This window comes from Panulirus ornatus, chromosome 59 (genome assembly GCF_036320965.1).
Source record: "Panulirus ornatus isolate Po-2019 chromosome 59, ASM3632096v1, whole genome shotgun sequence".
In the NCBI taxonomy this organism is placed as follows: Eukaryota; Metazoa; Arthropoda; class Malacostraca; order Decapoda; family Palinuridae; genus Panulirus; species Panulirus ornatus.
In genome coordinates this window covers 21,680,206-21,752,294 of record NC_092282.1, presented here as the reverse complement: position 1 = coordinate 21,752,294, position 72,089 = coordinate 21,680,206, and positions in this window count along the sequence as shown.

Below are 72,089 nucleotides of genomic sequence, written 5' to 3'. Positions count from 1 at the left end.
CCTGGTAACTTGTTCACTGTCTACGTTATATCAAAACAGTTGCTGTGTTCTACACAGGAAGTGCAGCTTATCTTTAACAACAACATCTATGTAATATGCTATAAAGTATTTCTTATATTCAAATGTTCATAGAACCATGAGTACTATTAATTACCAAGACTATACCCTATAGCGTTCCATGTTCACTATTCACTTCTGACATTACCAGACAGTTTTAAGTAATGAGAAATTGTGACATAACAGGATTACTTTTCTGTTCATTGAAAATAACCCAGACTCATCATAATCAAACTAAGTGCCATACTGTATTTCTAGAATGAAATCTGATGGTACCAACACTCATGTAATTTACTGAAATATGTACTCAGTCACTGACAGAGAGTCATATAGAAATACTCGTATATATTTCACTAGTTAAAGCAGACAAAAAATGGACGGTGGTACTGTTGGTTGACATGAACTTGTAAAAGTACATCTGGAAAAAGGAAGGTGATATTAATCCTTATCAAACCGGATTAATATTTGGTGAGTCTCAGACAGAAGCCTTCATCAGTTAGTTTACTGTTCAAACTGGAGATGATGGTCAGCAACTCTGCTTAGATATGGTTATGATGTGGCTTTTGGAGAAGCTGTTTAAATCGATAAGGTTAATAGCAAATATGTATATATATATATATATATATATATATATATATATACTCCTTTTTTATACATGTTCGCCATTTCCAGCGTTAGCGAGGTAGCGTTAAAAACAGAGGACTGAGCCCTAGAGAGAAAATCCTCCCTTGGCCACCTTCTCTGTTCCCTCTTGGGAAAGTAAAAACAGGAGGGGAGGATTTCCATATATATATATATATATATATATATATATATATATATATATATATATATATATATATATATATATATACATATATATATATATATATATATATATATGTATTGCAATGATGTGAGGGAAAACTTTGTGATAAGGGTTTCCGATAGACCCAGATAAAATACTACGGTTTTAAAGCTTTTCACTCTAGACGGACTTTGACATTTCTCCACAAAACAAAAAGTATCTAGTTTAAAGTTGGCGTCGCAATATCTCCTTTTGTATCAATTTTCTGATTTGTCACCGAATTTTCACCAATTTCCCTCCGTCCATTTCGCGGCGTATCGTGCAATACGAATGGATTCGTCTCGTTCTCGAAAGCTTTCGTCAACATTCTTAGTCATATTATGATCTATAGACTTGAACGTAAATGCAACTTAGATAACATATACAGTACTTCAACCTCTTTAATACAGTTACATTAACTTCATACGGCATGCGTTCATTGGAGCTGCAAATACGCTTTCATGATGGGTTTTGTGGCGGTCACACACTAGTCCGAGGAATGCCTGAAGGAGTATATATGGTTCCAGCGTTGTTTATGGGATATTAGAGATCTTGAGAACGCCACGAAGTTCAACGAAGAGGAGAAGAGAACGTCGAGCGCATCAACGTTAGGGTTCAGAGTTCTCTGAACTCTCCCATGTTACGTTTTATATTATTTACTTTCAGTTTCTCCAACCATGAGTGCACCCAGACACGCGTTTTAGCATGCCTAGCCTCTCTACTCTATCTGTCTAAGAGACAGAGTGAGTTTAAGATAAACGCAGCCTGCTCCGAGAGTCAGCGCCATCTTGCTTGTTTATGTTGACGGAAAGGAAATGACTAGTCCGTTGGTTCCACTCACGTAAGTGACAGAGCTTACGAAATGTATGACAGAAATTGAGATATAGATGCAAAACTTGCCAAGGTGACGCCGCCTTTAGGTTTTAGTATGCGCTGGTCCCAGCCTAATTAAACCAAGGCATGACAAAATGTTGTGTTCTGCTCATAGACTCTTTTGAAATCCAGGTACACACTGGACATGCCTGTACGAACATAATCAGGCTTCTATACCGATATCCTGATTCATATCGACTAGCACATCACCATTGAGATTGATCATTACGAGGAAATATATGTCTTATTTTACTTAGAAGGTTCAAGAATGGCTAGATATCTTAATGTAGACATTTACGTTTCTTTGAAGCACAGTGATCTAACCGTGTTTGGTCATCCCATTTTCAACTACCCTTTTTCATCTTCTCTTTCCCCCCCTCAAAAAGGATCGTCGTCATACTCAGTAATGTTCCTATCTCCACGTTTGCTGGTGAAGCCTTAAAATGACCTATAAAAACGATGGTTTTAAGTTATCTGATGATGAGGGTAGTTCTAGTATCAATAACATAATATTGACTATGTAACATAACTGCAAGAAAACAGTGTTGCTATATCATACCTCGAATTAAAAGTCATGTCCCGAATATTACAGAAAAATCCAATCGCGACCAGCTGGGCTTACAGATGGATTAGAAATGGCTGAACGAGATTCCTCTCGGTCAATTAAACACTCCACCTCCACTTTGAACAATAGTCGTGGTATATCTATCAGATGACCATGATGGTGGTGGTAGATGTCTTTCATCTTGGTGGTGTGTTCAATCTGAGTAGTACAGTAAAACTAATACTACCTAATTCCATGGCCTCTATGAGAGATGAGGACGTGTTCTCGTTAATTTCTCACACCTGACCCTCAGATGAAGGAAGTGGTCTCTCTGGCGTCTCACAGGCCTGGGTCAGACACAGAGGTGTTAGCAAAGGTCTCGTTAGCACCATCTTCACCCAGGCCAGATACAGAGAGGTCTGGTCGTGGTCTCATCAAATGCGCTCTTGCCCTAGACACAAACAAACGTATGGCGGAGGTCTGGTGTGTGCCAGCCTCACAGCCCAATGTATGGTGGTGGCTTCATCAGTACCAACCCTCACAGTTGGCCACAAAACAGAGGTGTGCGTCGGTGGTCAGTCTCCCTCTCACTCCGGCCAATTGTTTTAACATCATTTCACTTGCAAACCTTGGATGATCCAGTTTCCTCAATCAAGAGAGATTTTTAGTGAGTGAAGAAAAAAAATGAATTCGTCTAACTGCTGTAATTCCGGTGTGCGAATGCAGTTTTCTGCATCTAGACTACTGACTCTTTTTCCTTGTTTTTATCAACGCTGGCTGGTGTTGTCTTCTCCTGGTTGGCATACCAGACTGGTTGCTTTCATCATGTTATTCTCTTATATCTAACGTTGTAGGTGAGATAGAGGAAAGCGACACTATAAGATAATGGTGACAAAGTATAATAGTCTTCAAGTCCGTGCTGTATATACTAGCTATGTCCAATGTCACTCACACCGGTACTATCTCCTTGTATCTAGCTACTTGTGTCTGTTCTGTTTCTATATATTGTCGTCAGCATGTGTGAGACAGGTAGACAGACAGAACCTTCTAAAGACGTGTCGCTAGGGAGCAGAACCCGAGACGCAGGTGTAGTCACCATGTATTGATATGTTTGCTTTAATGATTTCAACCTGGACTGTTAGGGCCATAGACATTTAGTTTAGTGAAGTGTGGGTTGACATATTTATAGACCTTGATTGGTAGTGCAACGTAGATTGGTAATCCAGGTTATGACCATGTTGATAACGACTCTCTGATCTCTTTTCAAGGGGATGAGAGACGGCCTTTGTTATGCAAATCAAAAACCATTCCCTTGGAGGCATAATATCATAAAAAATCGTACATTACATATCATTTACCAGTGTGACGACGCAGATAAGGACAATCACACAGTAGCCAAGTGTAACATGATTTGATTTCTGATGACTGGGCAAGTGTTACAGAGCACTGGAGGTAACGGAGGGGGAGTGTGACAGCTCTGACGCGGAAAGAAATGTGTAACGCTCATCAGGCATTATAGCCAAGCACCTGGCTACTTCGAGAGGAGTAGTGTATACACTAAACACCGAAATCTACGAAGATCTCATTGATAAACTGGTTCTCTCACATATATCATATACTTGGCTCACTTGGAGTCAGCCACAATGGTTCACAATGTTCACTGTTCTGTCTCAGCCATGATGATCCACAATGTTCACTGTTCTGTCTCAGCCATCATGGTCCACAATGTTCACTGTTCTGTGTCAGCCATCATGGTCCACAATCTTCACTGTTCTGTGTCAGCCATCATGGTCCACAATGTTCACTGTTCTGTGTCAACCATCATGGGTCACAATGTTCACTGTTCTGTGTCAACCATCATGAGTCACAATGTTCACTGTTCTGTGTCAACCATCATGGTCCACAATGTTCACTGTTCTGTGTCAGCCATCATGGTCCACAATGTTCACTGTTCTGTGTCAACCATCATGGTCCACAATGTTCACTGTTCTGTGTCAGCCATCATGGTCCACAATGTTCACTGTTCTGTGTCAGCCATCATGGTCCACAATGTTCACTGTTCTATGTCAGCCATCATGGTCCACAATGTTCTAGTCTCATAATCTCAATTATGATCAAACGTCGAATTTAGGAAACATGATTGAAATCAATAATTACAGTTTGAGTTTAATTTCCTTTTCTTATAATCAATCTCTAACGTCACAATTATCATTCCTATTATCACTGTATCATATTTACGTTGTGGCACCAAAATATATCTTCACATGCACAGGAGTCCCGCTCTCGCGTCACCTCCACAAACACGACCTTTTTTATGTGTGGAATAAATCGTGCAACAGATAAGATATATAAATATATATATCTCTGGGGCGTTATTTATGGTCCAGCCGTGAAAAACGCTCCACCTTCCGTTATCAAGATCCAGCTGACCATTTTCCTACTCTGGTGAATATTTCCACAACGTTCAAAGTTCACCTTCACCCACTCCCTTACACGGCTCTCATCACCAGATGAATCTGGGGCAACGTTCTCATGGAAACTGAGACGGAACGAGCAGTTGAGTGCTCCAGTGACACCTGTCTCATGTTCAATGTGTGTAAATGTATGTATGTATGTATGTATGCATGTATGTATGTATGTATGTATGTATGTATGTATGTATCTATCTATCTATCTATCTATCTATCTATCTATCTATCTATCTATCTATATATATATATATATATATATATATATATATATATATATATATATATATATATATATATATATATATATATATATATATATATATATATATATGTATATATATATATATGGGGAAATAAAACACGATATGTTCCCAAGTGCACTTTCGTGTAATAATCACATCATCAGGGCAGATACAAGAAAGAAATATATAAGTCAGCTTATGCACAACGAATAAATGTAGCTAAGACGCAATTTGGTAAACAAGTGACTACCCTAATGGAGGTCAGTTAGGTACAGCTCCAAGAGTGAGATAAACATAGCGCGCAGGATTCGAACCCGGCTGCCCCCGTGCGTGACTCACCATCACTAACACTAACCATTACCTCCACGTAGGCTTTAGTCCTGGACGCCTACGTTAACACCTATCCCCCCTCCCCCAGTAAGATAACATAACTGATAACAGTGATGTAGCAGCAGGAGAACACACACACACTGGACCAGGGGCATCAGACGGACGTAGGGCCAGCATGGTCTGTCAAGTCTATCGTCCTTGACGCCACCATGGTTCATATATACTTCCTCTCGAAGTTCTGAGACTCAATTATGAGGTATCAAAACTTGCCTTCGTCTTATCTACGTCTCTCTCTTTTTAAGATAAGAACTGCCATTCTATTTCTTTTATCGAAGTAAATATGACATGGAATAAAAAGATGTATATTGAAGGACTTGATAAATGAGGAGGGAAAATATGCACGGAAGGTCTTGCGACAGCTGTTTTGTTGACACCAGCTGAGCCAGTCTGGTCCACAACAGCTGTTTTGTTGACAACAGCTGAGCCAGTCTGGTCCACAACAGCTGTTTTGTTGACAACAGCTGAGCCAGTCTGGTCCACAACAGCTGTTTTGTTGACAACAGCTGAGCCAGTCTGGTCCACAACAGCTGTTTTGTTGACACCTTCTGGAAACTGGTATAGGAAAGTGTTCATTTCCTCCTACCTGCTCGAAGTGTTAGAGAGATGTGTGTTATGTCCACTGCAGTAGTGTTAGGTCAGGGAATGTATGGTGTTCAGAGCCAGGCTAGAAGAAATCCCTTTACTGGCCGAGTCTGAAATGCCAGTTAATCAGGCGAAATATAAGTACAGATGTGACAAGAAATGACTCTGTTGATCTACTAGACTACAATGTGTTCTGTAATACACCACATTGCATTCCAAACCTTCAAAGCTTGGTAGAAGAACATGTTGAAGGGTTATGTCCAGCAAAACCCAGTCTGGGTTCTCTTTGTTTCTGAGGTCACAATTTGCTCTCTCTCTCTCTCTCTCTCTCTCTCTCTCTCTCTCTCTCTCTCTCTCTCTCTCTCTCTCTCTCTCTCTCTCTCTCTCTCTCTCTCTCTCTCTCTCTCTCTCTCTCTCTCTCTCTTTCTCTCTCTCCTTCATTACGAGTGAGCAATACAAGTATTCCGGTAACTCTGCTCATCGTCATTAGTACACCTACTGAACACATTCAGCCTCACTTTACCTTCTCTAATTAGAGTTGACTTTCATCCTAGACTACTGTCGTTTGCAGTTCTGGAAATATGCTAAAATATACTAAATATACTGATATAACCACCGGACTTAGTAATCCACTGAATTACTGATCTAATGATGATATCATATATCAAGATTGATCAAAGCAATTTAGTGGGTCTTAATGTTGACACTCTGTCTGTCTGTCTGTCTGTCTGTCTGTCTGTCTTGCCCAGTATCTCCTTGTCTTCCCACATCTCTCATATCAAACACTTGTGATAGGAAAGGTTCTATGAAGCCACTTTAACAGGTTCTATCCCACACATGTACAAACACTGAGCATCAGTGAAACCTTATGGTTGCGTGCAGATATAGAGTAAACTATATTATTCTTTCTCTGTTAACCATGTACTCGTAATGAATACATGTGAACGTTTCGAGTCATCGCATTGCTTTGCCGACTATATCTTTATCAAAGGTTCTCTCTTCCCTTATTCGTATCCCACTATATTCGTTTCTTGCTTTCTCATACCTTACAAATACTAGCTGGGTTGACTACGGCTTACATTAGGGTCACAGGATATACCTAAGCTCCTTTGCCTTTTGACATAACGAACCTCACTTCGCATTCTTTTTAATCCTCTTTTTGTATTTGAAGCTAAATATATCCATGTCCTTCATCACTGTAAGGGTCACACAGAAGCCTCCATAACAATGTCCTGGTGCGTGATTACTGAACTGAAATATATTTTCCAATTCCTTTCCCAACAGATGGGTAGTTGGCAAGAGGAAGGTAGTGCTGGTAAAGGCGTTGTGCAAGGCTTCAAGAGGCAAGAGAGCATATAGTGTTGATAATACAGCTGGACACGTAGTGATGATGTAAGTGATGAGTGCTGCTGAGGAGAAGAGGCTCTGGATATCTGCTCCGAGACAGTGTTTAGAGAAGTGGTGTGGTGGCAGTAGTGCTGTCAGGAGAAGTGGTAAATGTGAGTGCTGGAAATAACACAGGCTTGTATACACCGCCCGTCGTCGCCACTACCCAGCGTGTGTTGCATACAAATCACATTTCACGTTTCCCAAGTAAGACGCATGAAATATATTCAAAAAATATATATCATATTTCATATATATAAATATCAAGTGTCATAAATATCACTCCTCCTCCTCCTCCTCCTCCTCCTCCTCCTCCTCCTCCTCTTCCTCCTCCTACCCTCCCTCACCCTCATCTTCCCCCATTCCTTTACCCCCTTCCGTCCCACGTCAACTCCCCCAGCCGATCCAACCCACATCCACCCTCGACCCCAAACCCACAACACTGTGGTGATGGGTCGTCATATAAGATGTATTTCACGGTGGGGAAATTTTTAAAATATTTTCCCATTAATGTCATTGCCATAATAAGATCGTATCTGCACGCTACGTGGAAATTAATTAGAGGTACATGTATTCTGGCGTGGTGAGTTCTGCTGCCGCATCGTGCGTACCGTAAATGAATGTTCGCTTCAAAACTGAACACGACATGGGAATCACGTCTGTGATAACAAGAATCACGTCTATGATAACAGGAATCACGTTTGTGATAACAGGAATCACATCTATGATAACAGGACTCACGTCTATGATAACAATAATCACATTTATGATAATAGGAATCAAAAATACATCCATGATAACAGGAAGTACATATGAGATACCAGGAATCACACCTATGATAACAGGATTGACATCCATGATAACAGGAATAACGTCTATGATAACAGGATTCACATCCATGATAACAGGGTAGGTGTATATCGCAAGGTGAGGTTAAACCCAGAACTCTTGGTCATCTCAAGTTTAACATTCATTTAGGTGATAGAGCTTCATCATCTGGTGTGACGTGAGGAGAGGAGAGAAAGAAAGGAAGGAGGAAGGAGGGCAGACCTTCCCCATGAGTATATATACCTCACAATGATGATGAGCAGCAGCTGCCACTCACAACCCCTCACCACTGATCATGTTCTGACTGACCCGACATTTGAGGGTCAATGTTTATTGTAGCTGATGGGGAAAAACAAGAGGAAAAAAATATATATATTTGTCTCGTAGACATGTGTCACACATCCTGATACAATAACAAACATGTTATGCTCACCAATTAGAAGTGAAAATGGATGAACTTGATTTGAATATATCGTCCCTATTGTGAAGAGAAAACCCATTTTGCTGTGTACACCAACAAGCAATAGATATTTGCTTGTCCAACATATCAACTCTAGTAACAGCTGACATCTATACATATGTATATGTGTACAGGCGAGTGTATAACATAGATATTCCAACTGTGTATCTCATGTCAATGTTTCTGGTCCGGTCTGGTGCTCAATGGTGATGGTAATATAAAGCGTCCTTGACCACAAAGCATTGTCAAAGTCATAATCAAATACTTTTCTATAGTAATGATAAAACATGAAGTGATTACAGCAGATACGAAACAGTTGAATTTCACATAGTGTTAAATGAATATTATAGAACCAACTGTCACTTCTTTCCTCTTAACAGATGCCCAAAATGGCAATTTGCAACGATTCCGCTCTCTGGTCTGAAGAATTATGATCTAATATCTTTCTTTTTTCCTTGTCCACCAACACATGCAGCTGTTCACAAAATGAGGACGGATTAATATCGTTCCCTTAGCAATTACAATGACTGGAGCCACATGTATGTACCTACACACGCTTGAGGCACTATACTGAACAACTACAGCGTCGTGGACGAAGTGTGAGGATCTTCTGATGTCATTGGTGTATTGAAGGACTGCAAGGATCGTGGACACATGCAGCTGTGCACAAGGTAACATATATATATATACTAGTTTGACGATATCATCAGCGAACAGGTCTTCGAGAGCTGCAGAGATTGACCAAGCAATGGTTATATAAAGAAACCCAGGAAAGATTTGTTAGAAAAGATAGAAAGATATACTTTTACAATGCAAGATTAGAGAAGGGAATGGAATAAACTGAGTGATGTGGATGTAAATACTGACAGCATACGGAAGTTTCAAGATTTGCATGACAAGCGGAGAAGGTTGGAAGAAACAGGAGTCCATGAGTGTAGAACTCCCTCCTCACACTGTACAAATAGGTACCTATAAAGTGAGGATCAGTTGAGGTACTTGACTGAGCAGCCACACGGACCAGAGGCATATGTAGCTACACACACACAGGGAGAATCAGTTTATATACCTTGATGATAGACCATAGTCCCCGGCAGCAGTATACAAGACCTAACCTTCATGTTCCTCATTTCCTCGAGCAGTGAATCTGTGGGTGAAAACATCTCACAAACCCCCATTGATTTCTTCATTCTTTTAACCGTAGCCTGTTTTCTTTTCATGCGTGAAGGCTCTTCATTCATTTTACCATACCCTGTTTTCTTTTCATCCGTGAAGGCCATGTCTTAGGCGCGTTTTCTACGCGTCGTGTTGACAGGTCACGGGACAACAACAACAGAGGGATCAACTTACTAGCAAATATGGGACCATCATCCACTCTGTCTACACCAACACTCTCCTTGCCTACACCTTGCCTACACCAACACTCTCCTTGTCTACACCAACACTCCCCTTGTCTACACGAACACTCCCCTTGCTACACCAACACTCTCCTTGCTTACACCAACACTCTCCCTTCCTCCATCTTTACTCACTCTCCTCCTACCATTACCCACCCTTCTTCCAACACTATTCACTCTCTTCACTAACATACACTTCTCTAAGAACACCATATGCAACTCTTCTTGATTACAAATCTTCCTTACACACACACACACACACACACACACACACACACACACACACACACACACACACATCTTCCACCACAACCCACACACCACACTCACTCCATCACAATCCACATGCCTTCAACATACAGTCGACTTTCAGAATCTATCCACTATCCTTCTAACACCATCTAGTCTATACCCAGGACCACATCTCCTCCATCCAGCACCACCTAACCTTATCATCTTACCACTAACCTCCTTCCCATCACAATTCACTCTCCGCTCAGCACTATCCACTTTCCTCCATCACCACACACGCCCATCCATCACTACGTAAACACCGTCCGCCACTAACCAACTTAACCCTCCCATTGTTGCCCCCAGCCTCAACCTCTCTCACCTGTAATGGCTCCATCATCTGTCTCTGCAACTTTCTCTCAGAACCTCCTGGCCCTGTTGCTGCCTTCCCAGCAGTCCCTCTCTCTCTCTCTATCTCTCTCTCTCCCTCTCTCCTTAAGCACCCTTTTCCAGGAGTCCTCTCTCTCTCTCTCTCTCTCTCTCTCTCTCTCTCTCTCTCTCTCTCTCTCTCTCTCTCTCTCTCTCTCTCTCTCTCTCTCTCTCTCTCTCTCTCTCTCTCTCTCTCTCTCTCTCTCCAGGTTCCTACCTAACACCACTCCTTCTCTCTCCAAGCACCTTCTTAGCAGCCTCTCTCTCTCTCTCTCTCTCTCTCTCTCTCTCTCTCTCTCTCTCTCTCTCTCTCTCTCTCTCTCTCTCTCTCTCTCTCTCTCTCTCTTCTGTTCCATGCTTTGTATTACGTTCTCCTCACTCATCTCCTCTCATCTTCTAAGTGACTCGATGATTTCCTTGTCAGCACTACTTACCTTTCATCTCAGCCCCATCTATTTTTTTCTTTACTCGGTGCACAACATTTCCTTTCATTCAGTCATCTTCTCCCATTCCTCCATTTCTTCTTCCAAAAGAAGGAACAGAGAAGGGGGCCAGGTGAGGACTTTCCCTCAAAGGCCCAGTCCTCTGTTCTTAACGCTACCTCGCTGTCGCGGGAAATGGCGAATAGTTTGAAAGAATATATATATATATATATATATATATATATATATATATATATATATATATATATATATATATATATATATATATATATATATATATATATATATATATATATATATATATATATATATATATATATATATATATATATATATATATATATATATATATATATATGTGTGTGTGTGTGTGTGTGTGTGTGTGTGTGTGTGTGCCCTCAATTTTTTATTCTTTTCCAGTTATTTTTTTATATCAGATTTATCAAGATGGCTCACGGTTCAACAACTCTTCATATCTATGTATTTCTTTTAAGAATCACCGCAGCTCATGTGTGTAATGTATGCCACTAAAACTTGAATTACGGTCAGGGTCTCATGCAAAGATATATAACAAATCAATTTTCATTTCCTTTTTTTTTTTTTTTATGTTGACAGACTTTATGAATAACAGACTAGCAAGGCTACGAAGACCTTCTGTTACTTGTACAAGTGTAAAGGGATTTTGATACTACATTCCCCCACACATATCCCAGCGCTACTCTATATCTCCCACACATATATCCCAGTGCCACTCTACATCCCCCACACATATCCCAGCGCTACTCTACATCCCCCACACATATCCCAGCGTCACTCTACATTCCCCACACAGATCCCAGCGCCACTCTACATCCCCCACACACATATCCCAGCGCCACTCTACATCCCCCACATATATCCCAGCGCCACTCTACATCCCCCACACATATCCCAGCGCCATTCTACATCCCCCACACATATCCCAGCGCCACTCTACATCCCCAACACATATCCCAGCGCCACGTTACTTCTTCGTAAGACACCAACATCTGCGGTAGAGATGGTACCACAGCGGAGATGCAAGGCAACTCCGACCATGATGAGGCTGGAGCTGGATGTTTGAACAGATCTCGAAAGCAAAGCTTTTACAGCCATGAGAACCTGTGGGATCCAAGCCCCCCTGCAGTGGGAGGTGGCAGGGTGTGTGTGTGTGTGAGGCGGAGGTCAGGGTGTGTGTGTGTGTGTGTGTGTGTGTGTGTGTGTGTGTGTGTGTGTGTGTGTGTGTGAGGCGGAGGTCAGGGTGTGTGTGTGTGTGTGAGGCGGAGGTCAGGGTGTGTGTGTGTGTGTGTGTGTGTGTGAGGCGGAGGTCAGGGTGTGTGTGTGTGTGTGTGTGTGTGTGAGGCGGAGGTCAGGGTGTGTGTGTGTGTGTGTGTGTGTGTGTGCGTGTGAGGCAGAGGTCAGGGTGTGTGTGTGTGTGTGTGTGTGTGTGTGAGGGGGAGGTCAGGGTGTGTGTGTGTGTGTGTGTGTGTGTGTGAGGCGGAGGTCAGGGTGTGTGTGTGTGTGTGTGTGTGTGTGTGTGTGTGTGTGTGTGAGGCGGAGGTCAGGGTGTGTGTGTGTGTGTGTGTGTGAGGCGGAGGTCAGGGTGTGTGTGTGTGTGTGTGTGTGAGGCGGAGGTCAGGGTGTGTGTGTGTGTGTGTGTGTGAGGCGGAGGTCAGGGTGTGTGTGTGTGTGTGTGTGTGTGAGGCGGAGGTCAGGGTGTGTGTGTGTGTGTGTGTGTGTGTGTGTGTGTGTGTGAGGGGGAGGTCAGGGTGTGTGTGTGTGTGTGTGAGGCGGAGGTCAGGCTGGCCCGAGTGTGGCTTTTCATCAGTGTAGGTTGTACCATTAATGGCCAGGCCAGCAGGTCAACACTTGCTCTTTGGGTCTCTTTTATGTTTGTGTGTGTGTGTGTGTGTGTGTGTGTGTGTGTGTGTGTGTGTGTGTGTGTGTGTGTGTGTGTGCGCGAGCGCGCACTAGAGCAAGTGTCAGGTCACTGGGTGAGCCAGACTTCCCTGGGGAGGGATTGGGTGTTGTGGGGAAGGATGAGATTGTGGCAGAGAACGGTTGACTTGGTGAAGGTAGAGGATGTAGGTGTAGAAGATACAGGTGTAGAAGATGCAGGTGTAGACGATGCAGGTGTAAAAGATGCAGGTATAGAAGATGCAGGTATAGAACATGAAGGTGTCAAAGATGCAGGTGTAGAAGATGCAGTTGTAGAAGTTGCAAGTGTAGAGGATGTAGGTGTAGAAGATGCAGTAGTAGAAGATGCAGGTGTAGAAGATGGTCAGGATGGTACAGCTGCCTTTTGCACACTGAGGTAGAGGGTTGGTGTGAGGAGGGAAGGAGGGGAGTGGAGGTGCAACAGACAGCTACCTTGAGGGAGGCAGCAGTGGAGGGAAGTGGTGAGGCAAATGACTGGAGTGAAGGAAGGAGGGATGATGAGTGAGACAGGCTCGGGTGACAGAGGGAGGGAAGGAGCTGGTGAGGTATATAGATGGAGTGAGATTAGAGAGTAGTGGGCAAACGTGAATAGTGAGGGAGTTTAGGGATGATACACATACTATAATCCCCTTCGGTATTCACTGATCCACCATGACTTAAACACATGCCAAAATAGGTAACAAAATAAAAATAACAAGAGTTTATCAATCTGCAAAAATATTTACGCCATGATATTTGTCCTTGCCTAATACATATATGTAATAGATTTGAATTTTCATCACCGAGCACTACAGACTTAGAGCAATTTCATAAAAATATGACTACTTTTTCCTTATCAATATGCAAGTGTATGCAGCCACCTGCTCCAATATTTAGTCGTATGTATGAAGTCTCTGTCGTGTATTATCGTGCTGACAATATTCTGTCTGCAGCAAAGACAGACAGACAGAGATACAGACAGACAGACGGACGGACAGAGGCAAGGGTGAATAGGTAACATCAAACGTACATTATATGTCAAAGAGACACAAAACTATGTATGATTAAGTGCACAAGGTCTCCATGCAAATACCTATCAGCCTGTCCATCTATCTCTGTATCTATTACTATGTCTATCTATTCATCATCTATCTATCTATCTCTATGTATGTATCTATATATGTATATAACAATCTACCTATCCATCTATCTATGGAAATGAGATTCCCAGCTCCGCTATTCGAGGAAGGAGGAGGTACCATAACGGTCAATCCTCGTGTGATCCATCTCCACACAGAAACTATGCCTACGTTCACTTCCATATAACTCCTCTACCGGTGGGGGGTTCGAACCCACGACCGCTGGGAGAGGGGTAGGATCAGACCACCAGGCATTCTAGAGTGTCTGGTGAAATGATATTGATGTCTGCTGAGTTGAGGAGGGGCCTCTGAGAGGCGCGATGCCCTTGAGGACTGATGAGTATTCGATCAGAAGGTGAGGTAGCTGCCCTATGGTGGTTCAGTGGCCTGGTGGTGGTGATGGTGGATGCCATCCCATCCCATCCCTCATCCAGTGCCATTCCATCCCATCCCTCATCCAGTGGTTCATTGGACCTCACTGGTAGAAAAATCCCACTGGTGGAAGTGATCATCGGCAAACCAGCACCTGGTCAGCCACTGTAAAGGCGAAAGCATTTTCTAGTCAGTGTTACTCACTCCTGCCAGAGGATCCGGGATGGTAACTACAAGAAATGACAACCATGTTACGCTGTCACACCTTCAGGTACGTCACTCTCGATGGCTGAATCCACACGCATAGTTATCAGTTATCAGTAAAGAATTTACCTGAACGCTCGTATATCCCAGGTGGCAGGGATAAGATAGCGGTCCCTAATCCCTATCCCTACCCGCAATACCAGGGACAATATTCCCTCACACCTCACCACATCACACAATCACTTGGCTTCCATTAAAGCTGCTTCAGACAGACCTCTTCCTCCCATACCGTCAGTTGCCTGTCCGCGGGTTGATATCAACATTTCCTCAACAAGGTCGTGGATGAACCAAGTAATCCCACAGTACGTGAAGTCATCACTTCCTGGCACACCCTCCTCCTCTCCAGCAACGTTTGCCTTGCCATCCCAGACCGCAGCCTTCTACCGGGTCGAGGAACAAACACACACTCCACTACGTAGCTTTCAGCCGTAGCACGTCACGGGCGTAAGACTTCAGCATTTTAAGGAAATGGTTAGACCCGGTATAGCTTAGGTCGACAACACTCTTCTGATTAATTCCACTAAATTCTGTCATCTTTTGTCACGCCGGTGAGGCTCCATCGCCCACCAGGTCCCTCCTCTTGGGCACTACTCCACGAGTATTAGATGAAGGACGTTGGCTTCAAGCCCAATGTCGACAGCAGCGTCCTTTGCAGTGTGGTAAGCCAGGGTGTCTGGCTAAAGCGCCAACGGTGAAGGAGTCAGAATGTTGAGATCAAAGGCATTTCGCTCCGGCATCCCACTGACCTGTGAGACAGCAGGCCATACCACGAGAACCTACATCTGTGAACTGTCGTGACAACAAGACATTAACTTTCTTGGCGGTCATGTTGCGTGACACAGGAAGGCATTTATGGAATGTATTTAACAATTACGTCTTGTAAAATATATATCTGCTCGTGAGGTCCTGGACACAAGAAAGCGACAGAGATGAAAAAAGAGAATGTTATTTTAACTCTTAATCTGTTGAAGTTACTGGCGTATTTAATCACTCAGGATTAGGAAGACTAGAACACTGCAACACACTGCAGGATATTACCACACTTTAGACGATATGATCCTCTGATTCACTCAAGGGTAAAAACATTATGTTAATACGATGTTAATACGACGCATAGTTGCCTGCAGACCATCACAATTTCATAGACCCTCTGATGCAGTTCAGTTTCTTACATGTGTATTCCGTTACTTGAATAAGGAAGCTGGGTATACTGGCATTTGCTTCATATTGAATTTAGTAACGCATAAGAGAGGATCAAATGTGGTTGTAGTGCGGCACTGGTGGTAGAAGGTGAAGGAAGCGAGAGTGGTGCAGTAGCTTCCTCCCAAACTGTGCCGGATGAGGTCCAGGTGATGGCTGGAGAAAGAGATGCAAAGAGCAGCGTGTTTAGTACCATTTGACAGGCGGGTTAAAAGGGACCGAGGGTGATAATGGTATGCCCTTCTCTGTGTTCTAGTAGTCCCTGTTGTGTGGGGCGTGGTGAGGAAGACCGAGCAGAAGTATAAGTGAGTTTGGCAAGAATGAAAGTTATGTATGTGTTCTAGGGTGGTTCTAGCTCTGCCTCATTACTTGACAGAGTTGAGTCGAAAGCGGTTCCACTTATAAAATTGTCCCAGGCTAACTTCACAGCTTGACTCTCTTGCCCTACGCCGCATTGCTGGTTCACTTTCCCTCTTCTATAGCTATTACTTAGGTTTTTGTTCCCGAGAACTGGCTTCTTGTGTGTCCCTAGCACTGAGTAGAATATACAACTCTCGGTAAGTTGCTGCGTCACATGATTACTGTGTGGCCGTTGGCAACTCAAGGGTGGGCCGTTTTGATAACTGTTTCTTTCCCTACACGTCCAAGCTTTGGAACTCACTAACTTCTCATGTTTTTCCGAATAACCATGACCTAGCACATTTCAAAAGACAGGATATTTACTTCTTCTACAATTCGTAAATATTTTTTCTTGTCTCTTCTTCTCTTTCATAGTCCTTTCATCATTTCATTTAAGGTCCGGACTTTATGAGTCAATGAGATAGCCTTGAGTTGGGCTTTAGTTGTTAGTGCCGTCTCACCTAACATGTGTAACGAGTCTCATAGTCTTCTATGAGAGAGTGAGCTCCGTTGAAGACAAAAGAGAAGACTGGTTGGGTTGGCTGCATCCGAACATCAGGAAATATTTGATACTATGCCACATAGAAGGTTAGTCATGAAGCTGAATTTCCAGGCAGGAATAAGTGGAAAACTCCTTCTAAAGACGGATGATTGTCTTAGTGGAGGGGAGTAAAGGACTCATGGCACAGGAGCCAACTGGAAATATTGAGGTCACCAGAGGCGTCAAGGAGAATCCTTCAAGGACCATCGCTCTTCTTGATCTGTGTTGATAAGGGAATTGGACTCCTGCCTGAATATGTTTGCAGATGATGCCAAGGTAGTTAGGAAAACGAGAAACGAGGATGATGACATCAAATTACTAAGCAACAAGACAAATGCCAAGTTCAGTCTCATCTGTGGTTGAGGAAATTCACCCCATAATATTGTAAGATGATAAGGATGAAATACAGTGAAAAATGGTCTCGATGTAATTAACATCCAACTCAGAATAAGCTGTCATTAAGCTGTGTATAAGAGGGACTTGGAAATCGGCATCGTCCCTAATCTGCAAACCAAAGCCACACCCAAGAAGGCTTGAAAAGGAGACAAATTGTTTGCTGGCAAAGGTTAGAGCTGCTTTGATATTGAGCATGTTGTTCACATCCGCCATTAGGTCAAAATGAGAATCAGCCTTTCGTGTTTGGCCACCACGCTTAAAGAGTCACAAAGAATTCATAGAGAAGATCCAGAGGAGAGCAACAAATTTGGCACCAGAAATAAGAGAGATGAGTTACAGGAAAAAGTTGGAGACCTTACTGGAAGAGAGAAGATTAAGTTGTGACCTAATTACAAGCTTTTAATTTTATGAACCAGCTTAATGGCGTAGACAGAGAACGGTTCTTCGAAGCATGCAAGGATATAACAACCATAGCCCACACTAGGAAATTAAACAAGAAAAGGAAAATATGTAAAGAAGAAATGGGATAATGTAAAAGTAGTGGATGAATGAAATGACCTGAGTCATCAGACTATGAATGTTGAAGACACACAGAAAATGTAGAAGTTAATATGATAGTAGAGATCTTAAGAGATGATGCCCTACGAATGAAGACCTACCTAACATATAGTTAAGATGGGTGATTACAAATAGTTGAATTACAAATATCTTTTATATGTAAAAACGAGATCTAGTGTTGGTGGTACGATATCGTCCTCTGGATCTGGTGTCTACCCAGCCATACTGGTACAAAGGTTTTCTTGAATACATTATAAAAATTCATACATCCAAGTCTCCATTAAAAAAAAATCTGAGAAACCTTGTCAATTTCTCATCATTTAAAGTCTCCAGTTATGACTAAGTCTCCACCACACTACAGGGCTACACTTCCCTCCGCCCTCACCACCTTAAATGTTCACCTCATTATTCTGTGTGAACATAGGCTGTTCACAAGGGTAGTGTCTGTGAACGAAAGAACGCACGTAAATAGCTCTTGAACACTATCCATTGGTCATTGACTTCCTTTCTTTTCGTTGTCCGTCTTAGACTTATCATGATCTAACCACAGACTTGGTCATCCCAGACATATATTCTTCGTAGTCTTAAGAACAGAATCAACCAGGTTGAAAGCTCTCCTTAAATCCATTTGGACCAGTAATATTGGTACTCTCACCTGCAATATTCCTACCAACTCTCACCTGTAATATTCCTACCAACACTCACCTGCAATATTCCTACCAACACTCACCTGCAATATTCCTACCAACATCACTAGGAAACACTGGTGTGTATAGCTCCACTAGGAACACTGGTGTGTATAGCTCCACTAGGAACACTGGTGTGTATAGCTCCACTAGAACACTGGTGTGTATAGCTCCACTAGAACACTGGTGTGTATAGCTCCACTAGGAACACTGGTGTGTATAGCTCCACTAGAACACTGGTGTGTATAGCTCCACTAGGAACACTGGTGTGTATAGCTCCACTAGAACACTGGTGTGTATAGCTCCACTAGGAACACTGGTGTGTATAGCTCCACTAGAACACTGGTGTGTATAGCTCCACTAGAACACTGGTGTGTATAGCTCCACTAGAACACTGGTGTGTATAGCTCCACTAGGAACACTGGTGTGTATAGCTCCACTAGAACACTGGTGTGTATAGCTCCACTAGGAACACTGGTGTGTATAGCTCCACTAGAACACTGGTGTGTATAGCTCCACTAGGAACACTGGTGTGTATAGCTCCACTAGAACACTGGTGTGTATAGCTCCACTAGAACACTGGTGTGTATAGCTCCACTAGGAACACTGGTGTGTATAGCTCCACTAGAACACTGGTGTGTATAGCTCCACTAGGAACACTGGTGTGTATAGCTCCACTAGGAACACTGGTGTGTATAGCTCCACTAGAACACTGGTGTGTATAGCTCCACTAGAACACTGGTGTGTATAGCTCCACTAGGAACACTGGTGTGTATAGCTCCACTAGAACACTGGTGTGTATAGCTCCACTAGGAACACTGGTGTGTATAGCTCCACTAGGAACACTGGTGTGTATAGCTCCACTAGAACACTGGTGTGTATAGCTCCACTAGGAACACTGGTGTGTATAGCTCCACTAGAACACTGGTGTGTATAGCTCCACTAGGAACACTGGTGTGTATAGCTCCACTAGGAACACTGGTGTGTATAGCTCCACTAGAACACTGGTGTGTATAGCTCCACTAGAACACTGGTGTGTATAGCTCCACTAGAACACTGGTGTGTATAGCTCCACTAGAACACTGGTGTGTATAGCTCCACTAGAACACTGGTGTGTATAGCTCCACTAGGAACACTGGTGTGTATAGCTCCACTAGGAACACTGGTGTGTATAGCTCCACTAGAACACTGGTGTGTATAGCTCCACTAGGAACACTGGTGTGTATAGCTCCACTAGAACACTGGTGTGTATAGCTCCACTAGAACACTGGTGTGTATAGCTCCACTAGGAACACTGGTGTGTATAGCTCCACTAGGAACACTGGTGTGTATAGCTCCACTAGGAACACTGGTGTGTATAGCTCCACTAGAACACTGGTGTGTATAGCTCCACTAGGAACACTGGTGTGTATAGCTCCACTAGAACACTGGTGTGTATAGCTCCACTAGAACACTGGTGTGTATAGCTCCACTAGGAACACTGGTGTGTATAGCTCCACTAGGAACACTGGTGTGTATAGCTCCACTAGAACACTGGTGTGTATAGCTCCACTAGGAACACTGGTGTGTATAGCTCCACTAGGAACACTGGTGTGTATAGCTCCACTAGAACACTGGTGTGTATAGCTCCACTAGAACACTGGTGTGTATAGCTCCACTAGGAACACTGGTGTGTATAGCTCCACTAGGAACACTGGTGTGTATAGCTCCACTAGGAACACTGGTGTGTATAGCTCCACTAGAACACTGGTGTGTATAGCTCCACTAGGAACACTGGTGTGTATAGCTCCACTAGAACACTGGTGTGTATAGCTCCACTAGAACACTGGTGTGTATAGCTCCACTAGAACACTGGTGTGTATAGCTCCACTAGAACACTGGTGTGTATAGCTCCACTAGGAACACTGGTGTGTATAGCTCCACTAGAACACTGGTGTGTATAGCTCCACTAGGAACACTGGTGTGTATAGCTCCACTAGAACACTGGTGTGTATAGCTCCACTAGGAACACTGGTGTGTATAGCTCCACTAGAACACTGGTGTGTATAGCTCCACTAGAACACTGGTGTGTATAGCTCCACTAGGAACACTGGTGTGTATAGCTCCACTAGAACACTGGTGTGTATAGCTCCACTAGGAACACTGGTGTGTATAGCTCCACTAGGAACACTGGTGTGTATAGCTCCACTAGGAACACTGGTGTGTATAGCTCCACTAGAACACTGGTGTGTATAGCTCCACTAGAACACTGGTGTGTATAGCTCCACTAGAACACTGGTGTGTATAGCTCCACTAGAACACTGGTGTGTATAGCTCCACTAGGAACACTGGTGTGTATAGCTCCACTAGGAACACTGGTGTGTATAGCTCCACTAGGAACACTGGTGTGTATAGCTCCACTAGAACACTGGTGTGTATAGCTCCACTAGGAACACTGGTGTGTATAGCTCCACTAGAACACTGGTGTGTATAGCTCCACTAGAACACTGGTGTGTATAGCTCCACTAGAACACTGGTGTGTATAGCTCCACTAGGAACACTGGTGTGTATAGCTCCACTAGAACACTGGTGTGTATAGCTCCACTAGAACACTGGTGTGTATAGCTCCACTAGAACACTGGTGTGTATAGCTCCACTAGGAACACTGGTGTGTATAGCTCCACTAGGAACACTGGTGTGTATAGCTCCACTAGAACACTGGTGTGTATAGCTCCACTAGAACACTGGTGTGTATAGCTCCACTAGAACACTGGTGTGTATAGCTCCACTAGAACACTGGTGTGTATAGCTCCACTAGGAACACTGGTGTGTATAGCTCCACTAGAACACTGGTGTGTATAGCTCCACTAGGAACACTGGTGTGTATAGCTCCACTAGAACACTGGTGTGTATAGCTCCACTAGGAACACTGGTGTGTATAGCTCCACTAGGAACACTGGTGTGTATAGCTCCACTAGAACACTGGTGTGTATAGCTCCACTAGGAACACTGGTGTGTATAGCTCCACTAGGAACACTGGTGTGTATAGCTCCACTAGGAACACTGGTGTGTATAGCTCCACTAGAACACTGGTGTGTATAGCTCCACTAGGAACACTGGTGTGTATAGCTCCACTAGAACACTGGTGTGTATAGCTCCACTAGGAACACTGGTGTGTATAGCTCCACTAGAACACTGGTGTGTATAGCTCCACTAGAACACTGGTGTGTATAGCTCCACTAGAACACTGGTGTGTATAGCTCCACTAGAACACTGGTGTGTATAGCTCCACTAGAACACTGGTGTGTATAGCTCCACTAGAACACTGGTGTGTATAGCTCCACTAGAACACTGGTGTGTATAGCTCCACTAGGAACACTGGTGTGTATAGCTCCACTAGAACACTGGTGTGTATAGCTCCACTAGAACACTGGTGTGTATAGCTCCACTAGAACACTGGTGTGTATAGCTCCACTAGAACACTGGTGTGTATAGCTCCACTAGAACACTGGTGTGTATAGCTCCACTAGAACACTGGTGTGTATAGCTCCACTAGGAACACTGGTGTGTATAGCTCCACTAGAACACTGGTGTGTATAGCTCCACTAGAACACTGGTGTGTATAGCTCCACTAGAACACTGGTGTGTATAGCTCCACTAGAACACTGGTGTGTATAGCTCCACTAGAACACTGGTGTGTATAGCTCCACTAGAACACTGGTGTGTATAGCTCCACTAGAACACTGGTGTGTATAGCTCCACTAGAACACTGGTGTGTATAGCTCCACTAGAACACTGGTGTGTATAGCTCCACTAGAACACTGGTGTGTATAGCTCCACTAGGAACACTGGTGTGTATAGCTCCACTAGAACACTGGTGTGTATAGCTCCACTAGAACACTGGTGTGTATAGCTCCACTAGAACACTGGTGTGTATAGCTCCACTAGAACACTGGTGTGTATAGCTCCACTAGAACACTGGTGTGTATAGCTCCACTAGAACACTGGTGTGTATAGCTCCACTAGGAACACTGGTGTGTATAGCTCCACTAGAACACTGGTGTGTATAGCTCCACTAGGAACACTGGTGTGTATAGCTCCACTAGGAACACTGGTGTGTATAGCTCCACTAGAACACTGGTGTGTATAGCTCCACTAGAACACTGGTGTGTATAGCTCCACTAGGAACACTGGTGTGTATAGCTCCACTAGAACACTGGTGTGTATAGCTCCACTAGGAACACTGGTGTGTATAGCTCCACTAGAACACTGGTGTGTATAGCTCCACTAGAACACTGGTGTGTATAGCTCCACTAGAACACTGGTGTGTATAGCTCCACTAGGAACACTGGTGTGTATAGCTCCACTAGAACACTGGTGTGTATAGCTCCACTAGGAACACTGGTGTGTATAGCTCCACTAGAACACTGGTGTGTATAGCTCCACTAGAACACTGGTGTGTATAGCTCCACTAGGAACACTGGTGTGTATAGCTCCACTAGGAACACTGGTGTGTATAGCTCCACTAGGAACACTGGTGTGTATAGCTCCACTAGGAACACTGGTGTGTATAGCTCCACTAGGAACACTGGTGTGTATAGCTCCACTAGGGACAGTGATGTGTGTAGCTTCACTTGGAACACTGCCATCCATAGCTGAGAGTCAGCTGTGTACTGCACGTAACACTGACAAGGTCAGTATTGTTACTGAGACCCTTCTAAGGTCAGTGGTCCTTGTGGCACTGTCAGGGTTAATGCTGGCAGTTTAGCAGTATCATGGTCCTTGGTGTGCATGTTACTATCATGGCCCTTGGTGTGTATGGCACTATCATGGCCCTTGGTGTGCATGTTACTATCATGGCCCTTGGTGTGTATGGCACTATCATTGCCCTTGGTGTGTATGGCACTATCATGGCCCTTGGTGTGTATGACACCATGATGGCCCTTGGTATGTATGGCGCCATCATGGCCCTTGATATGTATACAAAATAAAACATAATCTTCACAATATCCAAGACGATGAATGTCTACGGTAATAGCGGGGATGTGGAGGAACTGTGTCGCGCTACGGGATATGGCCTGAGAGAGAGAGAGTCCAATGCAGCAGATGGCGAGGGTAAAAGACGTGGATAATGAACTGCAACTCTGCATAAGTCGCTTGTGGCAGATACATATTCCTCCTCCTCCTCCTCGCCTTATATAACATCCCAGTTCCTCTTTGTGTGTCTCACTATAAATTGCAGCTCATATCCTGTGCCTGACGAAGACCTTAGATTCTGGTGTCCACCTTCAGTAGGACTTCCTTGCACACGCAGAAGGGATTTTGCCTGTCCATTACTTGCACAGGAATCATAAAAGATTTGATAAACTAGATAGAATTTTAGGGATATTTTTACATATTTATTCTCTACGAATAATATTTTCTAAATATCTGCACATTATTCATAGAGTATGAGCTGTATATATATATATATATATATATATATATATATATATATATATATATATATATATATATAAGTTTGTTTCATTCCGGATAAGTCCATTAATAATTCTTTTAAGTGATTACGACATTCATTTGACTTACTGCATATTTAACTGAAACCGCTGTGTTATCCGGATATAACCAATTTATCCTGCTTATATTTAAAGACTTGTAGATTATTTCCTGAACTTGATAATCAGATCTCCAATTCATGTTCTGGAGTTCAGTAACTCTAATTTTTCGCAAAGCTTTCCCTCACCTGTCAGTGTAAATGGTGTAATAGTAGTTATGATATACTTCATATAGATGAAAATTAAGAGTTATAGGAAAGTGGATCCGTATGACTGGCTACGTCCATGATCTGAGGGAATCTACTTCAGTTTGAAGTTTGGTTGCGAAGGATCAGCAACAGGTCAAGCAGAACGAAATTTACAGTTTATATCGACTTATGATACAGCATCATCACTATCCAGTACATGAGAAGAGACGTATCATGATAATGAGACGTTAGACATGAGGATAGAATAGACGTTATCATGGTAATGAGAGACGGTAGATATGAGGTGGAAGGGTGAGGGAGGAGTCGTCCCTGGTGTGAGGTGGTGGGGTGAGGGAGGAGACGTCCCTGGTGTGAGGTGGTAGAGTGAGGGAGGGGTCGTCCCTGGTGTGAGGTGGTAGAGTGAAGGAGGAGGAGTCCCTGGTGTGAGATGGTAGGGTGAGGGAGGAGTCGTCCCTGCTGTGAGGTGGTAGGGTGAGGGAGGAGTCGTCCCTGGTGTGAGGTGGTAGGGTGAGGGAGGAGTCGTCCCTGGTGTGAGGTGGTAGGGTGAGGGAGGAGTCGTCCCTGGTGTGAGGTGGTAGGGTGAGGGAGTCGTCCCTAGTGTGAGGTGGTAGAGTGAGGGAGGAGGAGTCCCTGGTGTGAAGTGGTAGAGTGAAGGAGGAGGAGTCCCCGGTGTGAGGTGGTAGGGTGAGGGAGGAGTCGTCCCTGGTGTGAGGTGATAGAGTGAGGGAGGAGTCGTCCTTGGTGTGACGTAGTAGGGTGAGGGAGGAGTCGTCCCTGGTGTGAGGTGGTAGGGTGAGGGAGGCGTCGTCCCTGGTGTGAGGTGGTAGAGTGAAGGAGGAGTCCCTGGTGTGAGGTGGTAGGGTGAGGGAGGCGTCGTCCCTGGTGTGAGGTGGTAGGGTGAGGGAGGCGTCGTCCCTGGTGTGAGGTGGTATAATATCAGTCATAAGGGCACAAGGCAGAGGAGGAGCAGCAGCATCATCAGATAGCCACCACACAGGGACCTCCTCGTCAGCCAGAGGTATTGTCACCTCAACATCTGATACACTTCAGTTGTTACTGGTGGATGATGGAGCTATGGTTGTTCTTGTGCTTGTGTCTCTTGTATGATACAGAGGGAGACGTTGTAGGTAAATAATAGAAGAAAACATGAGCGAATGTGCGGAGCATATAATCCCAACAGTCGAAGGTCAGATGTGTTATTGAACAAGAATAGTCTTCCATTAAGGATTTGTTTGTCCCTTCGTGTGGGATATATGACTCTGGGACTAATTGGAAGGAGGAGGAGGAGCTATAGAGAGGAGATATGGGATAAAAAGACACGAATGTTATTAGAGAAGTGAGATATATGGCGTCGGGAATGGCCAGTGTGTCTCTGGAATATTGTAACCTTCCCCACCAGGACATGACTGCCACAGCTGGTACTGGCTCTGCTACACTGCCACAGCTGGTACTGGGTCTGCTACACTGCCACAGCTGGTACTGGGTCTGCTACACTGGTACTGGGTCCAGGCTGCTGCTACACTGCCACAGCTGGTACTGGGTCCGCTACACTGCCACAGCTGGTACTGGGTCCAGGCTGCTGCTCACACTGCCACCGGGAACATGTTGTTATCACATGACATCAACTGTTGGGTCACGTGTGTCACAGGACTGGGCCTCTGAGACGTGTTAAGGGCAGGGATCAAGACCAGGTCACGTGTAGGGATTGGATGATTACCTGGATAGACACACACACACACACACACACACACACACAGCTCATTAACTGCCCTAGTCTAAGTTACCCCATGAAGAGAACCTTGCTGACCATAGAGCTACCAGCTTCACCCTTCAGTACACACTTACTGGATACGAACATAGCCTCAGTCCCACCATAGCGGATGCATTTATGATCACAATAGCAGTAAAGCTACGTGGAATACCGTCCTGACTGGAGATAGTCTTAGTTTCCAAGCATAACTGATCTAAGTCTACACAACTCTTATAACAACACATGTGTCTATATACCAAACAAGTGAGCATCATGTCACGTATTACTCCTGGATCATCTAGTGATAATTTGTACCAAACAAATGAGCATCATGTCACGTATTACTCCTGGATTATCTCATGATAATTTGTACCAAACAAGTGAGCATCATGTCACGTATTACTCCAGGATCATCTTGTGAGACGGAGGAAGGCAGCGGGAGTTTTAGTGGCTATTTCTTTACTTTATTTTTGATAACATATCTTTCCATGGTGTTTATCTTATCCCCTGGCTGGGAGGATCCTCCTCCTAGGGAACTTCTTATCGTCACAACGTATCGTAAATTCCATCTTTATCTCCACAATCAGTTCCCTCGGGACAATGGACCTGGTCACTGTTGTTTTCTCAGAGAAATTTCTTTTCTTTAGAAGATTCTCACAGAAAACGAGAGCACACATGTCTCCGCTGAAGATATATTGTTATACTCGATATACTTGAAGATGTTTGGTTTTGGTATGAATAAAGAAAATGTTACTTGGGACCTTACGAGATACAGACCTGGAGAAAGAAATGTCTTGTGCTAAGTTCAGCTAATGTGCACATAGATAACGTATATGTATATGTAGGTATATGTTTATATGTTCATATGTATATGTATATGTATGTATATGTACGTGTATGGACGTTTATGTATATATATATATATATATATATATATATATATATATATATATATATATATATATATATATATATATATATATATATATATATATGTATATATATATATATATATATATATATATATATATATATATATATATATATATATATATATATATATATATATATATATCTATGTATATGGAGCGGGTGGCTGGAAATCCTCCCCTCTCGTTTTTTTTTCAATATTTCCAAAAGAAGGAACAGAGAAGGGGGGTCAGGTGAGGATATTCCCTCAAAGGCCCAGTCCTCTGTTCTTAACGCTACCTCGCTAATGCGGGAAATGGCGAATAGTATGAAAGAAGAAAGAAAATCTATGTATATATTGACGATATCAACTCCTGCTGTAGACCTGCGTCGGAGGAGGTAACTGTGTTGTAGTGTAGGGGCAGCTCACTCCTCCCTCCATGTCCAGGCAGCTGGATCATCCTCACTAGAGCAGCTCACGATGCTCCTGCATCACCAGCAAGTCTGCACTTTGTGTGTTGTTGTCTCTCACAGTGGGTGAAGTGGACGTTCTTTGTTGGCTGTGACCACAGGGGCTGTCTGCCTCCAGCAAGATGTCTTGGCAATATGGTACAGTATGACCACAGGGAGGGAGTGTGTCTCCCTCCAGCAGGAGATCTTGGCAATATGGTACGATATGACCACAGAGAGTGTGTCTCCCTCCAGCAGGATATGTTGACAATATGGCACAGTGTCATTATGATCAGTATATCCTAATAAACATTGCATCTTCTTTTTGTTAAGGTTTGACAGAGGCGCCAAACACTACGAATACAAAGGAAGTCACACAGCAACAGACCACTGGGTCATTTCAAGGCTGTTTAGCACGAAAAGTAATTTTCTTTTCGGTAGATTTCATAGATAAATGTCTGTAATACTGTTCTATCATAGATTTAATTTGATAATGTTCCTGTGATATATATGAATTAACTCGTTTATGTAATTCTTTTCCTGGTGAAAAAAGTTTCATCTCAACCAGCTGGGTTTTATAACTTGCTGTCCAGCTTCAGGCCAAGTTTGTATGTCAGCTCGGGACGTTACTCGCCAGCTGGATGACCAACATGGATGTCACTCGCCAGCTGGATGACCAACTTGGATGTCACTCGCCAGCTGGATGACCAACATGGATGTCACTCGCCAGCTGGATGACCAACATGGATGTCACTCGCCAGCTGGATGACCAACATGGATGTCACTCGCCAGCTGGATGACCAACATGGATGTCACTCGCCAGCTGGATGACCAACATGGATGTCACTCGCCAGCTGGATGACCAACTTGGATGTCACTTGCCAGCTGGATGACCAACATGGATGTCACTTGCCAGTTGGATGACCATCATGGATGTCACTTGCCAGTTGGATGACCAACATGGATGTCACTTGCCAGTTGGATGACCAACATGGATGTCACTCGCCAGCTGGATGACCAACATGGATGTCACTCGCCAGTTGGATGACTATCATGGATGTCACTTGCCAGTTGGATGACCAACATGGATGTCACTTGCCAGTTGGATGACCAGGTTATATGTCGCCCTCTGAAGTTAATCGCCACAATGGAAGTCAACCCATTGGCGAATGAGCGAATGCTTCACATCCGCTTCCATGGTTCCATCTTTGGCGAAAAAACGTTCATCTCAAATTCCGACTAATGACATTGTTTACCCTATAACCAGTAACAACCCTTCACTTAAATAAGCAAGTTTTCTTTCTAAGTCTATCGTCAGACATTGTACACTTGTTACTCGTCAATACATATTCTCTCACTCACATCTCGTCCCACTTGAACCAAAGCAGGGGAGACACCCTCTCCAATATGTACTCTCGCTCCTTCCAACAACTGAAATACAAATAAATCTTTCATTAAATTACTTATGTCACCTGTATCTCTCAACACCGTAGATTCTTCCCATCTCAAAGTTGATGATAACGAACCTATGTTTATCAACAGTGATTTGGTTGTAAGGGAACTACCATATCACTAATACCTACCAGCCACTACGGTTGTCCATACTGAAGTAATACAACCTCCAGATTTCTTCTACCACATCACATAGAAAATGGTGTTTGATTTACAGTTTGCTGCAGAAGTATATGTTCTTGTACCAGTTGCTGGTCAGTGTATTTTCTTCCTTATTTATCACAAATATTTCGGTCCTCAGAGATTTTCCCCTTCTTCAGGGTAGCCAGAATACGGTCAGCGGGACCGTGATACACAGCTGCTCTCCACTGGGCTTGAGAGAGAGAGAGAGAGAGAGAGAGAGAGAGAGAGAGAGAGAGAGAGAGAGAGAGATTACCAACTTTACCTACACCCACTCTGGACCCACCTACAGATCCTTAGACGAACCTACACCCACTCTGGACCCACCTGCACATGCGTCCGCGAACCTACACCCACTCCCACCCACTTGCACATACTTCGACGAACCTACACTCACTCTCACCCCACCCACTCCCACCCACCTGCACGTACGTCCACGAACCTACACACACTCCCACCCACCTGCACGTACGTCCACGAACCTACACCCACCTCGACCCACTGAGGCCAAGCTGGGTCCCTCATCTGCTTAGCTTATTACATTCTTTTTTATATATGTATATATATTCATTTTTTTGCCTCGACTTTAATTTTGCAATTTACAATGGGAGGAGAGTTATTTATAATGTAATTAAAAATCTGATACATCGTAGTCGCTTAAATGGAATGATATAAATCGCCTTAACGTTCCTGGTTTAGATTAGAATATAAATCCTCAGCGTGTTGAGCAAGCAAACATATTCTCACAGTTGAATTATACACGCGGGGGAATTTTTAGCGGGGCAATATTATCATGTCGCTAGCTGGCTTGCTGGTTCCAGACTGGATAACACTTATTTGCTCTCTGATTGGCCATCTGGTTAGTTCCTGAGTTTCGGGTTGGTTAGCTCACTTTGTGATGATTGGCTCGTAGGTATCTATGGAGTTGGTTGGTCGTTCTTGACTGGTTCTCCGGTTTCGGATTCGCTGGTTGGTTTCGATGTTGATTGACCGCTCTGATTGGGTCCTGAATGTATGTGTATTGACTGATTGGCAAACTGACATCTGATTGGCTTGATGATTGGGATCCTGAGTGGTTAGTTAGTTTTATCCAAATAGATTCGTTGATTTGTTCCTGATTGGCTGACGGATCATTTCTTTTTTAGAGATTTTATAGTTTTTTAAAGGTTGATATGACCAGTTAGTTCCTGACTGGCTACATAATTTCTAATTGATTGGTTAGCTGGGTCCTTAGGGCAGTTCCTGAATAACTGATTAGCTCCTATATGGTTACATAAATGGTTCCCGATTGGCCAATTAGATTGGGTTTTGACCCCTTAGCTGTCTTATTGGTAATAATGCAGCTGTATAGTTTGTGGCCGCTGGCAACTCATGATTGGGCCGTTTTGATATCTGTTTCTTTCTCTATACGTTGAAACTTTGGAACTCTCTACTCTCTCATGTCTTTCCCAATAACTTTGACCGGGCACGTTTCAAAAGACAAGTTTTTCACTTCCTCCAAAATTCGCAAATGCTTTCCCTTGTCTCTTCTTTTTTCCTTTCATAATCTTTTCTATATTTCCATTATGGCCCGGCCTTGATGTGGACTTCGGTCCGTGACTGGAACCTCCAACGTAAAGCAAAAAAAAAAAAGGAATCAGGATTTAGTCATATGTGATGAGATTCTTACAACACCCAGCCATCCGGAGTAGCTACTCAGCTGCTCTGAAACGACTTAGAGGTTATAACAACATCTGTATAAGAATTAGATCCTAAATTAGCAGTTCGCGTCTCATTACAACCTCATTACTTATCTATCAGCATCAACAACACTGAGCTGTCTTTATCCCAAGTGACTGGCTGGGGAGTTCCGAGTGGCCATCACTTATCACTTTTTATTTCCCGAGTTAACTGGTTGGAGGAGCCGATGGGCTCGCACCTGAGTTTCTTAAGAATGGGGTGAGAGTGTAGCTGATGAATGAGTTAGACTATTCAGCATCTATATGCCCTAAGGTGCGGTGCTTGACGACTGGCAGAATGCATGCTTGGTGCTCTTATGTAAAAACAAAAGGGACATAAGTCAATGGTCCAGTATACTTGGTTGGGTGTATGGGCGACTGGTGACTGAGAGGGTGGTGGCATGCACAGATTATGTTTCGTGAGGAGCATCGTGGCTTCAAGAGAGGTAAAGGAGGTGTGGATGTATGTTGGCCTCGAGGAGACTGTGTGAAATATTTTTGCAGAAAGAGAGTGAACTGTGTGTTGCATTCGTAGATCTGGAGGAAGCGTGTGGTGAGGTTACAGAGAGACTTTGAAGACGGTGCTATGAATATGTGTATAAACACAAAGTTAATGGATGAAATGAGAAGTTTTCCATTAGTACATCATGCCAGATAAGTAACTAAAAAGTTTCTCAGTGAGAGATGGATCTGCTTAAAGGTCGTGTGATGTCACTGTGGGTGTTACTTCTGTTTATGGACTGGGCTGGTGAGGGAAGTGTTTATAAGGGTCTTAGAACGTGAGGCAAGTCGACGGTATATCAGAAATAGGGTGGAGAGTATGAGAGGTGAATTACATACAGTTTGCAGATGACACCGCTTAGGTGGCAGACTCCAGATATAAACACCAGAAGCTGGTGACAAGAGTTTAGGAGTGTGTGTGAAAGGTTAAAGTCCAGAGTAATTTGAACAAAAGTAAGTTAATAAGGTGCGGTAGTGAGGTGCGCTAGGATGGTGTGAGGGTATGTGTGGCTTGCGAGGACCTGGATGAAGTGGAGTGCTTTAGGTACCTGAGGGTAAACATGATAGTAGATGGAACTATGGAAGGCTGAAGTGAGTCACTGACTGAGTGTGGGGCAGGCATGGGGTTTGAGGAACTGGAGATGACTGGGGTAAACTGGGGGAGTGAGGAGCTGGGGATGGCAGGGATAAACTGGGGGAGTAAGTGGCTGGGGATGACTAGGATAAACTGGAGGAGTGAGGGGCTTGGGACGACCAGGATAGACTGGGGGAGTGAGGAGCTGGGGATGACTGGGGCAAGAGGCAGGAGGAGTGAGGAGCTGGGGATGATTTGGGCAGGCCGGGGATGGTCAGAAGCTGGGGATCAATAAAGAAGTCTGGGGAGTAGCTTGGGAGAGGAGGGGGTGAGGCAGAGGACTGAGTGGGTGGAGGGCAGTAGCAGGGGGTGACCACGTGGGGTGGTGGGGTGAGGTGCTGTGTGGTAGGGAGTTTATTAACAACAAACGTAACAATGGCAACAAATACTTTTATTGCATTGAGTGACGGAACCAAAGAGCCATTAAGCCATAGTAGTCATGAGGAAAATTGTGAAAAGTTTTAGAACGGGACATAGAAAGAAAAAGAGCTTTTTCACACTAAACTCCCTTTCCCGTTTTACCGAAGTAGCGTCTGATAACCCTGAACAGGTCATCACTCTATCTTATCACTGATTCCCAAAGTCGCTCCTCTTAAGGATGTTTCATTATACTCTTTTCTTAAAACTGACGATCTAGCTATATACAAGGCAACCAAAAATGATTCATTTTGTTTGATTTTGAATTTTCTTAAGCTTATGTAGCCCCAGCAATACAGAAACACTGTAATCTATGAACACTGTAATCTATGAACACTGTAATCTATAAGATCTTTCACATGAGCGAGGCTGTAAATCTTCCTGTCGAGTCTTAGCCATCCGATCCTTCCTCAGTTTTCATGTTATGATCTTCAAACCTAAGTGATCTCACACTGACGCTCCAGATGGCAGATGGAAGTCCTCAAGACCTGCTTTTCTTCCCCAGGATCATTCTGGTCCGCTTCATCCTCTTGAGAAGTATCGAAGGATCTGATGGCACCAGCCTCTCTTGATCAGGTCTTAGTCTTCCCCAACTTTTCGAAAGACATGAAACTCTTCATCTCTTCCAGCTCTTCGAAAGATATTAGATTGTCTTCAATATATTTCCCTTTTATGGTTGTCTTCTGTAGGTCTTATTCATCTTTTCTTTTTTAGTATTTTTCCGTCTGCTTCCTCTTTTTCTTTTCAAAGTCTTTCCTTCGTCGAGTCTACATCATGTTCTGCTTCTTCTCTCATTATTCTGTGTTCTTCCTCGTAGATCTCCCTTTGACCCTGACTCTCCTACAGCAGGACCTCGGGATAATTCCCTCGCGTCTCTCGGCTGCTGAGGTGTTGGTCGGTATCGCTGGAGGAACTGGTCAACACGGGAGGTAACAGCAGTGTCTCCACGCTAGCCACTGGACACTGTTCCTTCCTCCCCATATCTGGGACCAGCTCTCTCGCAACCAGTATCAGGTCATCGTATCTATGGGGCACTAATCTCTCAGGGGTATGCGTACGACCGCTCTTGGCCCGGTCTTCTGCAGACTGGACGCTTAGCAAACGGGTGTGTGAGTGTGTATGTAAGAGGAGGGGCTCACTCTCTTCTTGCAGTTCTTTGACTCCATGCCATTTACCACACACGCCACATCTTGCTGTTGTCCTACAAAGGTTTTTGAGTGTAACTCCACCATGCTTCAGGGATTCTGTGAGTTGTTCCTCTGGTTGGAGACGACAGAAAGGCATTAATCACACTCCCATGTTGTTGCTTCAACCTCACATCGTCAAGACATTGGCTACTGCTCCTCACTCCCCATTTAGAGACATGCCAGCTTTGCTTGTTCATGTTCTTCTACATAAAAGGTGTGGACGAAAGGTGGGTGATTCATTATGGCTTCGTTCTACAGTTCCATTCTTTGTTGACAGATCAGCTTTAGCCTCTCCAATGAATCTATATGTCCCATTTCGTGAGTCTTCAGCGCAAGAACAACTGACTTTCCATCCATCAATGTCATACCACAGGTCATCTGAGATGAGTTCCTCCTCTATCTTAGCCTCTCGTAGTAGGACGATCTGGTCTGAGGTGGAAGGAAATAGATGGTGAATTGACCGTCACAGGGTAAAGAGGCATCATCTCTCCTTGCGCATGTTGTACGCGCAGCATATGGGTTCCTCTCCTCGACCCTGCACGTTCCTGCTTTCCCTCTCCTGTTCCTCGAACGATCTATATAACTCCTGGGTTGAACAGGTCAGTGGATCGTCCTGTGTTCTGAGGGAACGTCGCCCCTCAAGATATCGGCCAACTACCCTAAACAGCGTTGTTTATGCCTGGGTTGACGACAAACAGCATATCTCTGGCCACGTTTTCTGTTATATCACAATAATATTCGAGATCTTCTCCAGCCACGTTTTCTGTTATATCACAATAATATTCAAGATCTTCTCCAGATCTGCCTCAGGGTAATCTATCCTGAATCTTCTGATTCCCTGAGTCTTATAGAATTCTATATCCTGCCACCGTGTTATAGAAAACCTGCTATAGATATATGATCACTGTGAATACAAATTGTTATCTATGACGCTATTGCTGATTTGAGTAACTATATTCAACATTCTATCCCAGACTACTACAATTTTTCTTCTTTGTATGTATTTTCCTTGATATTTTGTAACTTTGTATTACGGTTTATGTTATCAAGTCAATCACGTCCCTTTTCATTGCAGTTGCTTTCAGTACATCACTAATTGGTTCATTATTGTCACTTACATGTTTCGCTTCGAGTTCTGGACATTGTCTGTTTAATGGCTGATTACAGAGACTCTTTCCTTCCTCATGTCTTGCCACTGTCAGATATCCTCACCAACACTTCCTGTGGACGAGACATGGTTGATGAATTCCCTGCCACAAAGAGAGCAAGGAGAGGGTGGCGCTAGAGCTGAGTGAAATGGGATATCTAAGCCCGAGACGTCTTGCCTCAAGCCCAGAACGTCTTGCCTCAAGCCCAAGACATCTTGCCTCAAGCCCAGAACGTCTTGCCTCAAGCCCAAGACACCTTGCCTCAAACCCAAGACATCTTGCCGCAAGCCCAAGACATCTTGCCTCAAACCCAAGACATCTTGCCGCAAGCCCAAGACATCATGCCTCAAGCCTAGGACATCTTGCCTCAAGCCCGAGACATCTTGCTTCACTTAATGTTATGCTGACATTGATGAAGGGACGATGAAATAGAATTAGAGAAGCAGTGTGAACTATTCCTAGAGAAATATGATGAAGATATTCCTAGTATAGTATAGTGCCTCTCCCTCCTTCCCTCCCTCCCTCACAACCCAAGAGAAAAGTATAACGAATATAGTCTTGGTATAATGTGGATCCCTCCTTCCCTCCATCGCCGGGTGTAAACTAATCCAAGGGAAGTATATCGAATATACTCCTGGTATAATGTAACTCCTTCCCTCGCTCCCCCACCTGGTGTAAACCAAGGGAAGTATATCGAGTATACTCCTGGTATAATGTAACTCCTTCCCTCGCTCCCCCACCTGGTGTAAACCAAGGGAAGTATATCGAATATACTCCTGGTATAATGTAACTCCTTCCCTCGCTCCCCCACCTGGTGCAAACCAAGGGAAGTATATCGAGTATACTCCTGGTATAATGTAACTCCTTCCCTCGCTCCCCCACCTGGTGCAAACCAAGGGAAGTATATCGAGTATACTCCTGGTATAGTGAGAATGCTGCCCTCCCTCCCCTACCTGGTGTAAACAAAGGAGGTTGACTATTTATCACTATTCCCCCGAATAAATAAGTAATTAACCCCACCTCACGAAGAGGATACTTTAAAACCTTAACTTAATCTAAATACATCCCACGTATTCCCTGCGTGTCGTAGAAGGCGACTAAAATGGGAGGAAGCAGGAGGCTGGAAATCCTTCCCTCCCGTTTTTAATTATCCAGAAGAAGGAACAGAGAAGGAGGCCAAGTGAGGATATTTCTTCTAAGGCTCAGTCCTCTGTTCTTAACGCTACCTCGCTAACGCGAGAAATGGTGAACATGCATGAAAAAAGATAAGGGAGAAAGAATACTTCCCACGTATTCCCTGCGTGTCGTAGAAGGCGACTAAAAGGGGAGGGAGCGGGGGGCTGGAAATCCTCCCTCTCAATTTTTTTTAATTTTCCAAAAGAAGGAACAGAGAAGGGGGCCAGGTGAGGATATTCCCTCAATGGCCCAGTCCTCTGTTCTTAACGCTACCTCGCTAACGCGGGAAATGGCGAATAGTTTGAAAAAAAAAAAAAAAAAAAAAAATATATATATATATATATATATATATATATATATATATATATATATATATATATATATATATATATATATATATATATATATATATACCACACCAACCATGATATCATCCTGGTTAACGAATGTCTTCTGCGCCATTAACCCTCCACGAGGGAGGCGCCATAAGTGTCGTTCTCACACGTACAATTAACCCGTACATAACACTCAAACGTCTCCTTCATTTTCTTCCCCTCCGCCTCCTCCTGTCTCACGTCTTCTACATATATCTCTTGTGCATTGTCTCTCACCGTACCATAACCCCTGGTAACGTTATTCCATCCTCCTCAGTGGCACACATCACTCCTGGTGCCTCGCTTCCCTTCAGGCTAGCAGCTTGGGAACTGAACCTTGCCTGAAGGTTCCTATACCACTAGAAGATCAGCATGGATAGGATACAGTTCGGTAGAGTCCAGCTTGACTGGATCCTGGTTGACACGCAGGTGATGTGAGCAGTACCTGAACATCTGATCAATATCAAAACATCTGGAGATGTAGGCTTGATGTTGTCTTGTACAGCTGTGAGCAGAAGAGACGTGGAATTGTCCCCCCGTACCAGCTGGTGGAATGAAACACTGGAATGAAACATAAGACGAACTTCCTCAGTATATCCCTGCATATGTGTTTCCTCCACATAACCTCAATTATCGCATCCTATGAACCAGTAATTCATCTCATGAACCAGCAGTGAGTACTGGAGACATGTAATGCTTCCTGTGGACTAATAACGTATCTCTTTGACGAGTACTGCATCATGTGGGCTGGCAATGTAACTGTACACCAGAAAACACATCGTTTGAAGCAATTTTTTCATCCTGTGGGCCTTTCATTCGTCCTGTGTGCCTTTCATTCGTCCTGTGTGCCTTTCATTCATCCTGTGTGCCTTTCATTTATCCTGATTGTCCAAAACATGTTTTGGACAATCATATGTTTACCAAATGGCGTCCTAGCTTCGTCTCTTCGATGTATATCAAGTGACTGTTATATTTCTCTCTTGTGTCTCCCCTGATGATGTGATTATTACACGAAAGTGCACTTGGGAACTTTTCGTGTTTCATTTTCCCCGTGGACTCATAGGAATATCTTGATCACGCGCAAAATTGTGATCCTTTCCAATATATATATATATATATATATATATATATATATATATATATATATATATATATATATATATATATATATATATATATATATATTCACCTGGATCCATAATGTATCTTGTGGACCAGTAATGTTTCCTGCGGGACACTGATGTAGCCAGTGACGCATCCTCTAGCCTAGTGATTCACTGCCTGGGCAAAGAAGGATGTGTTTTCCTGAGTGTTGCTGAGTACTCCTGAGTGTTTCTTACAGAGTTACTGTAGGGAACTTTACTCACAGCTGTTGCTGGTGTTCGCCACAGCTTGAGTGAACGTAACAGTAACCTGCTCTTAACTGATCGCCTCTGCTCGCTACTCCAGCCTTGAACTCCTCCTTGCTGTAGACTTCGAGTTATGTTCTCGACATCTGTTATAGACATCTCACATGCTACCAGCATTTCAATCATGTGTTGGTTTGAAACCAGCTACAATCTATCTATTACCAGCCACTGTGGTGGTGATCTATTGAAGGTATATCTGATACTCGTATCAGATATACCTGTCTGAGCATATTGGCTTAAAATCTCTGTCTGAATATAATTCCTTAAAGTGGAATTGGATCTGGTTTGAAACCAGCTACAATCTATCTGTTACTAGCTATTGTGGTGGTGAGTCACTTAGGGTATATCTAATATGACGTCTATATCTCATAAGATGTCTAAGCATATTGGCTTAAAATCTCTATCTGATTACATTTACTTCAAGTGGAATGGGATCTGACAGTTCTCGTATCCCCAGAGGTTTTAAGCATCAATGGAGGTTCATGTATAAGTTTGTGGCAATCTATTGGGTATTTGTACATTCTGTGGGACTATCACATCCCGTAATATAATCTATATGACGGTGTTAAGCACAAATAAAAGCAAAATTGAAAGATGTAAAGACAATGACGTATATACAGATATTGATATGATTTATGAATACATGGAAACAAATTGTATTAAGTTAATCCTGTTTAGACAGAAAGAACAATGTGATAGGGAAAATAACAGGAGACAGACAATAAAGACTGAACAAAAGAAGAACATGAAGAAGAAGAACAGCTTAACAATAAGTGATTAAAGAAGAACACAGTTCATTAAGAAAAGATAGACTGCTGACGAAGGAACAGTGAATTCCTTAGAAAAGAACAGAACAGACATATGTCCTTAATGAACAAAATCGTACATGAGGACAATGTGTGGAGTCACATATGTAACTGAGGAAGATAACTTGACGATTTGATTGGATCTAAGTAAAGTTTAGCTCAAGACTGCTAACTTTTATGGCGGTACTGAGAGAGAGAGAGAGAGAGAGAGAGAGAGAGAGAGAGAGAGAGAGAGAGAGAGAGAGAGAGAGAGAGAGAGAGAGAGAGAGTCTGTCTTAGATGATTATCACATCACAAGAAATGCAACCGACCAAAGATTCATTTTACTTTTGTTCATACACACACACACACACACACACACACACACACACACACACACACACACACACACACACACAACGTACTCAAGGATGCGCTTCTAAGTTGATAAGATAATAAGTACTAAGTTACTGAGGAAGTGCACATAAGCACTAAGTTGATAAGTCACCAAATAACGAAGCAGGAGCAAAGGATTAATCCAGAAGTTCAAGATTAATGTCTTAACACTAACTGGGACACTCCCAGGTGGTGGCAACCCTCTCTGTTATCCAAGACGCCCCAAGATGTGGCGGAAAAGACGACTGATAACACTGGCAACGTGGGTTCCTGTGGGACAGACTCTGCTATACCAAATTATTGGAATTCTTGAGTGACTTATCTAACCCCAGTGTTTGTGAAGGGAGAGAAGAGTAGCTGACAAGATTAATCTATATTTTCAGAAGGTCCTTAACGAACCTTCACATGTAATATGATGTAGAATTAAGCTTATCACACCACATGAGGGAAAAGTAATAAGAAATGATACTAGAAATAAATAGAGGCAACTACAGAGCTACAATAATACACAAGTGAAACAAAAAACAAAAGAAAGGGGCAAATATAAAAGAGCCTAGCTGGCCCGCAGGTGCCCATCACGACCCACAAACCAGAAATAAAGCAGGCGAAGGAATTAACTTTTTTTCCGGCCTGCCTTCAAACGAAAACTTTTCCGATCTAGCTGGAGGAAATTAGATTATTCATGAGTTGCAGCTGAACTGATGGCTGTGGCCAGGATGCCAGAACCACTGCCTCACCTTTGTCTGTGGCCAGGGTGAGGTTGACGGTGTGGAAGACCACTGCCTCACCTCTGTCTGTGGCCAGGGTGAGGTTGACGGTGTGGAAGACCACCACCTCACCTCTGTCTGTGGCCAGGGTGAGGCTGACGGTGTGGAGGACCACTGCCTCACCTCTGTCTGTGGCTAGGGTGAGGCTGACGGTGTGGAGGACCACTACCTCACCTCTGTCTGTGGCCAGGGTGAGGTTGACGGTGTGGAAGACCACTGCCTCACCTCTGTCTGTGGCCAGGGTGAGGCTGACGGTGTGGAGGACCACTGCCTCACCTCTGTCTGTGGCTAGGGTGAGGCTGACGGTGTGGAGGACCACCACCTCACCTTTGTCTGTGGCCAGGGTGAGGCTGACGGTGTGGAAGACCACTGCCTCACCTTTGTCTGTGGCCAGGGTGAGGTTGACGGTGTGGAAGACCACTGCCTCACCTCTGTCTGTGGCCAGGGTGAGGCTGACGGTGTGGAAGACCACTGCTTCACCTCTGTCTGTAGCCAGGGTGAGGCTGACGGTGTGGAGGACCACTGCCTCACCTCTGTCTGTGGCCAGGGTGAGGTTGACGGTGTGGAGGACCACTGCCTCACCTCTGTCTGTGGCCAGGGTGAGGTTGACGGTGTGGAGGACCACTGCCTCACCTCTGTCTGTGGCCAGGGTGCAGTGAAGAGACAGGCGTCCCGCCTATCCCTGTAAACAAGGGCTCTCCATTCAGGGCTAACTATGGTAACCCAGTGGTGCACCATGTTCCTGAGATTCTGCTCTCCAGTCATTACTGCGTCCCAACCTTTCACTCCCACACACACACACACACACACACACACACACACACACACACACACACACACAAACACACACACTCTTAATGACTAGCTGGAACGATTGGAGAACCATCCTGGATCTTCCTTACACCACCCATCGTAAGGCCCACATCTCGCTGAACCCTCTCCCACCTCCACTCTTAGCTCACATGGCAGACTGACAGTTAACTGCTAAACTGCTAACACTCTCCCCTCCCTCCCTGCTCTCAGAGAAGCCTTCCTCCCCTCAAACACACCCTCCTTCACCACCACGAACCATTGTTCGTCACCACAATCGTCTAGTTAGAGTCAGAGCTCGTACAAATATACAGGAAAACAGCCCTGTACCTACCATGGTGCAGGTCATGAACAATCCATGAATATATGCATGGCTATGCATAGCCAACAGCTCAGTTTTGTGTTCGTTCGGCTGTGTGGCATGTCAACTACTGTTCTACCGTAACAATTCATCACTCAGTGTTCAACTAAGTGTATGATATGTAAACCATGCTATTTACTCTGTAAACATCCCTGTCTCTCTGCCACTCTAGCCATCTAGATGTACCTCACTCATGTGCTTATCCAAAGTGTGGAAATATCCAGCTCTTGTATGAATAGTTAACTACGAACTATCATGACCTCCCAGTTCTGTAATAACTGGAATACCTCAACTGTGTATTTTCACCCGAATGTCTGCTGCCTACATCCAATAAATTGTTGTTTATCTTTCTATCTATTTACACACACACATACACACACACACACACACACACACACACACACACACACACACACACGCGGACCTTCGTGGTGTAATGGTTAGCGTTGCTGACCATGAGTCGGCACGGACTCACCTTGAATTAAGCCTACGTGGGTTCGCATCCTGGGTGCGGTATTCGGGCTGCATCCAACCAAGGTGTTCTTCCTTCCTTTGTGGCTGGTCGAAAAATTGAGATACGTGGCTAAAGCTGGTGTGTGTGTGTGTGTGTGTGTGTGTGTGTGTGTGTGTGTGTGTGTGTGTATCAAGCAATGGATCTCATGAGTGTCGATCAGTTCAAATACCAGGTAATCACACAAGGCATAGTTAACTAGACATACGTGAGAGGCATGCAGGTCACAGGTCACGGGTCAGGCAGCTCACAGGTCACGGGTCAAAGTTCATAGAAGATAATCCACAAGTCATAGTTTACAGGCCAGAGTTCACAGGTTATATATCACAGGTCTTCAGCACATATTTCATATACCACACGTCACAGATCACATACCATACCTCACATACCAGAGCGCACATATCATAGGCCACACGTCATACCTCACATACCAGAGCTCACATACCATAGGCCACACGTCATACCTTACATACCACAGCTCACATATCATAGGCCACACGTCATACCTCATATACTATGGTCCACATATCATAGCTCACATACCATCATCCACACGGCATGGCTCACACGGTATGGCTCACATGTCAGCGTCCACACGTCATAACTCACATGCGATGGCTCACACATGCCATGGCTCCTATGCCAAAGCTCATATAAGCCTGAACTCGCGTGTAATCATACTTCCCATGTTCTATAGGTTATAGTGCTTGTAATCACAAGCCTTATTTACATAGAATATAGTTCAGACGCCAGACTCACAACTCATAGTTCAAAAGGTTAGAGTTCGTAAGTCATAATTCCAAAGTCAGTGGTTCAAAATTCTTTAATCATAGTTCAAGGACGATATTCCACAAATTTTAGTTCAAAGGTCGAAGTTCACGTGTTTTCCACGTTCGTGGAGAACTTTTTCAAAACTTATGATTTTTCAAGTTTAAGGGTCATATCTCAGACCGAAGGGCCAGGATAAGGTGGATAGTTTTCAATACTGTAGTTCAAAGGTCAAAGCTTACAAATCATGGGTCATTGGGCATAGTTCAGAGGCCAGAATCCACATGCAATAGTTTACAGGTCACAAACAGTGTCATAGTTGAAGGATCGAAAGTTAACAGTCATTATTCTCTGGTCACCAGTTGTTATCCCCCAGTCATACGTCACAAGTCACAGATCAAAGGGCGCCTAGTTCAGAGGTCATAGTTCATGGGTCAAAGCCTTTCAGGTCATAATTTTCAGCTGATCACCCACAGATTACAGGTCGAAGTTATATGTCTCTCTCTCTTGCTTGGCCATTTCTACTAAACCTGTTTATTCGTAGTATTTCTTCTTGATTACAGTCATCAGGAGACGAGTCACTGGACGGGTGGGAGTACGGTAGCAAAGGGAACACAAGCAGGAGCTGGGGATTACATTCTTGACTTGTTTATGGACCTTCCAGTCGTCCTTGCAAGGAGATAAAAAAAATGACAGAGTCGGGACATGTTATCTGTACATACCTCGCGACCCAGGACACTAGGGGCGGAGCTACGTCGGGTCATTTGACTGGTCTGTTATCGCTGTCCTCTCCCTCGTAACCCTCCAATCACATGCTGTCATTTCCGCTGCTGCTTTGACCCCCCTACACAACACGCTGTCTAGCCTCGTGTTGATGTGAGGGTTTCAAAATGATGTACGTCACTCATTCCAAAGTTCTCCTGGTCATTTTATCCATAACTGGGTGTGTAATTCTTGCTTCGCTCCACCACGAATATCCTTCACCGTCTTTGTGGTGTGACGTACGAGTCTGTAAGTCTCTGTTGACGATCACGTAGTGCCACTGTGTGTCCTTTGGTCTTCTGAGTAAGTCCCAAACTAGCCCGTTTTCTTTGCTGCCATACTCCCTAAAGACACCAGGTTCTTGCCCCTTTTGTAGATACTTCTTATCTACTAATGGCTTCATATGGCCCTCTTAACTAATCTTCCCACACTTATCTACCACATGTCTACTCTCAGCAACGCTACTAAACCAGACCAAAATTCTACCAGCAGTTACGTATGGAGAAGTTGTGGTGAACGGTTTATTGAAGCAAAAAGAAATTTCACATTAACAGTGGAAATATCTTTTCGTCGAGGAATATATGCATCTAAGTTAAGATTAATGAGAGTGTCAAGTAACATGATGATAGTAAGGATTAGTTTTCCATAGGAAAGGATCATAGGTTCGATCATTAGGGCTTGGGCTGTGGGTCCCCTGTTGAAGCAGAGGGATTACGTTGCTGGGGAGGCCAGCCGAAACCAGTAGTGACCAGCTAACGGGTAATTGCTCCCTCCTCCGGTTACCCTATATTGTGAGCCTCATTACAGGCCATCCCTCCTCCTCCTCCGTGGATGTGTGTGTGTGTGTGTGTGTGTGTGTGTGTGTGTGTGTTAGAATCTACATGTGTATACATGTGGTGAAGGAGCTATGTTTTGTTATATGTATATATACGTGTGCGTTTGCGTTTTAGGTAATCAATTACTTGTAATTACCTAGTTGTACTGTACGGGGAGGGAGTTTTACATGAAGACAACATATTCAACTTACGTTTGCCTTCAGCATTCATGATCTCACTTAACTCATTCCAGTAATTCACTACTTATATATCAAAAAAGAACTTCTTTACAAGTTTTCCCTATCAATTTTCTAACATAATTATGGCCTGTGGTTGCTCTCTCTCTCTCTCTCTCTCTCTCTCTCTCTCTCTCTCTCTCTCTCTCTCTCTCTCTCTCTCTCTCTCTCTCTTTGCATCTTTCGAAGACATTAACACAAACGCCGTCATCAACCTCACTTCAAGACCTAATGGTTGTGATCAAGGCATCCCAGATGAGAGATCATGACCCATTACAGAAAACGAATCATTTATTTTTTTTGTAATTAGAGAACCTGACTAATAGAAAACGTCCTCCGGTACCTTGTGATTTCAGTAATTGTGTAATTTGTAGTCTGCCAGTTGGCCTAGATGTTACATAGATACCAAGCATCTTTACTGTCTTGAATGGTGAATTACAACCATCAAAGGAGGAGACAGAGACAAACTGGAGGGCTAAACTAGGTCACGTTCGCGTCACTGGGAAATTTGATCCGGATCTAAGCTTACAATGATGGTGGTGATGGCATGTATATATACAGGGCAAAGGATATACGATTGGTCTAGTAGATGTGAGGTAATGCTGTCTTGAGTCATCAGCGTGGGTGATTAAGCTTTGTTCGTTGAGAAAGGAAAGTGTTGATATAGAGAAGGATGTCTGTAGGAGACAGGAGAGAGCCCTGAGGGACACCAGTGTTGATAAGGGGAAAGGGAAAGGTTGATCAAACAAATGTTACAAAGGTTGATGGTCCAGAGAGGATGCGAATTATGAGAGAAGACAGAGAGTGAAGGAGGAGAGTTAAAAGAGATAAGTTTGGAGATTAGAACTTGATGCTACACATTGTCAGAAGCTTTCGAGATATCGATGGTTACCACATAAGAATTAGTACAATGGAATATTACCTCCGGGCGTCTTGTTCTGTGTAAACCATACTGATGGGCAGAGAGAAGACTGTGAGACTCAAGATTCTTAAGGGAACAGGAGGTGAAGTTGTTTTTTAATGTTGAAGGTTCCAGTCACGGACAAAAGTCCATATCAAGGCCGGACCTTAACTGAGATACAGATTTTTTTTTTTTTTTTTTCATACTATTTGCCATTTCCCGCGTTAGCGAGGTAGCGTTAAGAACATAGAACTGGGCCTTAGAGGGAATATCCTCACCTGACCCCCTTCTCCGTTCCTTCTTTTGGAAAATTAAAAAAAAACAAGAAAGGGGAGGATTTCCAGCCACCCGCTCCCTCCCCTTTTAGTCGCCTTCTACGACACGCAGGGAATACGTGGGAAGTATTCTTTCTCCCCTATCCCCAGGGTATCTCTCTCTCGGTGAGATACAGAATTATGAAATGGAAATAGAAAAGACAAGGGAAGATTTTTACGAATTTTTGAGAAAATGAAAAAAATCCAGTCTTTTGAAATGTATCAGGTCATATTTATTGGGAAAGACATGACAAGGTAGAGAGTTCCAGAGCTTCGATGTGTAGGGAAAGAAGCAGGTATCAAAATGGCCCACCCTTAAGCTGCTGATGGCCACAACAAAGGTATTGTAAGCTAAAACAATCGAATCAATAGAACTACAGCTGGAGGATTTGAAATGGTCACCCTTCACTGGGGTAGAGGCAACCAGTGACTACTTCCAAAAAGAAAGGAAGAGTGTTGGGTTTTGGACTGAAGCTGAAGAGCCGAGACCACACGGGCGTAAGATTAAAACCTAAGTTTCTATAACACAAGGAAGGATCCTATCTACTACCCAAGAGGCTTTGCTAGGATCCAGAGAGGGAAGTGGTTTTTGAACTACTTAAAGGATTATACGGAGAGCCATAGGATCAGGGAGAGGTACCTCAGGGGGTTGAGGGAATATTAGATATTTCAATCTGAAGTTGGAGAAGAAAACGGAACAGAAAGGATTGGCTTTGTCAACAGAGAGACCACTAGAGAAGAAAACGGAACAGAAAGGATTGGCTTTGTCAACATAGAGACCACTAGAGAAGAAAATGGAACAGAAAGGATTGGCTTTGTCAATATAGACCATTGGAGCGTGGCTGGAACGGAAAAGGCGAAGGGAATGTAAAACAACAGAACCTGAGACACCTTTGGCGGGAAAGACTTACCAATGGAACGGTTCTCACAGTTCTCTTTGGAAAGGACGCTACACCACACGGGGAGGAAATGATAAACATTGATTTCCCGTGGAAATAAAAGGAGAATGTTGGTCGAAGGGAGGGAAGAAAAATTTTTTCCACGTCCGTCTTGCGCAAACATACTGAGCTAAAACAGATGAATAAAACAACTGCAGGGTGTCCCCAAAAATGTACTCACTTTTGGACACCTTATAACTCACTGAATCTTTAGGGCCAATTGGATCTGAGAAAAAGAAAAAAAGAAAAAAATCAGTGAGTTATAGGGTGTCAAAAAAGTGAGTACATTATTTTTTTTGAGGACACCCTGTGTATCATACATGAGGAGAGTAGAAGAAATCTGGTGGCTATAGGGAAGAATTGATTCTAGCTAACTATACCAACACCAGCTGAATGACATCACAATACCAACAACCAGCTGAGACAGAGTTAGAGACATGATGGTGATAGTCCAGCTGCGGTTCATCTCAGACAAGACTTGGTGTCACATCTGAACATTCATGTGATGACATCTGTGAATTAGCATATTGTGGATGATAGATAATATAGGAATTTCAAAAAAGGAAATAGGTTACGATATATAGAAACACTGGAAATACTCAAAAAAAAGCAGAAGGATAGAAATTAATAGAGGGTGATATACTAATAAGGCCTATATATACCTATAAACATTACAGATTACTATTAAAGAACTTAGAACCTTTATGAAGGCTTAAAACTAACATGAAGACTGAAAATACTTCAAATGATCATAAAGACACGTAAGAATTGAATGGTTATGGAACTGATGTTATAGAAACTGAAAGTTAGTGCCACATACATATACATAGTGAGATTGGATGTGATCTTAGAATTGCCCTTAACACCAGTTAAGGTGTTTAACGGATCTTTCGTGTGGTAGGCATATAGCTTCACGCTGAAGACCTGAACGACCCTGGCAAATGAAAGGTTAAAGGCCCACTCATTCAATCAAACAACTTGACAGTCAAACAACCTGGCAATCAAACAAACTGGCAATCAAATAACCTGGCAATCAAACAACCTGGCAATCAAACAAACTGGCAATCAAATAACCTGGCAATCAAACAACCTGGCTATCAAACAACCTGGCAATCAAATAACCTGGCAATCAAACAACCTGGCAATCAAACAACCTGGCTATCAAACAACCTGGCAATCAAACAACCTGGCAATCAAACAACCTGGCAATCAAATACTTATACCACTGAAAAGACTTATAAACGAAAGATACCTGTAAAGCTGAAATCATTTATGAGGAGTGAAAAGACTTACATGAGTGAGATTCTCATAACCAATAACTGAGGAGAATACAGAGAAATATGGCCCATATATTGGTCTAGTTTTTTTGGGATTCCATTGGAGAACATACGATGGGTTAGGAGAGTTATAGCGGGAGGTTTGTGGGTTATAGCTGGAGGTTGTGGGTTATAGCCGGAGGTTATGGGTCATAGCCGGAGGTTATGGGTTATAGCCGGAGGTTGTGGGTTATAGCTGGAGGTTTGTGGGTTATAGCTGGAGGTTTGTGGGTTATAGCTGGAGGTTATGGGTTATAGCTGGAGGTTGTGGGTTATAGCCGGAGGTTGGGGTTATAGCCGGAGGTTATGGGTTATAGCTGGAGGTTGTGGGTTATAGCTGGAGGTTATGGGTTATAGCCGGAGGTTATGGGTTATAGCTGGAGGTTATGGGTTATAGCCGGAGGTTATGGGTTATAGCTGGAGGTTGTGGGTTATAGCCGGAGGTTATGGGTTATAGCTGGAGGTTATGGGTTATAGCTGGAGGTTGTGGGTTATAGCCGGAGGTTATGGGTTATAGCCGGAGGTTTGTGGGTTATAGCTGGAGGTTTGTGGGTTATAGCTGGAGGTTATGGGTTATAGCCGGAGGTTATGGGTTATAGCTGGAGGTTATGGGTTATAGCTGGAGGTTGTGGGTTATAGCTGGAGGTTATGGGTTATAGCTGGAGGTTGTGGGTTATAGCCGGAGGTTATGGGTTATAGCTGGAGGTTGTGGGTTATAGCCGGAGGTTATGGGTTATAGCCGGAGGTTATGGGTTATAGCCGGAGGTTGTGGGTTATAGCCGGAGGTTATGGGTTATAGCCGGAGGTTATGGGTTATAGCCGGAGGTTATGGGTTATAGCCGGAGGTTGTGGGTTATAGCCGGAGGTTGTGGGTTATAGCCGGAGGTTGTGGGTTATAGCCGGAGGTTATGGGTTATAGCTGGAGGTTGTGGGTTATAGCCGGAGGTTGTGGGTTATAGCCGGAGGTTATGGGTTATAGCCGGAGGTTATGGGTTATAGCCGGAGGTTTGTGGGTTATAGCCGGAGGTTGTGGGTTATAGCTGGAGGTTATGGGTTATAGCTGGAGGTTGTGGGTTATAGCCGGAGGTTGTGGGTTATAGCTGGAGGTTATGGGTTATAGCCGGAGGTTGTGGGTTATAGCTGGAGGTTATGGGTTATAGCCGGAGGTTGTGGGTTATAGCTGGAGGTTATGGGTTATAGCCGGAGGTTGTGGGTTATAGCAACAACAACGTTGCTGGTGTAAGTCAGGACATACGGGGTCTAAATGGTCGTTATATCTGAGGTATATTGTATTGTATCATGGTGGAGCCTGGTATATGGTCCAGGCTACATGATGTACTACCAGAGTGATGGTAGTACATGATCTACTACCAGAGTGATGGTAGTACATAATGTACTACATATCTCAGGACATTTTCAGGAAAGAAATGTGTTTCTTTCCTTCTTTCTCTTACTGAGTTTAGCAAGAGTTGTCTGAGCTGAGCTGAGGATCCTTGTGCTTCACCTTTCTTGGGATGTGTGGAGAGGGGACTCTTCCAATCCCCATTTTCAAAAGGCCACTTAGATTTTTTGCCCTTGTCCTTAACCCTGAGCTCTCTCTGTCTCTGTCCTCTGTGTGAGTTGCAGTATTCCTAATCCTTTGATCAACAAAGCCATAATGAAGGTGTACCGTGGATGGTGAGAGCCATTGTAACAGGGCGTGAGGGAAGGGCAAGGGACAGGGAGGTGAGAAATTGTACCTAACGAGAAGACCTGCCACCATCACGGAACCATCTACATATAAGATGAAGCTTCCTCATGCATCATCTGGATTTTGCCTCTGCCTGCGTCGCATGACTGGTTTGCCTGACACAACTTGTCATCAGGATCATAGGATGGTCTCGACGACGCAACACTTGCTGAAGCTCAGACATCAACCAGCCTCTATCAAGCCACTCCCTGATGATCGCTAGGAAGTGGGTCTGGATGGATACGACTGTCATCTGTATGAAGCAACTCCCTGATGATCACTAGGAAGTGGGTCTGGATGGGTACGACTGTCATCTGTATTTGTCAGGAGAATCTTGATGAGGAAGGAAATGTTTGTTAGGAGAGACAACGAGAGACGAGAACGACGTCTATCTCGAGAATACAGAGAGAAACAACGAGGATATAGTTAGTTCGTGGGCCCGGCTCTGGCCATTACTCATTCCCAAGTTTATATTAGTCTTTACTGATTATTTCAATCAGGATTTACATAATGAGGTCATATCTTTTTTTCCCCCCCATCGTCTGGCCTCGGGTTATATAAATCTACTCCCGTGACTCCGGATTAAATTCCTGAATTCTGGTGATATACTGTGTCAGGAGTTGTGTGATTAATGGAAGGAGGAAGTAGACCAGTTCATATGATGGGTCACCATTAATTCTAAGTTATGATCTGGCTTTGAAGGGGACTGATATACCAGATGAAATAGTGGGCCATTAAGATGGATATTCCTGATTTTATGTGTTGAGGACATTATGATGAGAGGCTCTTGAAAAATGGGACATCATCTGTAGCCTCACGATATAATGGCTGGCATATTTTTGGTACACAGTGACTCTGAAGTTACGTCATCCTGCTAGACATCTTCCCTGGAGGCAAGTCGTCTGGCTGGACACCCTCCCTGGTTCTTATCCTGGATGTATTACTTCACAAAGCCATAGTACACGGACGTGTGTGTGCGTGGGAGGTACGTGAACACGTACGTGTTGGCGGACGTTTGGCCAACGGACCGATGGAAGGTGATCAATCCCCACAACTGACCTGTGGGAGGAGGATCTAACTGTTGTTGTACAACCTGCTTGTGTACCTTACTCAACGTGAGGACTCTATATGGTAACTCATGATGATGACATAACTCCTGAGTCTCATAATTCCCCTCATGCGCCTAGCAACCCAGTGTGTATCATGAGTTCCCTCATTAAACATATAAACACTTCATTCCCCTTAAGCTCCTTCGTGTACCTCATAGACTGTCTGTTACTCTTCATGGCACAGTTATATCTCATAACAACCATCTAAGGTTCTCCTCCTAACCCACTCATTACATAACCCACCTCATGTATCACATTATCTATTTCAAGGCACCTCATAGTCTACCTCATTGTCTTCATGTCTACCTCATATGGTTAATTAAACACCCACTTCATTAAGCAGCCCACCTCATAAGTGATCTCATTTTCCATGGAAACTTCTCCAGGCACCTAATACTACATGGTCCTCATAAACAACGACCTACCTCTCTAACGGGCCCAGGTTCGAGTCTCAGACAGGACCGACGGCTCACAGCCGACCCAGGTGATCATCTCCTCTTCTAGAAAGGTCCATGAATGTGTGCTGAACATAAACTGAGGCATGTATGAGTGTATGTGTGCATACATAAGGAGATGGTGCAACACGAGTGTTAAAGTCATATGCCAGAACACTGTATTGGTCACAAACACAACTTTAATGTTACCTAAGACGGCCTCCGCCCGAGGGGAGGATGAACACCTGGGTGGACTGTGGACAGGATCCGAAGCGCCATGCGAACTCGATCCCAGGCGACCCGCGACGTCACGATCAGTAATGCCCACAGATCCTCACCTCAGGTTCTTACGTTTGTAAACCTGTTGGATGACGTCAGCAGTGAGCAGTTCTTCGAGAGATCCAAAGATAGAACAACCAGAGACCATAACATGAAACACACACACACACACACACACACACACACACACACACACACACACACACAAACAGAGGCCATAGCATGAAATCAAAGAAAAAAAACTTGCTTAAAAAGATGTAAAAGAAATACAGAGATAAACAGTAGTATTATAAGTGTAGTGGATGAATGGCATGAACTAAGATATGAGGTTGTAAATGTCAAATGTTTACAGACATGTTAGAATAGTTGTATGATAAAGATCACTACATGGGGCCCCACGAGTGTACAGCTCCCTCCCCGTACAGTGCAGAAAGGTAATTACGCATACAGACACACATATACACACCTAAAAAGATACATCCATGAATGCAAGACACATGTACCCACTCACACAGGCGAGCGCACGCGCGCGTGTGGAGACACAGCCTTGCTCTCAGGGACAAATGGCAGCTGGAGGCCCTTGGTCGCCCGGTCACGGAGCTGATCAATAAAGGCAATATAAGAAACGCGGGTCAAAAGGTCCCTAATTCTCCCCACTTCGTCCCCAGCAAGGGAGGGACATTCCTCTTTATCACAGACGTGTCAGCCTTAGATGGTCCATCTCTTAGTGCCAGACTCAAGATGAAGTGGTTGTGGATGTTGCTTATCACAGACGTGTCAGCCTTAGATGGTCCATCTCTTAGTGTCAGACTCAAGATGAAGTGGTTGTGGATGTTGCTTATCACAGACGTGTCAGCCTTAGATGGTCCATCTCTTAGTGCCAGACTCAAGATGAAGTGGTTGTGGATGTTGCTTATCAAAGACGTGTCAGCCTCAGATGGTCCATCTCAAGATGAAGTGGTTGTGGATGTTGCAGAAGCAGAACCTCAACCACTGGCATCAGTCACCGTCGGTGCAGAACACTGGTATGTACATGTGTCTCCCACACCTCATCCAGGAGCCAAGGTTGTCCACAGTTGTTATTACTGGACGACGTGACCTAAGGGCGTCTCCCGAGGTCCTCCTCCTCCTCCACTCCTCCAGCTCTCCTCTGGTTACTGGGTCTTGACTAAGATATAGGAGACGTGATGGGAGAGAGAAAAAAGAAGGCCTCTTGAAAGGAAATTTCAATTGCTATATGACCAAAATGACCTTTTCCATGATCGAAATCTTTTCTGTCTTTAGGAACAGAGAATTTTTTTTTCTTATTACCAAATTTTTATATCCAGGGTATATAAGTTAGCTCAAGAAAACCTATGGTAAAGGGTTTTAGTTCCGTCGATCGTGAGGAAGTTCTCCTAACCCAATTCTATAAGAAATAAATAGAAAGTCAATATTTCCATAAGAATATCTATTTCTCAATAGATTTTTTGCCATTAGGACACCCAAAGCTTTCCTCTGTTTCCCAAAATGAATCCCGGAACACTGTAGTTACCCAGAGTCCAGCAGGTCCCACTGACTCATCTCTCTTCCAGATCCCTTCCTTTCTTGCTGGATTATAGTTGTACAAATGTTGTTGCTTCCTTAACCTTACATATTGTGATGGTTGTGTTGTTGGTTGTTGATACTTATTGTCTGGTATTGTTCCTCTGTAGATCCTTCGTATCTTGGGTAAGATAGAATTTAGGATCAAGTGTGGCAGAATATCTATATCCCTTTTCAGCTCAAAGTTAATTAGACTAAATATAAACATAGCTTCAGGAGATTCAACACCTCTCAACATTATTTCTCGAGGTTAAGTCCCTCCTGGGCTCATTGACACCTTGATAAGCTTTTTGCTGCCCACACCACTGGGAGATTCTTATTCCTTCCATGTTTTAACGAAGGCTTCAGAAGAAATCAACTGTACTGGGCTTCAAACAGAGTTTTGATAGGTATACAATTTAAGGGAGAAATAATAGTGTCTGACATTTCGTGGAGGAAACCGATGGATACAGAATCGAAGATAAACTTTGAGTGTTTGACCGACCAGAGAAAAGTTTCGGATCCTGATCCAAGACGATCTTCTCGCGCCAAAATATAAGTCTCAAGTTCCACAGTTTGTGTCATTTTCCTGATTCCTCGGCAGATGATGTTGACACTTGCCCTGCTGGACCTGGACGTACCACTGGGGCACACCACACCCGTGTTGGCTTATGTTATCATGTTTCATCTTATCTTCTTCCTGTCGTGGTAACTAGTTAGGTTTAATGATAATAATGATTACAAAGATAATGTTAATATCTTCCTGCTGCTGCTGCTGCTGCTGCACATCACAGTATAAACCAATAATGAAGTAAATAACATTAAAGGACGAGTTAGGAGGCTCTTTATCATGCATAACCAAGTTACTGTCTCGTCAACAACGTCAGAGACAAATTAATGACTTTTGATGAAAACATCAACAATGACGAGACTCTCTCTCTCTCTCTCTCTCTCTCTCTCTCTCTCTCTCTCTCTCTCTCTCTCTCTCTCTCCCTCCCTGTGCAAGGTGACGGCGGTTGTAAGAGCTATATAACACCCAGCCAGCCAGCCAGCCAGCCTCTACTGCTGAGTCTACCCGTCCTTCCCGCCTCACTGCCCTCGAGTGTGTTCACCTCCCCACCCACCTTAGTGGTGACACGTAAGTCATCTAATATTACAGGAACCTAATGTTGCCGTGTGGACAGGTCCCCACCCCGCTCCTGCCCGGTAATTAATTAATCTCACGGAGCAGTTCATTTTCCTGGACGTGTTATTGGTCAGAATGTTCTAATTGTGCTGAAGAACACTTGTTGTGCCGCGAGACACATAACACAAGTACCAGACTTCCACAAATGGTCTTACTTCCCAGGGAGACTAATTACCACCTACCTACTGTGTCTCCTGCTGGCGGCCAGACCTTGGATCTTGGTGGGAATGAGGGAGGGGGATCGAACCAGGAACTGTGGATATAAAGGATGATGAGAAGTATCTTTAAGAAACACAAGAAGTGTCTGGCAGTGTAGCAAGTGACTACACAGATGCAGAGGAAATGTTGACTGCCAGAGCCAGCGGCGGAGGTGTGTGTGTGTGTGTGTGTGTGTGTGTGAGACAGTGGACATGTTGCAGCGACATGAATACAGTGAGGTTCCTGGGGTGGTGTAGTGATCTACGGGGGTATGGTACAATAAGCTCTCTGGGGTGGTATAATGGTATATTAAGCTTATAGAATTGTACAATAGTATTCCTGGAACGTTCTAGTAAGCTTTCTGGATGGAAGAGTAAGTTTTACCGAATGACACACTAAGCTTCATAGACTAGTATGGTAAGGTTTCTAGAACAGTGATGATGTGGAAGGAATAATATGGTCAGTTGATTCCTATGCATCGTAAGTATCAAGTAATGGTTCACATACCTGGGTCAGTTTCCTGGAAAGGTCCAGTTAACAACTTGGTGTGGATCAAGCGTCCAGAAGGATCTGGAAGGATCGAGGTGAGGCGGTGGACATAAGGGGAAGATGATGTACCACAGGACTGCACTGATGCAAGTCACTCTATGAGGGAAGAGGTGTGAGGGATGACTTACATAGCAGTGGGTGTAGATGCCACCTGAGTGTAGGGTGTAGGGCAGTGAGTAGTGGTAGTGTAGTGAGAGATGGGTCCAGGTATATCTATGGGAGGAGAGGTTACCTCAGTGACTATAGAACAGGATGTTTATGGACGATAGAAGAAGAAGTAGGAAAGGGAGAGTAAACACGGGTGATGACAGAGTAGATAGGGAAGCGGCAGCTTCTGGAATGAGCTTAACGTACATGGCGTGGCAGAAGACATACAAGAGGCTGTCCAGGGATTATACACAGAAGCGTCAAGAGTCCCAGCATGGCGCTCAGGGCGACCAACACTCTCCATCCGACCTCACCTTTGAAAGGCAACCACAGACGTATTCTTAGATGCTTTTTTTCTCATTCTTATCACCCTTTTAAGAACTTGATAAGGAAAAATCCTAAATTAGGAGAGTAACGAGACCATTGAAAAAAGCTAATGCATATGTATGTAGTGCGTTATGTAACGACAACGAACTGAGGACGAGGGGTTTCTGTTGTTCATTGAGTGAGATTTGAAACGAAAAGTTGAGGCTTCAGCCCTTCGACGGAACCCGGGCCACAGAACAACAACCCCATCAGCGCTCCGTAAACATATTGACCCCAAGAATACGTCAGGAATGTCAGTGCTTTGAGAGGATATGTTTACCTCTTAACCCAGGTTTGACCAGGTATTAAGATCTAACTTTCTGTCCAACGTTTAATCCGAATTTAATCTAACTTTAACATGAAGTTATTCTGTATCTCTAGCAGTGTTTACTGTATTCGATGGTGATTTCAGGAAAGAAGATCTGGTTGGGAATACATGTGAATATTGAGATTTAAAGTGATATTAGAGACCAAAAATGATGCTTATTATTGTAAGTGAATTATTCACAAACACAGAAAGAATCAGCAAAAATCTACAAGTGTTCTGAAGGCACATAGGATGGATGGTTTATTTGGATAATGTTAAGATATATATCAACAAGATTAGAATGACTGTGGCAGACAACATAAAGGAGAATGACGTATTGTATAGATTCCTACAATCTTCATACCATATTTGATAAGCTCAGTGGGAAAGATGATGAACATTGAAATGTGTGCGTGTAACTGGAGCTGGAAGATCAGAACTAGAAGGAGAACGTGAGAGAGAGACTCATGTACAGACAGAGTCTTGCTGGCAGAGTGGCGCTGGTCATCCTGAGGTTCACTGGTGATACGTGGATCTGTATCAGCAGCAGCGTGTGGCCAACATGTAGTTGTGATGAATATCTTGACAAGTGGACGAGACAGCAGAGCAGAGGATGAATGGAGGGACGGAGGATGATAACAAGATACGGGGTCGTGAAAGGAATAGTTGACTTAAAAATGGTTGACTTAATAGACCAACGAGGTAGTTAGGACTTCTTACTACCGAACTGGGGGAGTCTTACTATGTCCCATAATTGATGTGGAAGGAAGAGTATTGAAGTGTGTTCTAATGGGACGACCGTACGTAACTACCGATGGTGAGGCTGGTGGTGACGAGGAGGGAGACTGTGAGATCCTGTCAGTATATAAACCTGTGTGGACACAGTGTAGTGACTGTGATGGCTGGTGGAGGCTCACCAGGGGCTGACCTGCCCTACACTGGGTCAAGGTTTGTAGTAGATAGATAGATAAATAACTCAGATTTAGAAGCAAGAAGTCCTGCACCTCGTGAAGTTCGATTTCTCATAATGCCTGACGTCTAGTTGAAGCCGACCTCACAAGGAATTGGATCCCCTTAGACTCTATGCTTTAAATGAATCCTGCACTTGTATAAGGAGCCCAGCTGGGCTGTGATATTCTTCTCTCACAAACCCTTCTTATTGTGGCTGGAAATCACTCCCCAGAGACTCTTACTTTGAAGAAATTAAATATCGTAAAAATATTCTTTTGTAAAGGTCATTAGTGTGAGGAAGAACGTGATAAGTAAGGAGTCAAGATGGGCGGGATGCCTGATGATGCTAAGAGACATATCGTCGACAACGTCAGTTTCAGAAGGAACTTAATACTGAAGGAGACGAAGCTTCTACACCAGCGACCCCTGGTATATCCCACCCTCTCATTGTGAGAATCAGAACATTTATTGTGCCTACCCTCAGGCCCATGTAGTAGCCCAGCCTTCCTCTGAAAACATTCTAATTCCTTTGCCCACGCCACACTCTCATGTAATGAAATCCAACTGCCTTTCATTACAGAGAAAAGAAATACGTTCTCACATTTTTTTTCTTATCACGTTTCCATTTACGTTCCCTTGTGCTCTCCAACGTAGCTATGAAAACTCGCTTCTTATCCACATGTGTTATTGGATGAGGCTAGTACGAGTAAACAGTTTATAAAGTCGTCCATGATTGTTGTAATACAAGATGCAGGTCCTCCCTTACAGACCCGCTACAACTGCCACTGTCTTCACGTAATGTGAGCTTAAAAGTTTTCTTTTTTCATGGAGAAAATAATAAGAAAACTATTAATATCTTTCAAAGAACTTAGATATTATAGACGATTAATTTTCAGGAAGAAAACGGGTACTTCTATAATCAATTAATCAGATATATCAGTCAAATGATCTTAGCCCGTCAGCCACACGATGCCCCACCACACATCTCTATGAAGACCAGTGGACACTAAGACGCTCTCCATCCTTCACTTGATACAAACTTCCCACACACGTTCTTCCTCCACTTTGGTGCCAGAAACTCCGGAACTCAAGGACTGAGAGTTCTTAAAGCTAGACCAGTGTGGGGGAGTTGCTCACGTCATCATCATCATCAGCAGCAGCTGGGCCAGAACAAGCGCTTCTCTGGTACGTTGTGGGCAAGTGTGTGGAGGCAACTCCGGCCTCCTGCAGCTGCCTCAGATAACTGGTAAGAGTTACTCTCTCTCTCTCTCTCTCTCTCTCTCTCTCTCTCTCTCTCTCTCTCTCTCTCTCTCTCTCTCTCTCTCTCTCTCTCTGTAAATTTTCACCTGCTCTGCCAGGCCCAGTGTGAAGAGTCTCTGCTACATTAAACGTGCCATAACTAGACTGTTATTCTGAGTGTTCTCGAGACGCCAAGTTCTAGTCTTCCCCCAAGATGTCCTTCAAGACAAACCTTAACAACGTCCCGTGAATCACCTCCTTCATTTATGAGACACAAAGAGAAGTTGTAAGTATTATTTTTCAAAGCATTATGATAATGCTATAATGCTATTTCAATTCCTACGTGATAGACTAACATCAGATGTATATAATCTTTCCCAACACAATAAAATACTGGAAACAAAAACTATTGCCATAGGAACAGGACTGGATTGCTTACATTAACCTACTCCCATCCTCCTCTGTGTTAATCAACGAGTCAGTAAGACGATGAGGAAGTTAATACCTTCTTTGTCCTCCAGTAACACAACTTTGGCTCACATGAGTTCTGGTCTATCCTCTCAGCCATCAGCAACACAACCCCGGGAGTTAAGAATACAAGAAGAAGTTCTCAAAGTTACCGGCTATATCACTTCACCTCAACCTTCATGGATCGAAGCGATGAAACTCTGTTAGAAAACCTTCAGTTAATATCACTGTGCACTGCAGAGCCACCAGCTTCACCGCTCGGCCTAAACCTCTTCTGGAACATCCCATTCATCTACCCAATAAGATAAGCTCCCTACGTTTCCGTAATGAACATCCTGTCAATACATGGAGCCTGCAGCCACCCCTATCAATACATGGGGCCTACTGCAACCCCTATCAATACATGGGGCCTACTGCAACCCCTATCAATACATGGGGCCTGCAGCCACTCATATCAATACATGGGACCTGCAGCCACTCATATCAATACATGGGGCCTTCATCCACCCCCACCCACCTGTAACATGACTCCTACCTGATCCAGCCAGTAACATGGGTGTTTCTGTACACTCAATATACTGGGCCCTCAACCTGCTGCTGTAACCTGCCATATATCACACCTCTGTCCATACATAATGGTACAGGTCCCTGCAGCATTATGCTTGTATACCAGATATATTGTGCCTTCAGCCCACCTCTCTAACTCTCCTCGTCCTCCCCTTATATTTGTATAACTCTATACACTCATGTTTGTCCAGTGCCAATAATATATAGCCCCCGTCACAGGAAGTGGGGAGGTGAACCTATAATATATCCCCCCCGTCACAGGAAGTGGGGAGGTAAACCTGTAATATATCGCCCCGTCACAGGAAGTGGGGAGGTTAGCCAATAATATATCTCCCCATCACAGCAAGTGTGGAGGTAAACAGATCAGCATTATGCTGTCTCGTCCTTTCCAGCCCTCCCTCCTTCCCCATTTTGAGCGTCGCCATCAGGCTGTTCGCTGGCCTTCCAGGGTTTATATCCACCTTCAAGTCTCACATTTGCTTTGTTCCAGAATACACAACAGATAAGCTCTTCTTCTAAATCCTCCCAGAGTCGTTGCGAGTACGACCTCACGGCCAAACGTCGACAACACATTCCACAATACATTACTAACATCAATTTTATCTGAAAAAAAAGCTGGTCATCTGACCTTTAACAGACAACATTAACATTGTTTACTCCAGAGGGGGGAAAAAAATTATCCCATTTTTTTTCTCGATAAATACACAGTTCTACTTTTTAAAAAGAAAACGGAAAAAAAAATCTATTTAGCCTTCGATGCTTTTCATAATAGCCTTTAATCATCATGGTAAACGATGTGTGCTATTACTTGCTATTTTACTATACTATCCGAACACATTTTTTAATAGCATAGTGGTCGAACCTTCGACGTGTTTACCAGCTTCATCCCAGCCGGACGCTGGTACCTCTGGGCACCGGAGGAGTAGCGATGCGAGTTGATTACAAAGGAAGACTGACAGAGGAGTCAAGAGGCGAGGAGGAGAGATCCAGCAGGAAGATGTGATGGAGAGGGTCAGTAGGGTGGACGATGGAGGATATGAGCCGAGGCTGAATTTCATATTAGAATTAAAGATGTGAGACAGTCGGGACAGATGAATGGGTTAGGTACAGAGGGAGACAGTGACGAAGATGATTCAATTATCATCACGGAAGAAAAGTAAGATCAGGGATGAACTACTGAGAACTGTGGATGAAAAATGTGAATGATTTTTGGGAGGGGGAGAGAGTGAGGAGAGATCTGACTGGGGAATATTGGGTCACATATGAGACATGTGAGGGTAAGAGGAAGTGAGGAGATGGGATCGTACATGACAGGAGGTTACAGAGGACGTAGGGAGAGTATGAAGGTGTGGAAGTATATATGGTCTACTGAGGGAGTGAACCATGACAGATCTGCTGAGGAGGAGGAGGACCATGTGAGGCACACTGAGGAGGAGGACCATGTGAGGTGCACTGAGGAGGAGGACCATGTGAGGCACACTGAGGAGGAGGACCAAGTGATGTACACTGAGGAGGAGGACCATGTGAGGTGCACTGAGAAGGAGGACCATGTGAGGCACACTGAGGAGGAGGACCATGTGAGGTGCACTGAGAAGGAGGACCATGTGAGGTACACTGAGAAGGAGGATCATGTGAGGTACACCGAGGAGGAGGACCATGTGAGGTACACTGAGGAGGAGGACCATGTGAGGTGCACTGAGGAGGAGGACCATGTGAGGTACACCGAGGAGGAGGACCATGTGAGGTGCACTGAGGAGGAGGACCATGTGAGGTGCACTGAGGAGGAGGACCATGTGAGGTACACTGAGGAGGAGGACCATGTGAGGTGCACTGAGGAGGAGGACCATGTGATGTACACCGAGGAGGGGGACCATGTGAGGTACACTGAGGAGGAGGACCATGTGAGGTACACTGAGGAGGGGGACCATGTGAGGTACACTGAGGAGGAGGACCATGTGAGGTACACTGAGGAGGAGGACCATGTGAGGTGCACTGAGGAGGAGGACCAAGTGATGTACACCGAGGAGGAGGACCATGTGCGGTACACTAAGGAAGGACAGTATGAAGATCATCAGAGAGAGAGAATATAACATGTACTGAGGAAGATAACCATTGAATCCACGTGAAGGTGTAAACCTTTGACTGATTCGCTGATCAACATCAATGGAGGAAAGAAATCTAGCTCCTCCAAGATACGACGCCAACATATTTACTTAATGAAACTCAGATGATGAGAGATACGGTGAAGATGAGAGACATGACTGATGGTCAGCGGAAGTATTGTAACAGACCCACGTGAAGGAGTTAATGAGCTGTATTAGATGAAATGGTGGTTAGAAGTGATATATCTAACCTAAGGAAGGACATAGTGATAGACCTACTGTAGGAGTGAGAGGTGAGATACCTCCTGCAGGAGGGAACCGTGACGGACCTACAGACGGAGTGTGAAGTTTGTGTTGAGGGAGAGCACTGAAGCAGACCTGTGAAGGGAGAGGCCACTGAAGCAGTGTTTTGAACTGGGAGAACTGTGATGAATCAGTTAAGGGTGAGAACAATAACATGGTTTACGGAGGGAGCGAACTGTGATAGATCGGTTGAGGGACGGAACCGTAGGGGGAGAGAGAGAGAGAGAGAGAGAGAGAGAGAGAGAGAGAGAGAGAGAGAGAGAGAGAGAGAGAGAGAGAGAGAGAGAGAGAGAGAGAGAGAGAGAGAGAGAGAGAGAGAAGCCAGCTTGTCTACATGATAAACACCAGTTTTCCCCGGTCAGCCTCGCCTGCCGGAATACCTAAATCTTCCTCGGCGTTGCGCACTTCCTTCCTCAAGCGCCGTAGATGCGTACGACCTAACCAGCTTAACAGGGTACATATCAGGAAGGCCTTAACCTCTCAGCTCACCCAGCAAACATCAGTATGATAAGCTACACATATCTTAGGTAAGAGAGAAGGAGACATACACACCATCTCCAACATTCTTACTAACATCCCTAAAGTGTTTGCTATTGCTGGCTAAGTACCTTTATGTATTTCTTCTATGCAAGACTCTGGAGACTAGAAACTATACCATCTAACGAGTGAAAATGAATATCTCCCTCAACACTATCACTTTCAGTCATATTCTCTGTAGAGGAAGACTCCGTTTAGCGCATCTCCACAACACCCTCCGTAGCTTCATATTCATTCACCCTTCGACAAATGCATCTTCATTTCACCCTAAGCTTTACTCCTACAAGAAATTCCATTGGCAGAGTTTCCAGTTATCTTCGAAATCGTTGTCGACAAGCCAATTGTGTCCTACTAGTAAGGGTTGATCCCATTCAAACAACGGCATTTAGCATTTTAGTTGTTCTATTGAATGATATCCAATTCCCTTTGAAATGATATCCAATTTCTTTTGAAATGATATCCAATTCCCTTTGAAATGATATCCAATTCCCTTTTGAAATGATATCCAATTCCCTTTTGAAATGATATCCAATTCCCTTTTGATATGATATCCAATTCCCTTTTGAAATGATATCCAATTTCTTTTGAAATGATATCCAATTCCCTTTGAAATGATATCCAATTCCCTTTTGAAATGATATCCAATTTCTTTTGAAATGATATCCAATTCCTTTTGAAATGATATCCAATTTCTTTTGAAATGATATCCAATTCCCTTTGAAATGATATCCAATTCCTTTTGAAATGATATCCAATTCCATGATATTATGTACCGCCCGAAATTCTCACTCCAGGCGACAGCCTCTACATCACCTCCTTCCTCATAACTAATGTCTCTGTGTGTACCACTGACTCGCAGTGGACTTCTACGTCACTGTGAAAGAAAGAGAGGAGGTGAGGCCTTGGTGTGAGGCAGGCAGATGATGATGCCACAACCCCTGATCCCGCTTGCGGTTGTTATAGTTGTGTACATGTGAGACGGTACCTGGTTATGTGGCCTCCCGCCCCGCGCCCGATAATGGTACAAAGCTTTATGATTACTTAGGCCCAAATTGCCCTTTAAACAGGTTTTAAAAAAACCCAGTCACGAACGGAACGGTCTCATTGTGCGTGTTTACTGTGTAACGTTGGTTGGAGGTGGCAGTGAAAATGTGGGACTAATAACTAGGGTGAGGAACTCGTGGCTTGACCCAGCTGTTGAGAAGGCTATCACGTACACAGCTGGTTCGTCTCTGCTGCTCGTGATTACCCAGCTGTTGAGAAGGCTATCACGTACACAGCTGGTTCGTCTCTGCTGCTCGTGATTATCCAGCTGTTGAGAAGGCTATCACGTACACAGCTGGTTCGTCTCTACTGCTCGTGGTTATCATATGTTTCGGTACAAGAACCACAAACTACACCTCCATGTCTAGATGAACAGATAGAGAACACGTTGCCTTTAAGGCTATCAGATATATAAGTTATTTCACAAGATATAAACATTTAGAACAATTGGAATGATCTGGTCCTGGCTAAAGATTAGATTACTGGCTTCGTGTCCCACACGGTCTTCTGTTATCTTATATTATCTTTCAGTCGTGTCATTCATCGGCTCTGATCGTCTACGGATTGAAGAAAATGGAGATAGTATTTTCCAGGGTTTTCTAAACGCAAAATGGTTGAGGATAAGTATGGAAATGTACAGTAGATGGAACTATAGATAACTATGTAAAGAATTTGGTGGAAGGTAGTTTTGTGCAGTTGGCCATAACATACACTTTACGATCTAATCATCACAGAAATTCATCCTTCTCACTTGTCTGAAGCTAGATACTAGTTTAGAAATAGTCAAGAAATGACAGGCCATGATTTGACCAAGACAACATAAGACCCAATCATTCTCGCAAGCTCGGTAACCTGGCTGGAAAGTTATAGTACAGAGAGAGAGAGAGAGAGAGAGAGAGAGAGAGAGAGAGAGAGAGAGAGAGAGAGAGAGAGAGAGAGAGAGAGAGAGAGAGAGAGAGAGAGAGAGAGAGAGAGAGAGAGAGAGAGAGAGAGAGAGAGAGAGAGAGAGAGAGAGAGAGAGAGAACCTCGTCCCAGCTGGAGCAAAGAGCGGGTTGAATCTTAGTGGATCTGGACATGTGTGCAGAGTCCCTGGCCGTCAGCCTTAGTTCCTCATACCGGGAGACACGTACTAGAGGTACCTGATATACAGATACCTTCACCCAAGCCTGCTTCAAGTCTCCATACCTCCTGCTGTAGATCCTCACACCTTTGATCCTAAGATAGAGATTCCTACATCACTAAAACTTGAAATATAGATTCCACACCGAAGAGCTTGGAATTCATATGCCCAGAAGTTGAGTGAATGTGAGCTATATAACCCACACATAAGAAGTTGGATTGCTGGTTCGAACTCCCATGAACTCAAGGTGATTCATCCCCACACCTTTGAACAAGGGTCATCCATCACCACCCTCAGGAACCTGAGATATATAGACCCACGTTTGTGAAGTTTGACCACATAGATCTTACACCTCTGAACTTGAGCTATAGATCCACACACACACACACACACACACACACACCCATGAGCCTCACGTGTTCCCACGTCTATGAACTTTGATCATAAATTTTATGCCTGAGAACTTAAGTTATAAATCTCAAGTTTATGAGTTCAGGTAATTGATCACCATCCTTGTTTTTTTTTTTCTGGATTACATAAGACACGCCTGTAAAGCTTGGCTATACACTAGACCTCCGAAGTCCACGTCGAAATGCGCTACTGGGGATGTGGTGTGACACGGGTAGTGTGGCAGTTGTGATAGTCTGTATACTTGGTGGTTTAAGTACGAGTGGTATTGTCTTTGACGTTGCTTGGTCCTGGGGCGACACTATTGTTGTCTGTCGTGGTTTCCTACTGTCTCTGTGTTGGCCACGTAACCCTGTTGTATCAATGTGTTCATCTTTCTCTGCCGCTGCCGCCAGCCAAGCACTCAGCGAAGTAGCTCTCCACAGAAGGCATAATCTATTTGTGTCACGCAAATTCCTATAAGACAAACACATAGTGCAGAAGAATATAAGATGCAGAAATCACCAAGGAATACACACACTTTCACACTCAGTCACCAACATCTACAGTTTCTCGTTTCTCACTCCATTCTGCCACTAGTACTGTGTCATCAGCAAACAAAACCTGACTCACTTCCGACACCCTACAGACTGTATACTCGCCCCTCTCTCCAAGACTCTTGCATTTATCTCCCTCACCAACCCATCCATAAACAAATTAAGCAGCTATGGTTACCATACATCCCTGCCGTAAACCAAGCTTCACTTGGAATCACTCTCTTCCCTTCTTATTCGTATGAATGACTACTTACACCCTTCATAAAACCCTTGTAACTGCATCTAGCATCTAGCCTCCCAAACAATACAATCGTAAGACCTTCCACAAAGCATCTCCATCAACCCTATCATATGTTTTGTTCAGATCCATAAGTGCCACACACAAATCTCTCAGTTTCATTAACTATTTTTTACACAGTCTTTTAAGCAAACATCTGACCAACGCATTCTTTACCGCCTCTGAAACCACACTGATCCTCTGTAGTCAGATGCCCGGTACATACCCATCAGCCTCAAGGGGGAGGATGAACACCTTGGTTGGGTTTGGACCGACTGCCAAGTGGGTCCGACCCTGAGCTAGCCGGGGCTGACTCATGGTCAATAATGCTAACTACGACACCACGGAAGCAGTGCTGTGTGTGTGTGTGTGTGTGTGTGTGTGTGTGTGTGTGTGTGTGTGTGTGTGTGTGTGTGTGTGTGTGTGTGTGTGTGTGTGTAAACAAGCATATGTACAATGTATTTCCGTCTATTCATACGTGTGTAAAAGCGTGTCTATAAGACAAATTCCTAACCTTGACATTAAAGGCTTGAATATATGAATGTCTTCGCGCAAGATTATATATCTTTATATAAACAGGAACTTGAAAATGTTACGTCACCATATTTCTTAGAATGATGATGCATCTTTGAGTCGAAAATTAATAATAATGACGGGCTTCTGAAATTGCTACCTATGAGTGTGTGTGTGTATATATATATATATATATATATATATATATATATATATATATATATATATATATATATATATATATATCATCCCTGGGGATAGGGGAGAAAGAATACTTCCCACGTATTCCCTGCGTGTCGTAGAAGGCGACTAAAAGGGAAGGGAGCGCGGGGCTGTAAATCCTCCCTTCTCGTTTTTTTTGATTTTCCAAAAGAAGGAATAGAGAAGGGGGCCAGGTGAGGATACTCCCTCAAAGACCCAGTCCTCTGTTCTTAACGCTACCTCGCTATCGCGGGAAATGGCGAATAGTATGAAAGAAAAAGAAAGATATATATATATATATATATATATATATATATATATATATATATATATATATATATATATATATATATATATATATATATATATTCTACGTTATTAGATTTGTGTAGTGAGGGAAGCTGGCCATAATGTGGTCAGAGCACAGGTGGTGGTGAGTATCAACAAGAGAGATGGGCAGCTCCTCCCTGCCCAAGTATGCATATGTTACCAGTGGTGGCCGGGAGAAAATACAACCCAAGTGGGAGCCAATAACACCAGCGTTTAGCTCGCGTTTGTCAGTGGCTGAGAATATATTGCGCTGAATGCCACTTGGCGCAGACCGCGAGGGGGTGACTTAAACTGGGATAAGAAATATTAAACTTCTTTGCTTGCTTGCTTGCTGAGGGAGGATTGCAATTTAGATTCTCTTTAGAGTAATAAGAAACTTTTGAAAATAATTATCGTGATATAGTGATAATGTTTAGTGGTATGATGAAGTTCACTTTTCTAAGTGTAGACATTCATATGCTAACACTCATTTCCTTGGTCATGTATAAATCTATTTCGCCCATGTGTCCAGACCTGCATATTCCCACTCCCCTCCCCTTCTACATCCCAATCCTGGTTCATACATGTCTGTTGTATCGTACACGTACATGTGTAAGAGATGGTTTAACACGCGGATCTTGATACAAGGTCAACTACTCATATGAGAGTATCTTTTCATAAAGTTATTTTCATCACTTCATCATACAAGATCAATGATAGAAATGAATTCTTTAACCAGTGACTTTGCAGGGTACGACCACGACGATGTATTTTGTAGCTTCACTGAATGTGTAGCTTAGTGACGTACATGTGGCTATATAGCCAGAGTTGTCTTGTAAGACGCATGCGCGGAGATAGTCCTGCTGATCTCAAGTGTACAGTCATGAGATGGTCAGGGGGAGATCGTCCTGCTGATCTCCAGTGTACAGTCATGAGATGGTCAGGGGAAGATCGTCCTGCTGATCTCCAGTGTACAGTCATGAGATGGTCAGGGGGAGATCGTCCTGCTGATCTCCAGTGTACAGTCATGAGATGGTCAGGGGGAGATCGTCCTGCTGATCTCAAGTGTACAGTCATGAGATGGTCAGGGGGAGATCGTCCTGCTGATCTCCACTGTACAGTCATGAGATGGTCAGTGGGATATGGACCATTGTAGACCAGCTGCATGAGACGCTAAGAACCTTAAGAGCTTCCTGCTGCCTCTACTGACAATGTGAAGCCTGACGCACACGGCAGCAAAATCGACTCCATCTATATGCCAGACAGGAGGACTGAGAGAACATGTTTCTAGTGATGTTCACTACACCACCCTTCACGGCCTTGAGTTCTCTCTCTCTCTCTCTCTCTCTCTCTCTCTCTCTCTCTCTCTCTCTCTCTCTCTCTCTCTCTCTCTCTCTCTCTCTCTCTCAATCTGTGAAACACAGTTCATTTACCACATCTAATATCTCCATTCATCTTCACAGGAATTCATCTGTCCATTGAGGATACCATTGGAACTATGTCTGTGTGACTATGTCTTATTCTGTATCATTTTTACTCCTTTAAGCTTGAAGTGACATCGACATCATTCGTGTGTGTACTTCAGGCTTGAAGTGACATCAGCATCATTCGTGTGTGTATCTCAGGCTTGAAGTGACATCAGCATCATTCGTGTGTGTATTTCAGGCTTGAAGTGACATCAGCATCATTCGCGTGTGTATTTCAGGCTTGAAGTGACATCAGCATCATTCGCGTGTGTATTTCAGGCTTGAAGTGACATCAGCATCATTCGTGTGTGTATCTCAGGCTTGATGTGACATCAGCAACATTCGTGTGTGTTTCATATATCTCATATCTGAAAACACGGAAGCCATTTGGCTCATAGTTTGGTCCTGAACTGCTGACTCTTCTTAGTTCTAAATTCTACTGATGTCGTATACTTTGCGTGCTTCAAACACTAGAGCAACAGCGATATCTTCTCATCTACATCCTGCCTCCCTCTGTGTAATGGACTGCCATATGCGCTACAAGCAGTAGCTGTCCTCCTCTCATACTGATGCTGAAGATAATGACCCTTACCTTCTTGCTGATCTCAGCGGCCTGGAACAGTTCAGACCTTCCTTCACGCCATCGGTAAATAAGCTCCAGTGTTTGGCTAAGTAATTGTTCGTACGTGTGTGTGTTAGTCTATGCTTGTGTATGTGTTACTTGTGCTCTCGTGTACGTGTGTGTTCTTTTTTCTTGCTTTTGATCAAGGATTTTATAAGGGTCAATTGACAATTGTAACACTCAGGTCAACTACCTCTGAAGACGGTAGGTGGACGAGACACGGAGAGTCTGGTAACAAGGAATGTGTGGTATTCAGCTGCGTACGGGAGTGTTGGGCCTGATAGGTAGAGCTGTATTTTGTAACTACTGTAACCACTCCACTGCCGGTGGCAACACTGTCACTAGTACAGTGATTTCCCAGTGGAACAGTGACCAGTCCCTCAGATATAAGTCCTGGATGATGTAGTGTTGGTCGAGAATTCTGGAATTTCTCTATGTAGACTAATGATGGTAGTTAAGAAAAAAAAACTGCTTAATTTTCTATATTCCAGAGTTCTGGCAATTATCTTGATTACAAAATGACCACAAAGGTCTCACTGTATCCTATTACATAGCATTTATTAATACTTTTTCTGTAACATGAGAAATTTATCTAATGTTTTATTATTCTGTTTCATGTTTAATTCTGAGGAAGAACACAATTTAATATACAAAATGTAAGCCAAATAGATGGAAATAATGTCCCTAAAGATATTGAAAATTGGCTTTTTCTGGCCACAAAGTTGCTGTAAATGCAATATGGTCTGTAGCTAGAATACTGATGCTGTATACAGGCTATATAACCACTGAACACCAAGGACACACAAGCATAACCCGTCCACAGACCAAGCAACAATATGCCAGCTGGCACACTACGAGGAAGTTGTAAATAACATAGACGGAGATAAGACTGGTGCAGTATTCCTTGCAATGGTACCAGACCATGTTGTACAGTGTGAGGCGAGTGTACGGTTGTGATGGTGTCTTATAATCCATGGTGTTATGATATACTCTCTCTACCTTCTCAGAAATATGGACGGCTCTTGCAGACGGTATCAATAGCAGCAACTGTAATAATAATAGTCATAGTAGTAGAAGAAATGATAGTGATGATGATAATAATTCACAAAATATAGTAATGATGATAGTTATGGTAATAACAATAATGATGATAGTAATAATATCATAAGAAAATGATTATTAATAATGATAATAATGATATTAGTAATAATAATGATAATAATAATGATAATGATAATAATGATAATGATAATGATAATAATATCAGTAATGATAATAATGCCTTCATTTAATCACCTACAGTTAAAGGCTAAAAATATACAAAGAATATATATGCAACAGTGAAGAATGAGGTTGACAAAGTACAGAGTATGTAAAAGGCAGTGAAATATAGAGGTGGAGGTAAATGTGCGGTTTGCTAGCCACTGAATGAGATGCGATTCTTTGTATAGTATTCGGTAGGAGCTAAAGATGGCACGATGCTCTGGTGAAGCCAAGACTGTATCTTTGAGGACAATTCCCCTTTGGTGGCATGACCTGGCTACAGCGTAATGTAGCAGCCATATCCCAAACTGTCGAATGAGGTCCACATGATAGTTGGAGAGAACTTTGCTAAGTGCCTTTTAATAGTATGATAATGGTCTAGGAATGATCGAATATGGTCTTGAATACCCTCGATTCAATCCTCTTTGTAGTCGTCCTTGTTTTTTTTGTAGTGGCTCAGAAAGAGGATCAGGTGGAGGACGTATGGAGCTGCAGAGACACAAAGTTGTGTCGAATATTTTGTGTCCAGGTGTAGAGAGACCAGATATTGGCAGCCGACGGTCACTGGAGCATCGGATGACACTGACATGTTCCTTCTACCTTGATATGTCGTCCTTGGTGGCACCGAGAAGCGTTCTAGACTACATGACCTGGAGGAGGGGATGGGACCTGGTTGGAAAGCTAGGTTGATATGTACGACCGTGTTCCTTCCTGGCTTGGTTGATGCTAACGTGGTTGGCTGTGGTTCGGTTCTGGAGGCAGCTGAAGGTGTTGTGGATGGCTATGTGGTCGGAGAGGTGGAGATATGCCAGACCAACACACACACACACACACACACACACACACACACACACACACACACACACACACCGGCATACAGCTTCATGTCAGTCACCGGGAAAGTCTGTGGACAGTGGAATGAGACGACCTCGCAGCCGAGGGGCAGATGGCTCTGTTGATGACTGTGTTATGGCTGGAAAGATCTAACTAAAGTTTGGATGAAGTCGACGAAGGTGAGAGACACAGAGGTCTTGTGTCTTTCAGGGTCGTGATTGAAAAAGTCTTGAGAAACTGGCGAGGCTTTTGTTTGTGTGTGTGTGTGTGTGTGTGTGTGTGTGTGTGTGTGTGTGTGTGTGTGTGTGATCTCTTTTTCTTATCTTCACGTATATTACTTCATGTAACGGGGTTACCATGATGCGGTGAATGACAAGCTAAGTGAAAGAAGGTTTGATGGAAGAGGTTTTCGCTAAGTGAAGGTAACTTTAGGTAGACTACAGAAAAGAATCCCTTTGAGGAGGGTTGAGTTACAGGACGTCTGGCTGCAAACATTTTGGTAAAAGTTATGTTAGTTAAGGTTCAGGTTTGACGAGGGAGGATTTGTGTGGTTAAGTGTGGTTAAGGCATGTGTAATTGAGGAAGGTTTGCTGAAGACAGTCAGGTAACAAAAGTTAGGGCAAAGACATACTTCGTAGAATTATTACATAAATGATGATAAATGTTACCCACTAAATTCTTTAGTGCTAATGGGAGGACCTTAGATCTTATTATCTACTTCTGTTTAATTCTTTGGCCATGTACAGTTTGCTTCAGCCTGACCCCTTGAATAGAGAGAGAGAGAGAGAGAGAGAGAGAGAGAGAGAGAGAGAGAGAGAGAGAGAGAGAGAGAGAGAGAGAGAGAGAGAGAGGAGATCAAACACCAGCACAATTAGAATAAGCAAATTGTCTGACCTCTTCGTCCACGTTGAATATTATCCCATTACAGAAAACGTCCTCAGGGTAGTGGTAGTGTTACTTGGAAGCTCCATTAAACTGGTTTTCATCTTCAGTGGCACGGAATATTGTGCAGTTCCTCATCAGTTCTGTTGGATATTACTCCAGCCTCACAAACCACTCGAAAAACGAAGTTCTGTCTCCTTTAAGCTCTCCCATCCAGTCTCTCGCTATTGTATTGGTAAACTAACATTATAACACATCAGGTAACCCTGAGCAGGTGTCTGTGGTCCAAGCTAGCCTTGTGTGGGGGATTCAAAACTGACATGGTGGATCTCCAGCAGGAAGAGCTGCAGTTATTACAAGTTGTCTACTTTCCAAAACACGGTCATAACAATGAAAGATCTATATATTAACCAATGTGGCTAACTAGTATTAACCAATGTGGCTAACCAGTATTAACCAATGTGGCTCACTGTATTGCCACACTTGATACTAAACCTGTGCAATTATATGATGACCACAAACTTAATATTAAGGAATACGTCACCAAAGCAATCCTTTACATGTTATCATTTCCCAGTGATATCAAGAATAACAAGTTGCAACGAAACTCAATCATAACAGAAAAAACAAAAAGACAGGTTATAAACCATCTATTTTTTTTCCATTGGGAAATAGATCGTAAACTTGCGAATTCTCCCTAACCTTAAATTCTCGAGACTAGAATTTTGCATCTAGTTAACCAGCATCAGTGAGCACAGTAATTACACGGATGTAGGAAAGATTTACGTTGAAAATGTTTCATATTACGGGTCATATCCTCTGGAAGGACAGGGAATAGGCTTCGAGGATATAGCTAGAAAAAAAAGGTGACAATCTGGCTAGTTAATGTTTAAATGAGGAGCGGAAAGTGCGCATAGGTCGTTGCGCGATGTGCGGAAGTCGCGAGAGTTTACGAGAGTTTAAGTTCGTAAAGTGTGGGATGAACTAGCTTGAGACATGTCTAACTTCAGGACGTACTGAACACGGGTCAGAGAGTTGGTAGATGAGGTCACTGTGTGGGGTCACAACTGGGGTAATGATAGCGTGAAGAGGAGGTCAGAGAGTTGGTAGATGAGGTCACTGTGTGGGGTCACAACTGGGGTAATGATAGCGTGAAGAGGAGATAATAGATTCTGAGTTACGGGGTCGGTGTAATGAGACGTGTG